This window comes from Rattus norvegicus, chromosome 2, assembly GCF_021556685.1.
Source record: "Rattus norvegicus strain SHRSP/BbbUtx chromosome 2, alternate assembly SHRSP_T2T, whole genome shotgun sequence".
Taxonomy (NCBI): Eukaryota; Metazoa; Chordata; class Mammalia; order Rodentia; family Muridae; genus Rattus; species Rattus norvegicus.
This window is the reverse complement of record NC_141535.1, coordinates 25328871-25389784: the sequence shown is the minus strand read 5'-3', so window position 1 is coordinate 25389784 and position 60914 is coordinate 25328871. Positions and strand designations below refer to the sequence as shown.

Here is a 60914-nt window from a genome sequence, read left to right as displayed (position 1 = left end):
GATGCAGCCTTGGTCTTCCTGTCCCTGTCCTCCTTCACCTAACATCTGGCAGTCTCATGCTTGTTACAAATGACAGGGTCTCCTGTGTGAACCCCGAAACAACGGGCTTGTGCTGCATTTCATCTGTTCATCTGTCCTCAGAGTGTAGACTGGTTTTGTGTCTTGCTTTATGAGTTAACATTGCAGTGAGCACAGGGCACAGCTGCTTGCACAACAGTGATTTGCTTTACATGCACAGTGACTTGTTTTTAGTTTTTTCAGGGTCATCCACACCATTTTCATAGTGACATTTCTTACATAAAGTGCAGCATTGAATAGTCGTACCCCATTAATTACTTGGGTTATGTAGCTTTATATTTAGGATAGTAAAGGCTCCATTGCTTCTGTCTGAACATTTTTACTCAACGATTGGTAAACAGCATCTTAATTGCAGATTAGAAATCTTGCCTGTATTCTTAGGAGTACTTTGATTATAACCATTTCGTTACTAATAAGGCTGGTGGTTAGAACTTCAGGGTGTGGAGTGTTGAAGCTCTGTCAAATCATCTCGTGCTGTTTTTAGCTCCCCTAATAGCATTGCTCACTTGACCTAATGTCCTGGTGACTAGGTGAGACCTTTGGAATGTGTTAACTTAGCACACCACCAGCCTAAAATGTAAGAACCGTCGGATAGCAACTGAAACCTGCTCTCACTTTGCTCTAAACTGCATACCTCATATTTCCACCAAAGTTTTTGAAAATGTCCATGATACATCACTTTCTTAAGCAGCAAAAACTCCACTAAACTATGCAATGTTTGGGACAACTGATTTGGTGTTCTAGGACGATTATCATTCGTACCTGACTCAGTAATAACTTTAAATGTGAAAATACAGGTAGAAAATGAAAAGGCCATAAAGCAATGGGGCTATAGTGTTTTCTGGCTGGGACGGGGAAAATCCAGAGACTATGGAGGCCTACTTGAGGCTAAAATAATAGCCACTCAAGGCAGAGTGTCTTAAAAATCTTACCCTCTGAAGGGCTGGGCGAGAACCACTTCCATTTGTGCTGTCGGGTAATGTATTCTAGCTTTGCAGCCCGCAGTACCCTGGGATAAGTAGCTGAACAACAGAACTAGACCTCTGCATTGTGGGAAATGTGCCCTGCAATCCTCTCCCACAACCCCTCCTCTCTCCACACCGTCCCTGCTTCCCCCCCACCCCCCCAGCCCAGCAGTTGCAGTGCGCGTGCGCACATCTAGCACAGTCGCCAGCGCCGAGGTTCCGGTCAGGTCGTCTGGCTTCCGCCTCGCAGACAACCTTCTGTGTGCCAAACCTGTGCACCTGCGCAGACCGCGGCGTCTGTCCGTCACCATGGCAGCAAGTGCTGGGGGCCCGGGTAAGTGTGGAGGGTTCTGCGGTCGCCGCCTACTCCGTTCCCTGTTCTGTTATTGTAAATGCCAGTATTTGCGGGGTATGGAGTGTTCAAGTGGCGGGTGGCTTTACAGAGGCCAGTGTCAGTATCTCCGTGAGACAAAGGTGGAAACAATATAGGGAAAATCGATTGTTTAAATACAAAATGAAAATTTATTTTTGATATTAAAGGCTCAAAATGGTTCATTAAGGTCTATACTCCTTCCCAACCTTCAACCCATTTTTCCTCAGGCTTCTGCTGCACGTTCGTGGGTGGATCCTTCCAGAAAGGTCTTACATACATACCGCATATACTACCCTTTTTTTTTAACCTTCCACCTTTTTAAAAAAAGATTTATTTATTTATTTTATTTATATGAGTACACTGCAGCTGTCTTCAGAAACACCACAAGAGGGCATTGGATACCACTACAGATGGTTAAGAGCCACCATGTGGTTGCTGGAGAATTGAACTCAGGACCTCTGGAAGAACAGTCAGTGGCCTTAACCTCTGGGCCATCTCTTCAGCCTTCTGTCTTTTGGGGGAAAGAAGTGGGGATGGGTTATTTGGCTTACAGTTTCAAACTGTACATCTCTGAAGAAAGCCAAGACAGGAACTCAAGCAGGGCCAGAAAATGGAGACAAAAACTGATGCAGGGGCTATATAGGGGTGCGGCTTACTGGCTTGCTCCATATGGCTTGCTCAGCCTGCCTTTTTTTTTTTTTTTTTTTTTAACTTTTCTTTTATTGAATATCTTGTTTATTTACATTTCAAATGTTATCCCCTTTCCTGATTTCCCCTCCGGAACCCCCCCTCCCCCATTGAATCCTTCCACCCCCTGCCTCTATGAGGGTGCTTGCCCACCCACCCACTCCCTTCCGCCTCCCCACCCTGACATTCCCCTACACTGGGCCATCCAGCCTTCACAGAATCAAACAGAATCAAGGGCCTCTCTTCCCACTGATGGCTGACAAGGACATCCTCTGTTACATATACAACTGGAGCCATAGGTCTATCCCTGTGGACTCTTTGATGATGGTTTAGTCCCGGGGAGCTCGGGGGAGGGGGGGCGGGATCTGGTTGGTTGATATTGTTGTTCTTCCTATGGGGTTGCAAACCCCTTCAGTTACCTCAGTCCTTTCTCTAACTCCTCCACTGGGGATCCATTCTCAGTCCAGTGATTGGCTGTGAGCATCTGCCTCGCTCTCACAGAGCTTCTCAGGAGACAGCTATATCAGGCTCCTGTCAGCATGCACTTCTTGGCATCAGGAATATTGTCTGTGTTTGATGGCTCTATGTATATGGGCTGGATCCCTAGGTTGGGTAGGCTCTGAATGGCGATTCCTTCAGTCTCTGCTCCAAACTTTGTCTCCATATCTCCTCCTATGAATATTTTTGTTCCCCCTTCTAAGGAGTGAAGCAGTGGCACTTTGGTTGTCCTTCTTGAGCATCATGTGGTCTGTGGATTGTGTCTTGGGTAATCCAAGCTTTTGGGCTAATATCCACTTATCAGTGAGTGCATACTCTGTGTGTGTGTGTGTGTGTGTGTGTGTGTGTGTGTGTGTGTGTGTATGTGTGTATGTGATTGAGTTACCTCACTCAGGATGATATTTTCCAGTTCAATTAATTTGCCCATGAATTTCATGAAGTCATTGTTTTTAATAGCTGAGTAGTACTCCATTGTGTAGATGTACCACATTTTCTGTATCCATTCCTCTGTTGAAGGACATCTGGGTTCTTTCCAACTTCTGGCTGCTATGAACATAGTAGAGCATGTGTCCTTATTATATGTTGGAGCATTTTTTGCGTATATGCCTAGGATTGGTATAGCTGGGTCATCAGATAGTAGTATGTCCAATTTTGTGATGAACCACTAAACTGATTTCCAGAGTGGTTGTACCTTGCAATCCCACGAACAATGGAGGAGTGTTCCTCTTTCTCCACATCCTTGCCAGCATCTGTTGTCACCTGAGTTTTTGATCTTAGCCATTCTGACTGGTGTGAGGTAAAATCTCAGGGTTGTTTTGATTTGCAATTCCCTGATGAGTAAGGATATTGAACATTTCTTTAGGTGCTTTTCAGCTATTCTATATTCCTCATCTGAGAACTCTTGGTTTAGCTCTGTACCCCACTTTTTAATAGGATTATTTGATTCTTTGGAGTCTAACTTCTTGAATTATATATATATTGGATATTAGCCCTCCATTTGGATGTAGGATTGGTAAAGATCTTTTCCCAATCTGTTGGTTGCCGTTTTGTCCTAATGACAGTGTCCTTTGCCTTACAGAAGTTTTGCAATTTTATGAGGTCCCGTTTGTCGATTCTTGATCTTAGAGTATAAGCCACTGGTGCTCTGTTCAGGAAATTTTCCTGCATCTCTGGATGAAGCCTACTTGATCATGATGGATTATCCTTTTATTGTGTTCTTGGATCCAGTCTGCGAGAATTTTATTGAGTATTTTTGCATTTATATTCATAAGGGAAATTGGTCTGAAGTTCTCTTTCTTTGTAGGGTCTTTGTGTGGTTTAGGTATAAGTGTAATTGTGGCTTCAAAGAATGAATTGGGTAGTATTTCCTCTGTTTCTATTTTGTGGAATAGTTTGAAGAGTATTGGTATTAGGTCTTCTTTGAAGGGCTGATAGAATTCTGCACTGAACCTTGAGGTTTTTTTGGTTGGGAGACTTTTAATAACTGCTTCTATGTCTTTAGGGGTTATAGGACTGTTCAGATGGTTTATCTGATTCTGATTTAGTTTGGTACCTGGTATTTGTTTAGAAAATTGTCCACTTCATCCAGATTTTCCAGTTTTGTTGAATATAGGCTTTTGTAGTAGGATCTGATAATCTTTTTGGATTTCCTCAATTCCTGTTGTTATGTCTCCCTTTTCATTTCTGATTCTGTCTCTGTGCCCTCTGGTTAGTCTGGTTAGCTCCTGGTTTTCTTGTTTCTTTGTACGGATTCTTTTTTTTTTTCCTACTTGATTGATTTTCAGCCCTGAGTTTGATTATTTTCTGATGTCTATTCCTCTTTGGTGTATTTGTTTCTTTTTGTTCTAGAACTTTCAGGTGTGCTGTCAAACTGCTAGTGTATGCTCCTTCCTGTTTCTTTTTGGAGGCTCTCAGAGCTTTGAGTTTTCATCTTAGCACTGCTTTCCTTGTGTCCCATAAGTTTTGGTATGTTGAGCTTTCATTTTCAGTAATTCTAAAGAATCTTTAATTTCTTCCTTTATTTCTTCCTTGACCAAGTTATCATTGAGTAGTGTGCTGCTCACCTTTCAAGTGAATGTGGGCTTTCTGTTGTTTTTGTTGTTAGAGGTGGAATTATGTTCGTGTGGCTATCTTCTTTTGGGCTTGCTGAAAGATTACTTTCTTGCTTTTTCTTGGGTGTAGTTTCCCTCCTTGTGTTGGGCTTTTCCTTCTATTATCCTCTGTAGGGCTGGATTAGTGGAAAGATATTGCTTAAATTCAGTTTTGTCTTGGAATACCCTCGTATCTCCATCTATGTTTATTGAGGGTTTTGCTAGGTGTAGTAGCCTGGGCTGGCATTTGTGTTCTCTTAGGGTCTGTATGTCATCTGTCCAGGATCTTCTAAGAAGTCTCTGAGAAGTCTGGTGTAATTCTGATAGGTCTGCCTTTATATGTTGCTTGACCTTTTTCTCTTAACTGCTTTTACTATTTTTCTTTGTTTTGGGCATTTGATGTTTTGGTTATGATGTGATGGAAGAAGTTTCTTTTCTGGTCCATTCTATGTGGAGTTCTGTAGGCTTCTTGCATGTTCATGGGCATCTCTTTCTTTAGGTTAGGGAAGTTTTCATCTATAATTTTGTTGAAGATATTTACTGGCCCTTAAAGTTGGGAATCTTCACTCTCTTCTATACCTATTTTCCTTAGGCTTGATCTTCTCATTGTGTCCTGGATTTACTGGATGTTTTTGGTTAGGAGCTTTTTACATTTTGCATTTTCTTTGACAGTTGTGGCAATGTTTTCTATAGTATCTTCTGCATCTGAGATTCTCTCTTTTATCTCTTGTATTCTGTTGGTGATGCTTGCATGTATGACTCCTGATCTCTTTCCTAGGTTTTCTATTTCAAGGTTGTTTCCCTTTGTGATTTGTTTATTGTTTCTATTTCCATTTTTAGATCCTGAATGGTTTTGTTCAATTCCTTCACTTGCTTGGTTGTATTTTCCTGTAATTCTTTAAGGGATTTTTATGTTTCCTCTTTAAGGGTTTCTACCTGTTTAACCATGTTCTCCTGTATTTCTTTAAGGGAGTTATTTATGTCCTTCCTAAAGTCCTCTTATCATCATCATTGAAATGTGATTTTAAATCCACATCTTGCTTTTCCAGTCTGTTGGGATATCCAGTCTTTGCTATAGTGGGAGAACTGGGTTCTGATAATGCCAAGTAGCCTTGGTTTCTGTTGCTTATGTTCTTGTGCTTGCCTCTTGCCCTCTGGTTATCCCTAGTATTGCCTGCCCTTGCTGTCTCTGACTTTAGCTTGTCCATCCTGCGATCCTGGTTGTGTCAGAACTCCTCAGAGTCCGGCTGTCTCTGTGATTCTGGGTTCCTGTAATCCTGAGATTCTGGGTTTACCTGTGCTCCTGGAAGCCAAGCTTCCTCTGTGATCCTGGGCGTTTCAGAGCACCTGGGAGTCTGGCTTCCTCTGGGTGTTGTGGTGCTTGGTGGGGAGCCAGCACCCAAGGGTCTGCTCAGGGCACTAATTCAGACGGGAAGGAACGTGCGCCTCTGACTGAGCGGGAGTTCCTGCATCCCTGGACCCCATTACTCTAGGTATTGGGGCAGTTGTTGTGGCCTCCTCACCTCTGACTGCCTTTTGCCTTTTAACACACACATACACATTAAGTTTTTTTTTTTTGCATTAACCCTTTGAAGATTGCAAACAATGTATTTTGATCAATTCATCTTTCCCCCACCCCCAGATCTGACTAAACCTCTCTCTAACTTCACATCTCTTTTTGTTTGTTCTTATATTTATCAAACTCCGAAGAGGGAGTAGAGTGGGCTGTCCCAAGGTTGGGGGCCCTCTCTCTGGTTTTGTACTGTGGGTTTTAAGAGAGTTTCTGTAAATGTTTATGGTGCATATTTATGGGGTAAGGTGAGACTTTTCCCCTCCAAACACATAGTGGAGCAATTAATTCAATTCAATATCAGTTTCTTAGGTATTTCTTCCCATGAGGCCCACAAAAGAGGGAGAGGTAGTTGTCAAAATCACAATGGAGGGGCCAAAGAGAGCTCAATTGCAAAACTGCTTGCTTTGCAAACATGTGGACCAGAGTTCCATCTACACAACATGTGTGAAAACCAGGGACCGTGCTATAGGCAGGCACTTGGGGGAGATGGGAGCAGGTGGGTCCATGGAAGTAGATAGCATGTCACCCAGAGTTGGCTTCTTGGTAAGCTCCAGGTCAGCAAGCCTCCCTTTCTCAAAACACAAGGCGAAGGTTCATAAAGAATGACATCTGTGACTGTCCTCTGGTCTCCACATGCGCATGCACACACAGGCATAGCACATTGTAACACAATGGCATGGGATCACAAGTGTGGAGAAAAGCCCTGGCACTTGAGGTGTTTCTTATACAAAGGAAACACCCTTAGTGTGGTGTAAGGACATCTAACAAGAAAGGGGCATTCTGACAGGAGACACAGCCACCACCATGCCGCTGTTTTCAGTTCTCCTGTCTGAAGCAAATCTCAAAGGGCTAAAGTGTTAGCATGACTGCTTTTCCGGGGTGTGGATGACCGTGTGCTTGCCCTTCTAGCCCATTGACATGACTGCTTTTCCGGGGTGTGGGTGACCGTGTGCTTGCCCTTCTAGCCCATTGACATGACTGCTTTTCCGGGGTGTGGGTGACCCTGTGCTTGCCTTTCTAGCCCATTGACATGACTGCTTTTCTCCGGGGTGCGGATGACCGTGTGCTTGCCTTTCTAGCCCTTTGACATGACTGCTCTTCTCCGGGGTGTGGGTGACCGTGAGCTTGCCTTTCTAGCCCTTTGACATGACTGCTTTTCTCCGGGGTGCGGGTGACCGTGTGCTTGCCCTTCTAGCCCATTGACATGACTGCTTTTCCGGGATGTGGGTGACCGTGTGCTTGCCCTTCTAGCCCTTTGACATGACTGCTCTTCTCCGGGGTGTGGGTGACCGTGTGCTTGCCCTTCTAGCCCTTTGACATGACTGCTTTTCCGGGGTGTGGATGACCGTGTGCTTGCCCTTCTAGCCCATTGACATGACTGCTTTTCCGGGGTTCGGGTGACCGTGTCCTTGCCCTTCTAGCCCATTGACATGACTGCTTTTCCGGGATGTGGGTGACCGTGTGCTTGCCCTTCTAGCCCTTTGACATGACTGCTTTTCTGGGGTGCGGGTGACCGTGTGCTTGCCCTTCTAGCCCATTGACATGACTGCTTTTCCGGGGTGTGGATGGCCGTGTGCTTGCCCTTCTAGCCCTTTGACTCACAGGGCCTCTTCCAGAAATAACTAGTTGAGTTCTTCTTACTACACCACCTCAACTTCTACTTGCCTTTCTCCCTGTGGACTTATAAGGACCTTGTTATTAAAATGTATACACTCATATAAATGTCCTCCTATCTCTGTTTAACCCTAAATTCCATTTGGAACTATAATATCTTATGCCCTCTCTTTGATGAGATCTCAAAAAGAAAACACGCTCACAAAGATGCTGAGGCATCAGACTAGCTGCCTTGACTTTGTCCTTGCTGTGTAGCCTGTGCATAGGTCTCCGTTGCCCTCCTGCTGTAGAGCACCATTGCTCTAGTGCTCTCCTCACTCCTGTCTGTGAGACTCCACGGTACCTGGGTAGTTCCTTGCTCATTTTAATGGCCACAGAACAGACCCTGTGTAGTGTTGACAAACATTTAAAGTTTTACCTTTCTGCTGTTACAGACCATGCATTATTTTTCTTGATTGTAATGTGTTCTCCTAAGTAATCTTACCTGTCTATGGAATAAGTCCATAGAACTAGGATTTCTCAATCAAAGGACAGAGATTCTTTGTGGTGGTGTCAGTGAGAATGGCCCCCACGGGACCCCATGTTCGAGTGCTTTGCCTGTGGTTGGTGGAACTACTTTGTGAAGGACTGAGAGGCATGGCCTTACCAGAGGAGGTGTGTCATTGGGAACAAGCTTTGAAGTTTCAAAAGCCCCATGACAGGCCCAAACCCGTCTTGCCTTCGACTTTAAATAAGATATAAGTCCTTAGCAATTTCTCCAGCACCATGCCTGCCTGCCCTCTCCCTGCTATGACAACCCTGGATACACCCTCTGAAACTGTAAGCAAGCCCCCAGGTAAATGCTTGCTTTACATGTTGCCTTGGTCATTACAGAGAGTCATAATTTACCTAATTTATATGTTACAAACATTTAAAGTAGACTGAGCTGAGCTATGATGCTGTAGGTATGTTGAATGTATCCTGATTAGGATATTTTAACTCAACAATTAGCTTACCTGGACATAACTCCATTATAACTCACTAAGTACAGAATAGCAGTCTACCTAAGAAAAAATGTATTTGGCATGCTTAAAAGTCCTGCATCATTGTGTATTGTTATTATTTTGTAAAGTGCCTTAATAAAAACTCTGAATCCACTGTAAAGACAGCTGAGAGGCGCCACGGCAAAACCTAATGTGCACTGTTTATGAATGCCCAGGTTTGCTCTGGCAACCGATGTGCCAGGAAAGAAGGACCAATTTTCTAAGTCATTTGGTCTCTGTCTATCTGTCTCTTCTTACCTTATCTTAGGCAGGATCTTATGTCCTGCTATGTAGTCTAGGCTGGTTTACATGAGAATCTAACTTAGAATCTTTCTATCCTGAGCTGCTGAGATGTGCGATTCATGTCCAAAGCCACAACCATTATGTTTTTTATCATGAATGTATACTATGATTTGATTGTTTTCTTGCTTGGTATTTGTCACAACTAAAAATTAACATTCCTTCTAGAATGATTAAATTGAATATTTAAATATGTCATGCATACTTTTGCATATATGACCAGGACCCTGTGCTGGGGTGGGCAGTGCTGGGAGCAGTGTTCAGTCAACTCTCCTTCCTCTATGGAGAGTGCTTGCTAAAGGTGCCAGACATTATCTGTATTGACCCTTATTTCCTGACTAAAGGAGTGGTGTATAATTTGGTATGTAAACTGCCAACATGCTGGGTCTGGAACGATTGCTCAGTGGTTACAGCCACTTGCAGAGGACCTGGGATTAGTTCCCAGCACCCATTTGGTGACTCACAACTGTCCATGATTCCAGTGCCAGAATCCAATGCTGTATTCTGGTCTCTGCAGACAGTAGGCACAGACATGGTGGACAAAACACCCAGACACAGAAAATAAATAACTCTTAAAAATAATGCCATATCTATGAGAGATACATACACTTGGATGGAAATGAACTGAGGTAGTTCAAAATGAAAGAAGCTCTATTTTCTGACCAAAGAGTAATTATCCTATATATATACATATATATTTTTAAATTTTATATACTTTTTACTTTTATTTTATGTATGTGTTTGCTCTGATGTAAGTGCCCATGGAGGCTAGAAGAGGGAGTTCATTCCCTGGAACTGGACTTAGCAGAAGGCTATGAGCATTCATGGTGGTGCTGGGAGTCAAACCTGGGTCCTCTGAAAGAGCAGCCAGTGCTGTCAACCACAGAACCATCTCTCAAACTCCCCACTTTTCCTGATGTTTTATTGGCAATGTGTGATAGCATTTTTTTTTTTAGGCTTTTAACTATTGCCAGACAGTTAGTTGGCAGAGGGCAGAATATTTCGCACACAAGGAGGTTAGTTAGGCTTAGCACTGATAACAAGATAGAGAAACTGGTATGCTGTAAGCAACTGGAGGATATATGCAATACTTTTATCTGTGTGTGCCAGCTGAGCCTGTGACTGCTGCCCAGAGAGTCATGGTCTGAAAGCAGATACACCGTGAAGGAGATGGAGCTGCCCTCACTGTTCTCATACTGCCGTGGCCCTGTGCAGAGGACCTCGGTTCTTGGAGGACACAGTCTAGAATTTCTGTTCTTGAGTGTTTAATTTTTAGCAATTCTGTTCTCTCCTATATGCTTTTCCTGCTCTGATCTCCAGACCATACTTAAGATGACTAATTATAGCATGGTGCATGATTATATGTATTGCAGCTCCACACATCACACTACATGTTCTGTTTCATAAGTCTATTTTTCCTAGCTCAATTGCTTCATTTTTCCCCTCATTATGTTATCCACTCCTTTATTAAAAAAAATTAACCCTGTAATCCAGCATTTCCTTCCTCTGGGCACATACCCGTGGGAAGAAACCCACTACTTTGTAAATGAATGTCTGTGAACATTCAGAATAGCCAAGGCCTGGAAGCCACGGAAGACCACAATGGCAGACTAATGGATGAAGAAGATGCGGTACGTGTTATCAGTAGAACAGCATCCCACTCTAACAAAGCCGTTGCTAGTGGCTACACAGAGGAGCCTAGAACGTATTATTGTGCCTTAGTGAAATAAGCCAGCTACAGAAAGAAAAAACATTTCAGGATCTCATTACTTGTAGAACTTGAAATTTTTCGACTGTATAGAAGTGGAGATAACAGCGTGGGCTATTTCTAGGAGAGGTGAGGCAGTGCTGGTTAAAGGATAAAGAGCAGAGGTGTAGGTTGAGGGAGTCCAGAGGTGGAATGTGCACCAACCGTGAAGACAATGGGTCATCAAAATGCGGATGAGACTTAAGCTAATAAGAGTATAGCTGCCCTCCATGCATCTGTGTGCTCACATGCACACACACTCACACAGCTTAAAAATGGCTATCGATGAGATGATGGGCATGCTTATTTACCTCAGGATAGAAATATTTCCTGCTATTGTATCTCACAGTATCATGGTATCTACCTTAAAAACATTCCCCATCAAAACCAATATTCTTTTCACGTAAATATTGTTATTTTAGGATCCTGGAGTGAAAATATACTAACGTATTTTCTGAGGAACAGGCAGATCACGGCAGAAGACGGTGCTGAGATACTCTGGTACCACGCAGCGAACCACAAGTGTCAGATGAGCGACGCCCTGAAGAGTAAGCGGCCTCTGCAGAGATTGGTTTCTCATCTCATTTCATTTCATTTTTAAAGCACTCTTTGATATGTAATCCAGGCTGGCCTCAAACTTGCGATCCTCCTGCCTCAGCCTTCTGAGTGCTGGGATTCTAGACAGGAGCTACCATACCCGACTACTTCAGTTTTCTTTGGGTAACATATTATCTGAGTATGTTTTTTGGTATCCAAGCAAAATGTCTTGAGCTGCGATTTGGCTGAATTGGGAACCAGGCTGCCACAGTCAGTAGAGAAGAGAGTGCAGGGTCCCCTGGAGGGTGAGCAGCAGCTGTGTGGATGCTCCTGCTGCCAGTTGGCTCTGGAAACAGACTCTGTTGCAGAATTTGGACCAGGGATGGTTGCTACAGTTAGAAATTATCAGGCTCATTTCACTCTCAGCTAAGCAGTGCCATTTGTCCTAGCGTCAGGGTGATACGAGTCTGACACTCATCTGTTGAACCTCTGCTTTATCTCTTAGCATCCGTGTGAAGGATGGGTGCTGGCTTTTGGAGCCTTCAAACCATCCTAGTGACTTGAGAACCTTGTACAAGCCAGCTTATGTCTTCATATCCGCCTGCCCTGGTTCTGCTAGGCTTTGTTCCTGGCACGTCCGAGCACCTGCTGCCTCCTTCTGGCTGCTTTCTTCCCAGCAGTGTGTGTTTAGTGGTGCTGATGTTGACTCCAGGCCCTTGAGCGTCCTGGGCAAGTACCACCACTAAGCTGTGTCTCCATGTTCTTCTTACTTTTCTATCTTGTTTTGTACTTTTTAGTTTTAATTTTTTAATTTTTATTTTATGTACTAGAGTGTTTTGTTTGCATGTGTATCTATGCACCATGAGTGTGCCTGGTGCCCAGAGGCCAGAACAGAGTCTTGAATTCTCTGGGACCAGAATTATGGGCAGTTGTGAGCTGCCATGTGAGTGCTTGGAACTGAACTCTAGTCCGTTGTAAGAGAATCCAGAACTCTTAACTGCAGACCCTCCCGCCCAGCTCTTCTTTTTATTTTCCATTAAACTTTCTCTGTAGTCTAGGCTGATTAAACTTGTCTTTTGCCTCAGCCTCCCAAGCAGTGGGAATTACAGAGCTGAGCTGCATCCCAGGCCTGGCTAACCTACCACAAAGCCTTTGGCATCGGTCGAATTGCCATTTCTTAAAGGCAAATGCTTGTTCCTGACCCCAGGATCGAATACTGCCCTCCACCCCAACCCACCTCCTCGCCTCAATTCTGCTATTCCTTTCAGTGAGTGTGGTTCTGAGGTTGCCGTATTCTGGCACAGATCTCTGCTGCATCCTTTTATACACAAAGGAGCACATCTTATCCACTCATCAGCTAACAAACCTTTGAGTTGTTGCCACTTTTGGCTACTACTTTCCTGTCTGCCCTGTGAACTGGCATATAGGAGGCCAGCAGCACATGCGGGGAAAAGGAGTCAGCAGACATGGACAGACAAGGAGAAGTTTTATTGAAACACACTGAAGGAGAGCAATGAGTGAATTCCTGAGATAGGGCGGCACCCCTGAGCGGGAGGGGGAAAGTTCTCATTGCAAGAGTCAAGGCGGGAGTAGTTTCATTGTGGGGCGTCTGAACAGGCTTGAACCTGGCATAGGCTCTCATTCCTTTGCTTGCCATATAGGAGAGCTAACAGCGTACCCCCAAAACCCTGCATATGAGTGTTGATGTGCAGAGACAGCAGCTCTCCAGAAAAGCCACGTCCCCGCACTGACCATCAGGCTGTGAGCACACAGCCTGTCACTCGTGTTGACAAGGGGTGACCTTTACTGTGTGAGTTGTTTTCCTCAAGGCTGACCGTTTACAGACACTTCTGTGGGCCGTAAGAGGTTACGGCCCGGATGTCTGTGTTACTAGGTGGCAGGCAACAAGTGCTCACGGCTCTTAACTAGTAAGCCATCTCTCCAGCTCTATCTCTGTTCATTTCGATCCAAGTACATGCCTGATCTCCTATAAACATGTGCGCTTCAGCTGGAGGGAGGGCTTGAGAGCTGGCTGCTCTTCTAGAGGTCCTGAGTTCATTCAGCAGCAGCATGGGGGCTCACAGCCATCTGTCATGAGATCCGGGATCTGGTGCCTTCTTCTGGCATGCAGGGATATATATATAGTATATATGCATATGTATGTGTATATATATATGGCATGTGGGTATATGTATGTATGTGTATATATGTTTTATTTTTTAAGATTTACTTAATAATTTTCCATGTCTTGAGTGTTCTGTCTGCTGCCTGCATGTATGTATGTCCACTGTGTGCTTGCATGTTGTCTGCAGAGGCCAGAAAGGGGCACTGGGTCTCCTGTAAGGGGAGTTACAAAGAGTCCTGAGCCGTCACATGGGTGCTGGGAACTGAATCCAGATCCTTTGCAGTATTAGCCAGCCAGTGGGTACCAAACAGGGCTGGTCACCACTGAGCCGTCTCTCTAGCCCCAGGCTGTGGGTTTATTACCTAACAAATTATAAACTATTCTTTTAGCCAAAAGCCAGAAACCCAATAGCCTTGCGATAGTCTTCATTCTGGGCCAGTTGGTCTATAGGTGTGATTACTGTGGACATACACTCTTAGTATTCTAAATTCTAAATTCTCTTCACATAGTTATGTGGGAGTAGCGGTCTCTCTGAAGTTTCATAAAGAGTCTTGCAGCTGCCCTGTTGGCACTTAACTTACATTTTTCTGTGCTTTGATTTGAAAGTTTGTCTTCTCCAAACTCATATTTAAATATGATTAGTAATGGGATTATATGGAAGGTGAGGTCTCTAGGGAGGTTTGGGGTCTAAATTGGAAATATTTCCTTAGTACACTACTAAAAAGCCCAATAGTTAATCGCTTACCTTTCCTCACACACTCATGACAGTTGACACTGAGCATCCCCCAGCAACTGCCTATGGTGACTCCACACATTCAGTCGGTGTTCTCTTGATCTACCATTACTACAAACGACAGTGTTGCATAAGACAGATGGGGCCACCAGCATTGCTCAGTGGGTACACAGGCTTGCTACCAAGCCTGACAACCTCAGTATGACACCCAGATCCTCACAGAGGAGGAAATAAACAACGCCTGCACATGGTCTTCTGCCACCATGGCATTCACATGCATGCACACAAATGTGTATGTATGTGTGTGTGTGTGTGTATAATTTTATAAATAAATACAAATATAAAATATTTATATTTTATTGTATAGAATATAAGTAAATATATAAAGTTATAAATATATCACTTGATAAATATAAAAATTAAGACAAGTGTCAGTTTTCAAATTACAGATAATTTCCATGCTGCTTTGCCTATTTCCTTCCTTCCTTTTTGATGCTTCCCCAGGTCCCAGTGCTGATGCTGTGTTTCAGGGTTTTATTAGGACAATACCCACGGCCAGATGTCTGTTTCTGCTTCTCTCCTGGCAGCACACATTCAAAGCTGGAGGGGGGGGTGCATACCTGCAATCCCAGCATTTGGGAGGCTGGAGCAGCACCGTTTGCAAGTTAGAGATCAGCCTGAACTGCACAGTGATAGCTTGTCCCACAAAACAAGCCACCTCTAAAAAGTAGCCAAGCTCTAAATCAAAGACATTAATTTTTAGGTAGCATTTCAGACATGAACAGTGAATATCCCTGAATCTAATTTGAGTATCAAGAAGATAATGCATGTATGTGTCTGTGATTCTGTATGTCTGTATATCTGTGTGTACACAGGGGTGTGTGTGGGGTGTGGCTGTGTGGGTGTGTGTGTGCAGCACCTTTGAGGGACACTCTCTGCTCAAATATACTATTTTTGTTAGCAACAAATACTTAATAGACTTCCCTTCCCTTACTGTGTTCACTTTTCTAGATGCTAGAAAGATTCATGGGCAGGGTAATGGTTGAGGGGCTGCAGGATCTAAGGATAGCGTGCTGGCCTCATACAGTGCCTGGCATTCTGTAGCTGCCCCGTGTCCCTTCTTTCTCACAGGGCACTGAGGCGCTGCTCCTGAAGTCCCGTCCTTGTTGGCAGTAATGTGAGCTCTCTTACTTGGGCAGGTGCCGCCCACATGATCGAGGCTGATGTCCTTCTTCCTAGCGACGGCTCAGAGCATGGCCAGCCAATCATGGCCCACCCGCCCGAGACAGGCAGTGACAACACTCTGCAGGAGTGGCTGGCTGAGGTCACGAAGAGCAACAAAGGCATCAAGTTGGATTTCAAGAGGTACTTTACAGACGTGCTTCGTGTTGCTACAATTCACGTTCAGGGAGAACAGTAAAACATGCGTCTCTGTGGCTACTTCTTAGTTAGGGTTTTATTGTTTCGACGAGTCAGCAAGTCGTATAAAGGGACATTTCAATGGAGCCCGCTTACAGTTACAGAGGTTTAGTTCATTATTATGGTGGGAAGCATAGCATACAGGTCGGCATGGTGCTGGAGGAGCTGGGAGTCCTACATCTTCATCCACAGGCAGCAAAAGGAAACTGTGCCACACTGAGTATAGCTTGAACATAGCAGATCTCAAAGCCCACCCCCACAGTGACAGCTTCCTCCACCAAGGCCACGCCTGCTCCAACAAGGCCACACCTCCTAATTGTGCTGCTCCCCATGGACCAAGCATTCGCACACATGAGTCTGTAGGGAGTGAACATATCTATTTAAATGATCACAACTGACTATTCTTATACATTATCCAAACTGAAATGAATTTTTAGACCTTCCTGTGTTTCTAGAATAGACTTAAGACAACATCGTGCTAATGGCTAAGATTGCTCCTTCAGGACCTCTAAGACTAAAGTCAGCTTTTATAAAGGAATGTAACTATCATACCAGAGAATGGCAGAACAAAGGTGCTTTTCTCCACCGGTGCAGAGAGGCGAGGACTGTAACAGAGCCAGTACCTGCATATTCAATTCTGTTGTGTTACGTTAGTAAAGACACTTGTCTGAAATGCAGTCGTCAGTAATCAAAGCATCCTTTAAAATACTGTTTTGCAGGAATTGACCATGTGAGCAGGAATGAGTGTCACCTCCCTCCAGTGTCTGTCACAGACATTTTATGTCATTTGGCCATGAGGAATTGATGGGATGCAGAACAGATGACTGCAAACTCCAGTGTCTACTGCCATCCAAACCTAGATTTGGTGGCAAATCCACCCCCCCTTTGAATCATATTTCAGTGTGACGTTCTCTCAGGGCTGGAGGGAGCTCAGTAGTTGTCAGAGGACGCATGTTTGGCTCCCAGTGCCCATGTCAGGTAGCTCAAAGCAGCCTGTAATTCCAGCTGCAGGGTACCCAACACCCTCTGCTGGCCTCTACAGACAACTGCACCCACATGGCACACATATATAAATTAAAAATAAACTTTAGCGAGTAGGATTTGACAACCTTGTGGGTAACCAACTAACTAACCATTTGTGGGTGAATGGATGTCCAGCCATCCTTGTCACTTGGTTGTGATGAGTGGCTGTGTAGAACCTGGATGTATAGGAGTCTGGACTGACAGAGGTTGAGTTACAGAATCATCTGAGGACCAGAGAGTTTTGTGGGTGGTGATTTCTAGAGGGATTTTAATGCAGCAATGTGGCCTCTCTGGCTGAAATACAGAACCCTCCCCATCCCACCCCCCTTTAGCACACAGTTTTAGTCCCTCTGGCTGGAATAAGGCCTACCTTAGTACCCACCTTTAAACCCAAACAGTGAAGGTAAAGATACTTTGTAGAAGGAAGCACCCATGTTTGAAAGTGATGTCTAATTAAGAGGCAGACAAAGTGATGAATCAGAGAAAGATTTGACAGAATTGGATATGCTCAACTCTCATGAGAATAGAGAGAAAACAGGATATTTAAGAGAGAGACCAGCAGGGTATGGGGGAAGCAAAGAGAGAGAAGAAGAGAGGGCAGTTTTACTAGGACAGTTGTACAGAGACAGATTGAGGAGAGAACAAGCTAGACACGGGTGAAGACAGACAAGCCAGAAGATTAGAACAGATTGCCAAAGTTAGTAAGAGGCAGAGCAGAGCAGTTCAGTTAAAAGGTGAAAGACGCCGGTGTGAACCAGTCCGTGTGGAGAGGAGTTGGAGCCAGAACAGGTGAGTTGACCAGCCAGCCAGAGTCCAGAGAGAGTCAGACAGAGGGAGCTCTCACTCAGCAGTGAGCCTCTGAGGGGACGTTACACCAGGACAATAGAAGACACCTACAGTGAGTGGTTCATCTGTTTTACTAGCAGAGTCTTAGTCCCTGAAGGGGACTGCCGGGCCAGCTTCAGATCTCAGGACTCAGGGCCAGGGCAGCCTTCCCTGGCCGTGAGATACAGCACCAGGCAGTTTAAACTTCTGAACCTCTTCCTCTTCCGTGTGTTTTGAGTGTTTGCCCTCAATTTCTAAAAAAAAAAAAAAAAAAAAAAATTCCTAAGCATGCAGGATAAGGTAAGATTAGTGTGTGCATTAGTTTACTAGTTCTGTATTAGTTCACTTTTGCATCGCTGTGGCCAAACTGTTTCACAGAATGTCTGTCAAACCTTGGCTCAGGGTTTCAGAGGGGTTTCCGTCCAGCTGGCTAGAGAGGGGGGATGCTGTGGGGAGGGGGGCGGGGGCAGTGTTCTGGTGAAACGAATCTGTTCACAAGTGGCAGACCAAGTGCAGGTCGAGCCCTCACAGGCCTGCACCTCTAATCGAGTTCTAGCAGCCTCTCTGTAGTCTCCAAAGCAGTGCCACAGGCTGGGACCCATGTGCTCAGAATTAGTCTCTGGGGAGCAGTTAAGAGTGTGACCTTGAGCATGATGCTGTGGATTTTACTGCAGCTTCGCAGTGTTTTGTCGTTGTTGTCGTTGTTGTTGTTGTTGTTGTCCATTTGTTTGTGTAGTTTTGTCTTTTGAGTCAAGATCTTTTTTTTTCTTTTTTTTCGGAGCTGGGGACCAAACCCAGGGCCTTGCGCTTGCTAGGCAAGCACTCTACCACTGAGCTAAATCCCCAACCCCTTGAGTCAAGATCTTGAGCTCATCCCAGTACCAACCCCCACCAGCCTCCCTAGTGTTGGGATTACAAGCATGTGCTACCCCTCTCTCTGATTGTATGCTTTGAAGTCAGGTATTGTGGCACAGTCAGCTTTCTTTCTCTTAGTTTTGTTTTTTGTTTTTATTTTTGTTTTTCAAGGTAGAACTTCTCCATGTGGCCCTGGAAGTCTCTCTGTAGACCAGGCTGGCCTGAAATTCAAAGATCTATCTGCCCCTGCCCCTGCCCCTGCCTCTGCCTCTGCCTCTCTGCCTCTGCTTCTGCCCCTGCCCCTGCCCCTGCCCCTGCCTCTGCCTCTCTGCCCCTGCCCCTGCCCCTGCCCCTGCCCCTGCCCCTGCCCCTGCCCCTGCCCCTGCCCCTGCCTCTGCCTCTGCCTCTCTGCCCCTGCCCCTGCCTCTGCCTCTCTGCCCCTGCCCCTGCCCCTGCCCCTGCCTCTGCCTCTGCCTCTCTGCCCCTGCCCCTGCCTCTGCCTCTCTGCCCCTGCCCCTGCCCCTGCCCCTACCTCTGCCTCTGCCTCTGCCTCTGCCTCTCTGCCCCTGCCCCTGCCCCTGCCCCTGCCTCTGCCTCTCTGCCCCTGCCCCTGCCCCTGCCTCTGCCTCTGCCTCTGCCTCTCTGCCCCTGCCCCTGCCCCTGCCCCTGCCCCTGCCTCTGCCCCTGCCCCTGCCCCTGCCCCTGCCCCTGCCTCTGCCCCTGCCCCTGCCCCTGCCTCTGCCTCTGCGTAATTTGCTCTATTTTCTTGGGTTGCTCTGCTGATTTAGGGTCTTTTGTGGCTCCCTGTGGATTTCAGAATTGAGGTTTTAAAGGGTATCAGTGTAGTAGAAGTCAGGACGCATTACAGAGAAATAAAAGCATCTAAATTCAAAGTCCCGCCTGAGGCTCACTTACTAATCCACTAAAATCTAGGACATCCACTCCAGGGACAGAGTGGGGAGAATATGCAAGGGAAAGAGACTGCAGGCCAAGGGCCACATGCCTCTGGTTTCAGCACACAGGTTAAGAAAAAGTCTCTCCTTAAAGTAGGAGGGACAGGAGAGAAGCACGACGGACACGCCCATCCGCAGGGTGAGCCCCCAGGGTTCTCAGCCTCTATCACAGCAGCACAGGAGCTGTTTCCCTTGATGAACCTTTCTAAAGGGTCAGGAGCATTCATCTTTAAGGGTGAAGGAGCCTTTAGAAGTAGTGAGGTTCTCCAGTTGTGCGTGCGTGTGTGTGTGTGTGTGCAAGTGTGCGTGTGTGCGTGTGCGCGTGTGTGCGTGTGCGCGTGTGCACGTGCGCATGTGCGTGTGTGTGCGTGTGCGTGTGTGCGTGTGCGTGTGCGCATGTGTGCGTGTGCGTGTGCGCGCGTGTGTGTGCGCGTGTGCGTGTGTGTGTGCATGCGTGTGCGCGTGTGTGCGTGTGCGCGTGTGTGCATGTGTGCGTGTGCATGTGCGCGTGCGCGTGTGCGTGTGCGCGTGTGTGCGTGTGTGCGTGTGCATGTGTGCGTGTGCGCGTGTGTGCGTGTGCGCGTGTGTGTGCGCGCGCGCGCGTGTGTGTGTGTGTGTGTGTGTGTGTGTGTGTGTGTGTGTGTGCATGCGTGTGTGTGCTGACGCATTCCTTTCCTTTAATCCCAGGGCTTAAGACAGGCAGAGGCAGGATGATTTCTGAATTGAGGCTAGCACGTACTGCATAGCAAGTTCCAGGCCAGCCAGAGGTACATAGTGAGACCCTGTCTCAAGAACCAACAGATAAACACATGAAAACAGCAACAAAAGCCTTTACTGTTTTGAATTCTGTGGCTAGAGTAGTTGTAGGGAAGAGAAGACAACACATTTTTCAAGTGGAGCTAAAATATCTTCTCGTTTCCACAGAAGTGTTCTAAATACAAAAAGAGTATGAGTTTGCATTAGCTTTAGGAAATACATTTTTAATTTATTTTTATTTTATGTTTGTTGGCGTTTAACCTGCATGAATGTCTCTTGAGGGTGTCAGAAGGCCTGGAACAGGTACAGATGCCTGTGAGCTGCCGTGCGGGTGCTGGGAACTGAACTTGGTTCCTCGGGAAAGACAGCTGCTACTGTTAATCACTGAGCTGTCTCTCCAGCCCCAAGGATATGGGTTTAGGCTTTCTAGGCATGTAAGAAATGTGTTTGTGTCTCCAAACTCACCTAATCATGCCTGAAGGAAAAGAGACCTTTCCTCCCTCAGGATTGTGAGTGTTGCAGTCAATCTTATCAAAGGCTGAAGTAGCAGGACCCACTCTCAGAACGGGCCCACCTGCAACTTCTCCTTCTTGAGTGTGGCTGCAAGTGAAACCTTTGTATCTTTTCGTACATCACTTCACACTTAGTGACCGGAATGGGGGGCTCTGAAGCCCCGTTTGGTCCGGGGACTGGCATTATTGATATCACTATAAAATCTATAAGTTCCTACATGGAAATGAAGTATAAAGACTTGGAGGTAGGGTGCATGCTAGTCTTGCCCTCTGGTCCCATAAGAGCTCCTCCATTTGACTCTGAATTTGAGAGAGGAAGACCTCAGTGTGGGAAGTCTCACTGGTCACAAACTCTTTCAGTCTGGCAGCCGCCCGAGCATCCATGCTGTTCCTGGACAATGTGAAGCAGCACCTGCAGCGGCCTGTGTGGATTAATGCCGACGTCCTTCCTGGGCCAAATGGGAGCAGCAAAGTAGTAGACGCCAAAGCCTTTCTGGACACCGTGACGTCCTTCTTCCCAGATGTGACCTTTTCCTTGGGTTGGACAACAGGGTGGCATCCTGAGAAAGTCAATGAAGGTGATAATTCTAATCAGTTTGCTTTGAGCAAATACCAAGTTGGTCTCTGAGAATGTGTGGAATATTCTGAACTCATTTCTTCAGTAGGGTACAGAGCAAACTCATGTGTTAGCTCAAGCACATGAGAGCCTTTCAGGCAGGAGCAAGCTGTGTCAGTGTGGCTGAGGAGCACAGCTCTGTCCCTGAACATTTCATTGTTGTCCAGTGGTGTCTTAGGGTTTCCACTGCTATGAAGACACACGATGGCCATGGCAACTCTCATAAAGGTAAACATGTAATTGGGGCTGGCTTACAATTCAGAGATTCAGTCCATTATCATCATGGCAGGAAGCACTGCAGACAGGCAGACATGGTGCAGGAGAGGGACCTGAGAGTTCTACATCTTCATCTGTAGGCAGCAGCAGGGGACTGCCACATTAGATCTAGCCAGAGCACAGGAGACCTCGAAGCCCGCCTCCAAAGTGGCACACTTCCTCCGCCATGGCCACACCGCCTCATAGTGCCACTCCCATGGACCAAGCATTCAAACACATGAGTCTATGGGGGCCATGCCTATTCAAACCACCCTGGGTGGCTTAATGATGTTCTGCTCGCTTAGTGTGCCCAAGACCATGGGTTCCACCCAGCACCATGAAACACATGAATACAACTGATGTTTTCCTTGTACTGTGATGCTTGAATTCTCTCTGAGCTCAGTGGAAAATGTGTGGAGTAGGAGCTCATCTGTGAGTTACTGATAGAGCTGTCTTCTCCTGGGTGATTTGGTTTTTAGTTAATTGTCTTCCAAGATTCCAATCACAAACGCACACTCCTCTCTTCCCACCTCAGGATACACCTGGCCGATGGTGAAAGAGATGGACTACATATGCAGCGAGCTAACCCAGCCTGTCACCTTCCCTGTCAGGGCAGCTTTGGTGAGGCAGTCGTGCTCTCAGTTGCTCTGGCTATTGACGAAATCGAGCAGGTACGGATTATCTGCAGTAAGAATGGCTTACTCTAGCTAGCCCATATAAAAGACACACATCCTGGTACTCTATTTACAAGCTGTAAGCCCAGATCGGGCAGGTTATGAGCTATTCTAACGTATGTCCCATCCACATGTCCCTTGTTACTTGCCGTATCTCCTGGGCACGTGGTGTTTGTGGACCATCTCCTCTCATGGCGGTCCCCTCCTCCCTTGGTCTCCTCTCTTCTTCCTCGTCCCCTCCTCTGGTCTCTTCTCAAACCATTCACTCATCCTCAAGTTCTGCCTTTCTCTCCCTACTGCCCACTCACAGTCTCTAGACATTTATTAACTAATTAATTTGAAAGTGTGGTGCATCATGGTGATGTTCATGAGGATCTCCTCGACTTGGGGGCCACTATTTAGCATTTAAATACCTAGCAACACCTGAGTAACCCCCACAACTATCACCATATCAGTGTACAATGTGGAGAGAAGGGCGTATGTGTGCCTGCAAGCCCAGCACTTGGGGAACAGAAGCAGAAGGCTAAGGAATTCAAGGTCAACCTCAGCTACAGGGGGACTTGGAGTCTAGCCTGGGCTACCTGAGTCTCTGTTTCAAACAGAAAAAAAATGGCCATGATATACTAATCATCAAAGGACAGTGGGTGAAAGAGAGAAGGACTGAAAACTGATGAGGTCAGCACACAGGTTCCCTCCCAGCAGACCTTAAGAGCATGGCGTCACGCCTGCTCTCCACAGTCTGTGCGCATGGTAGTTCCGAGGAAATGCTGTCATCTTCCAGGTGCAAGTACAAAAGGTGGCTTGTCTTTGAACGCTACCATTGCAGAAATCTTTTTCACACAAAAGTTTAATCATTTGACATATGTGAGAAATTAGCTGGGGTTGGCAGGGTGGCTCAGCAATTCCACATGTTTGCCATGAAAGCCGATGACCTTCTCATCGTGCCTTGCAGCCCACACAAATGTGTCAAGAGAGAATTGACCCCACAATGCTGTCCTCTGACCTCCATACATGAGCCATGGCATGCATGTGTGTACACACACACTCACAACACACACACACACACACACACACACACACACACACACATAGACACTAATAATATAAAAATACATTTTAGGGACTGGAAAGATGGCCCAGTGGTTAAGGACAAGCACTGCTCTTGCAGAGGACCTAAGTTCAATTCCCAGCACCCATGCCAGGTGACTCTCAGCCACCTGTAGCCCCAACTCTGGGGATCACACCTCTGAGGGCATGTATACTCACCTGTACATGCCTATACATAGACATACATGCATATGCATACTCACAGAACTTAAGTGGGAATAAGCCGGCATTACAGCCGTCAAAGCGAAGGTTTAGTAACTGGTTCAGAAGCAGTTGACTCTCTAGAGAAGGCTGTGCATACAGCTTCCTTATTCTTCCTTATTCTACCCAACGAAAACAGACTAGGATGGCATATAAACAGGATTTATTATATTCTATGTGTACAGTGCTTTTTACCCGTGTGTACATGTATAGTGTCTGCATGCCTGGTGTTCACAGAGGTCAGAAGAGGGTGTCAGATTCCCTGGAATTGGAGTTACAGATGATTGTGAGCCACCATGTGGGCTGGGAACTGAACCTGGGTCATCTGCAAGAGCATCAAATGCTCTAACCACTGAGCAGTCTCTCCAGCCCCCAGGCTAGCTCTTTAATGTAGTTTCAGAATAGTCGCCTTTTCTTGGTATTTAAAGGTAACACATCCAGAAGCTATGAAAGAAAACTTTGCTATATTTGAATAATAAGAATCAGGAATTCTGGTAAAAATAATATTTTGATACATGTCAGAGAGATACAAAGAATTCTAACACATAAACTTGTTTTTTATAATCATCTGGCAAAAAGCCCTGCTTAATAATTCACAGGTTGGAGAGAATAGAGGAAGCAGGCCTGTTGTTGTGTGCATCATAGATGTAAACTGATTTATTTCCTTAAGGAAACAGTGGGCGTGGCCATGGCTTTGTATCAGTGAGGGCTTATCTACCTAGGAAGTGGATGTAAGCACAGAGAAGGGCTAGCAGAGTTTCCAAGCATTCCGGTCGGAGACTGGCTGAGTATATTATGGCATGCTCTCATAATGCAAGGTTAATACTTGTTATAGGCCGTGCTGTAGGCTTGAGGTTTTCATATGGACAAATCTCTGTTAAGTATAAAACATTAAAGCTCACAATGATCTTATAGTAATTATGATTCTACTTGCATGAGAAACTGAAGTATGAAATATTTATAGATGGATTAAACTTGAAGCTGTGTGAGCAGTTGTAGCTAGCATTATGGCAAAAGAGAGATGTTAGAGGGTACCAGACAGTAATCTGTCTGGCTAACAGGCAGAAAAAAGATGTGCTGAGCTAATGAGGAAATCTTTTTTTTTTAATTCTATGTGCATTGGTGTTTTATCTGCATGTATGTCTGCATGAGGATGTATGTAACTCTGGAACTAGAGTTAGAGCCAGTTGTGAGCTGCCTTGTGGGCACTGGGAGTTGAACCTGGGTCCTCTGGAAGAGCAGACCGTGCTCTAACCACTGAACAACTCTGCAGTCCCGAGACGGTTATTTTCACAGTGTGCAATGCTTTAGATGCTCTTCTGGGCAGGCATGGCATCCTCATTGACTCTTACTCTTATCACTGATGCTGCTTCGAGGTTTATTGGTTTTCATTAGTGTTGAAGAATTACTCTGAAGTCAATTAGCATACTATATTAATTTTTAAAGATTATTTTTTAAATTGTGACACTAAATTAAATTGTAAAAGTTGGATTCTTATGCAGAACTCCAGCTTTTGAAAACACCTTCTTGTAGCCCTGTTTGAGAAGCATTCACAATATAAACAGAGTATTTATGTGGACACGGAAGGCTTAGCGAGCGTGTACACAAGCACCGTGGAGTTAGAGCCACAGCTGGGAGGAAACCTGGCCAAGGCTACACTTCGCTCACGTGCAGACTGCAGTATTTCCACTGATTGGTGATGGCGGTTTTGAAAGGTCATGTCTGATCTCCCGAAAAACTCAGAGAGCCCACAGTCAGAGATAAGTCTTTGGAACATGATCCTAACAGGCCTGACAAGAGCCACAGACAGAGGAGCAAGTACCACAGACACTGCGGGCCGCCCTGTGCTGTGAACCCTAGGAACTTTCCTTTTCTGTTAAGCAGAAACTGCAGAGTTCTTAAATATCTAGTGTTAAGTCTTTCGAGTTGAAAGTGGCGGATTATATATAGTTTCCCCCCTGGTTTTGAACATGGCAGCTGGATATTACCAAAGGCTATTCCAGTGACCTAGAGAATTCTGCACAGTAAGTTGACAGTAACTTCTTCAAGCTCGGGTCTTTTTTCCACAGTAAACTGTCTCACGAAATCCATAGAGATAATATTTAAGAGCAGTGAGTGGCTACTTTCATCCTCATTCTGAATCTGTATAAAGCGCTGGACAAACACCAATGGTTGTTAACCCATGACCTGTCTATTTACAATAAGGACATTGTGTGAGAAATAGTTTTTAAAGTAATGAGTTCTCATGACATAAACAGCATAAATTACCAGCATTTCAAATGTTGCTCGCAAGTGGTATGTAAATAAGTTTGTATATGGGGTTGGGGACTTAGCTCAGTGGTAGAGCGCCTGGGTTCGGTCCTCAGCTCCAAAAAAAAAAAAAAAAAAAAAGTTTGTATATGAACAATGCTTTAAAAATGATCAGGGGGGCTGGAGAGATGGCTCAGTGGTTAAGAGCACTGTCTGCTCTCCCAGAGGTCATGAGTTCAATTCCCAGCAACCACGTGGTGGCTCACAACCATCTGTAATGAGATCTGATGCCCTCTTCTGGTGTGTCTGAAGACGACAGCTACAGCTTATATAGAATAAATAAATCTTAAAAAAAAATGATCAGGAAAAGTTGGGACAATGGTATACCTTAGGTCATCGCTAGCGATATCAGCCATTTTGACATGTGTCTCCTGGGTGCTAACTTGCACTGTATTTCATTATCTGTTCATGTTTATGGACTACATACTGTTTTCATCATGTCATTTTTACCAAGTTCTCTTAGCCTTTGCATGTGTATATGTGCGTGTGATGCACAGTCATGTATGTGTGTGATGCACGCGTGTGCATGTGTGTTATATCCATGTTTGTGTATGTGATGTGCATGCACATGTGTGTATTTGTGTGATGCATGTATGTGTATGTGATGCATGTGTATGTGTGTGAGGCATGCACGTATAAATATATGTGTATGATGCATACACGTCTATGTATGTGTAATGCACACATGTGTATGTGTGCAATGTATGTTTGTATAAGTGTGTGATGCACACCTGTATATGGAAAATCTTTCCCCCAATGCAAGTACAGTATTTAAAGTTGCTTGAGGCTTAGAAGACTGTGGAAGCTAAGCCTCTTTTTAGTGATATGAAACAAACAGTTTATTCCCTTCAGTTTATTCTCCTTCAGTTTATTCCCTAAGTATTTGTCACACGAAGTAGTTGAAAACAAGTAGCTAAAAGGACACTAATCACCAATAAAAAGACAATTTAGAATTCCTTTCAGTATCATTTCATTAATGAATAAAGACAAATATGTTTTTATTTAAATACTTTACCTATCTTCAGTTGGCATTTAAAATATACTTCACATACTATGTGTATGCACGTGCATGTGTGTGCATGTGTGTGTGTGCGTGTGTGTATGGAGGGGATGCTGGGAATTTCATCCATGCCGAACAAAGCAGTTCCCCAATGAACTACGTTCTCAGATCCTAGATTTTACTCTTATGAAAAGTGTATAGCTTATGGAAGGGCATATTTTCTTCAGTAGCCATAACAAAAGTCTAACACAAAATAAGTACAATTACACTTGAAATTTATGCCATGACTGTCACTGTTCTAGACACAAGATGAGTGAAATTAAACTATAGAGCAGTGGTTCTCAACCTTCCTAATGCTGCAACCCTTTAATACGGTTCCTCATGTCGTAACGACCTCAACTGTAAAATTATTTTGTTGTTTCTTCATAACTGTAATTGCTACTGTTATGAATTTCAAAGTAAATATCAGATATGCAGGATATCTGACATGTGATCCCAGTGAAAGGATCACTGGACTCCCAAAGGAGACTTGACCCCCAGGTTGAGAGCCACTGCTGTGGATATTATGCAGTGACTCATTGTACCAGCTAATTGAGCGGTCTTCATCCCAGAACTTCTGATTGTAGAGACTATAAAACCTTGTCATTGTTACAGCTCTAATGGCCTTCCTTACACAGCTTGAGACAGGAAGAAGTGGGAAATTTATTATTTATTTTAAATTAGAGCAAAAGCCTTGAGATGTTTATCTAAGTTGATAAAACAACAAAATCTGATCATGATTTTACCATAGAAGACTAGAGGTTAGGTGCCGGGACCACCACCGTGGCAAGCGCTGCCTTGCATGGGGGAGGCCCTTAGCTCACTTCCCAGCTCCAAAAAGTAACAAATCCCCAGTGTATTAAAACTGTGCGTGTCTCTGTCTGTTCACTCAAGGGAGCATGCCCATGTGAGCACTGGAAGCTGCAGCGTGCAGGCAACGGTGTCAGGATCCCTTAGAGCTGGAGTAAATATTAGTGGCTGTGAGCAACCCCACGTGACCTGGGTCCTCTGCCAGAGCAATCCAGGCTCTTAACCCCGGAGGCTACTGTTTCTGAAAAGTCCTTTGCTGCGGTTGTGCCCTGCCTGGATCTAAAGTATATGTAATGTTCACTTGCCATGTTAGGGTTTCCAATATCGGCCCATACCTAGACAGGATATACCCAGACGCCGTGGTTCCACGTGGAGAGGTTTAGTGAGAGAAGAGTAGAAGAAGAGAGGAAAGGCGCCGGCCATGGGCACGTGGAGGGGGGGGGGTGGTGACGGAAAGGGGCAAGAACAGAGAAGAACAAAGAGCAAGAGGGGTAAGAGAGGGTAAGAGAGAATAAGTGAGGGAGGAGGGGGCAAGCAGCCCCTTTTATAGTGTCAGGCACAGCTGGCTGTTGCCAGGCAACTATGGGACAGAGCACAGCATACCAGGCTGCTGCCTTCCAGGTAGCTGTGGGGGTGGAGCTTAAACAGAATACCAACATGCACGTATAGGAAGGTCTTTATTTGTACCTGCTTATGTCCTAATCTTCTAATACTTCTATCATTTTAAATGGCTTTCAGTGGATTTTCAAGTTTTCAAAGCAAAAAAAAAATGTATATTCTCTTTAAACAATATTTTCTCTTCCTTTTGAGCTATCATTTCTTCTCGCTTTTAAGGCATGCTGTTTAGTGTTTCCAGAACAGGGGCTCACAGCTAGGGTAAAGCTAACTCTGAAGCAGATAATGTCTCAGGACATCTTGGTTCTCCAAACTTGTGTGTGTGGCAGCGACTCCAGGAGGCATCTCGTGACAGGAGTCTTGAGTGTGTTCTGTACTGCACAGGACACCCGCAGGAGAAACAATCTCACGTGATGACATAATGCCCATGTGGGGAATTTGAGAAAGGCATCCAATTATTAGTGACTGTGGGCATTGTTAATGTGGACGCTTTCCAAATCCTGCAAAGATCCCAGTCTAAACAAGCATCAGATTCCCAGTGGCTGTTCAGTTTTCCCAAGCGCCTCTTCACTTCCTTCAGAAGCAGTCCCGGCCCCCTGTGGTGGCCACATCTTTAATCCCAGCAGGCTAGCAGGGGCAGGTGGATCGATATGTGTTTGAGGCCAGCCGGTCTGCACAGCAAGTTCCATCTAGACTAACCCCCACACAGTGTCTTCTTTTCCTCTGTGCTTACTGAGAGAATATTTAGTGCTATTTCGCACTGACCATCCATTCACTTCCCCATGAGGGTATGGCATGAGATGTCGCGACGCCAATTCTGTGCTCATCTTCGTGATTTTGCTCCCCAGTTTTAGCTATGGGAATCCTGTGCATTTCATAAGATGTGCTGTACTTTGTTATATATCCAGGGATATTGAAGAGAACATTGCAATGGCCTGCATGTGAAATGTAAGCTTGAGGCTTTGGGGAAAGCTGAACTTGAGGAACCTTTCTACATACTGTTCTGAAAGGGATTTGTTTCTCTTTCAATGGCTTTAGAAACCAAGTTGCATCAGTTATAATTTTTTGGAAATTTGTTCGTTTTGTCTTTAAAAAGTATTTGGTTACAGCTGACTTAAATAGCCTGTTACTCTTAGTTCCTTACGAGTCTTCAGTTCCTTGGTGCACCTGAGCTTTTCTTAGCCTAGAGAGTTTGCCTGTGTGGTATATTCATGTGTACATCCTCATATGTGTACCCACAGGCATGCAGACGCACTCACAGGCCAGAGAGCGATGTCGTGTCTTCCTCAGGCACACTCCACCATATTTCCTGCGACAGTGTCTCTCACTGAACCTGGTGCTTATGGATTGGCTAGGCTGGGTAGCCACCCTGCTTAGGGGTTTGCTCCCCCACCGCCATGCTGAGGTTGCTGGTCTGTGCACATACCATCACACCCTTCTTCTACCTGAGTGCTGGGCACCCCTTTCCACATCCTACTTCCAGGACTGCCAGGACTACATAGAGAAACCCTATCTCAAACAAACAAAGTTTTACCCACTGGGCTATCTTGTCTCCCCATCCCTAGACTGGATGATAATTCCTTAAGTAGGATCTTGGATTGGTTTTATTTCTCTGGCTTATGACTTAGTAATCCCTTCCCTTTCTTCCTTAAAACATAGTTCTGTTCACTTCCTGTTGGATGCTTATACTGCTGGCTGTCCCCTTCGCACTCGTAGAGATGACACTCTGAATGACTTACATTAATATAGGTGTTGAAGACTGCTCTCTCTCTGCCCTGTGCTTGACTTGTACCCTGTCGGTCTCTGCAGCTCCCCCCATTGCTGCTTTGCACTGTGCTGCAGCCGTGGCCCTTTCTCTTTTAGTGTCATATCAGACATTACTTGAAAGAAACTTCAGCCACCTCAGTGATAGCTTTATCAGTCTCGCTTTCATTAATCCCCTCTGCCTTTATTGTCATGTAAGGAATAATACCAATATTCCTACTTTTTTTCAAATAAGAGAATATTTTGATGTTGAATCTGTTGAACTATTTTTAATTCCCTTGCTCTGTTTCATGGTTCTGAGTCTTTTGATGACACTAGCATGTGGGTTTGATTACTGTGGCTTTGTAATTTGAGTTTACAAATTACAATTTATGTGATACTTCCAATATTTTTCTTCTTGCTCAAGAGTCTTTAGACATTCAAATCTTCTATGGTTCCATATAACTTTAGGTCGATTTATTTCTGTAAAAATGAGTACGACAGTGGTTTGAGTGAGACGTGTCTCTCAGAGGCTCAGGTGTTTGAACATTTGGTGTTGTTTGGGGGAGGTTTGGGTGGTGCGGCCTTCTGAGGAGTGTGACCCTCGATGTGGGCACTGAGATTGTAGAATTCTACCTGTTTGTTTTCTGTTTCATGCTTGTGGTTTGTGATCTCTCAGTTTCCTGTTCATACACCATGCCTACCATTGGCTGCCATGTGTCCCCATCATGGGCTTGTTCCTCTGCTACTGTAAGCCAACAGAAACCCCCTTTCCAAGAGTTGCTTCTGGCTGTGGTGTTTCACAGCAACTGAAAAGTGGCTCATTCATAAGTTGGTGCTAAGGGTGGGCTGTCTGTGAGGAGCTGATCATGTGAGGAGAACCTTTCTGAGAGATGTGGAGGGCTTTGGAGGTCTGGATTAGAAAAGTGGTTGAGTGCAGTAAACAGAGTTTACAGCAGCCACAGTGGACCCTGGAGCAGAGCCTTTCGGGGAGCAGTGCCTACTGTGAGGAAGGCCTGGCTCCAGACAGCAGAGGAAATCGAGGACTTCAACAGCAGATGGCCGCAGACCATTCCTGTGGTGTTCGGCAATGGCTCTGGCTGCTTTCTGTCTTTGCTGTAAGAACTTACTTGAGGCTAAATTAAAAAGTAAAGGAGGACTTTCTTTAATGGGAGAAATTTCAAGAGTGCATGATGTTGATTCTGTGGTGTGGTTGTTGTATACAGTGAAAAGAGCAGAGGGGGCAAAAAGAAGTACAAATGCACCACTTGAAGAGAAGAAGAGCCCAGGTGTGTCCTGGGGGACAGACTGTAACTGTTAGGGAGATGGGCACCATTGAGGAGAAGCATTCTGCTCCGCACTGGGACAAACGTAGGTGAAAGACCCACAAGCTTCCAACTCTAGAGGCAAGACAATGAAGGGCTCATGGATTCCTCCTCCGAGGGCTCAGATTGCTGCTGAGGTCAGGCAGCATGTGCATTGGAGTCCATGCGTGAAGGCCCAGAGAGGGCACGAGGCTGTGAGAGGACTCAAAGCTGTGAAAATGAGGCCTGATTTGCAGCAACAAACTACAAGATGTTGGCAATGCTAGACCTCCGAGACAGCTACCCAGAGGAACTACACACTGGGAGTAGGATAGCCCAAAAGATAGATGTGTGCTGCAGGGACAGAGGCATCTAGGCCCTTTAAGCCCAGATGTCAGACATGGCTACAGGCCTGGTGTTGTGACCCTGCTAGGCTCTGAACTTCCTTAGGCCTGGTATTTCTTCGCGGTGCTCCCATTCCTCCCCTTAACAACTGTAATGCACATTCTGCCCCACTGTGTGTTGGAAATACATGATTTTTTTTTATTTTACAGAGGGTTACAGTTAACAGATTGCCTTAAGTCTCAGAAGAGATTTTAGACTTTTAAATAGGGTTAAAAATGTGCTCCACAATGGGGACTTTGGAAGGTGGACTAAATGCATTTTGTATAATGTTATACCCATGAGCCTATGGAGGCCAGGGAGTGGAACATGGTGGTTTGAATGAGATATGTCCTTCCTGGCCTCGGGTACTGGAACACGAGGTTCCCCGTTAGTGGTGCTGTTCAGGGAGGTGTAGGTGGTACCGAGTTGCTGGAGGAAGTCCATCTCTTGGGGAGGGCTTTGAGATTATAAATCCTTCCCTACTTTCAATTCATTCTCTCAGCTCTGTGCTTGTGGTTGAAATGTGAGCTCTTAACTTCCTGCTCCCATCAGCATGCCTATCGCCTGCTGCTGCCACCTCTGTCCCTTCCCACCGTGATGGGCTCCTGTCCCTCCAGACCATAAGCTGAAGCAAGCTCGCCATGTTCGACCATGGTGTTGTTTCCCAGTGACAGAACAGTAGCTAGTGCAGGTACTTTGCTAGGACCTCATTGGTTGCTTTGATGGATAAACAGTGTTAACTTGTACTCGTCATCCTTAGTCTACAGACACCACACTTCATGTGTTAAATTTATTCCTATTTAATTCCCTGTGATGCTCTTGGATTGGAATTGTTTTCCTATTTTCTTATTTATTGTTAGTATGTAGAAATGCACTATTTTTATGTTGTTTCATGTAACTTTACCATCTTCGTATTCCGTTGCTTGAAGAGCTGCCGTGACGAAGGCAGCTTACAAGAGAAAGCATTTAATTGGGAGCTTGCTTACGGTTTCAGAGGGTAAAGTTCATGACTGTTACGGCAGGACGCAGGCAAGCAAGCATGTACTGCAGCAGTAACTGCGATCTGTGAGAGAGGAACCGTACCTGGCAGGGGCTTTTGAAACCTTGAAGACCACTCTTCCATGAAGGAATCTCCCAGTAAGACCTCATCTAATCTTTCCTAAGCAGTTCCACCAGCTGGTAACCAGACCTTCAGATATGTGAACCTCTGGGGTCTATTCTTATTTAAACCACCACATTTACTAAATTTATTGCTTTGACAGTTTTATTTGTTTGAATTAGCATATATTATTATAGAGTCTATATCACATGTAATCAGCTACCTTCTTCCCACTCCCTTCTAAACCTCTTACTCCCCTTGGAGGTCACCTTTCCTTTCTACTTTTATCGACTCTGTTCCCTTCACATATAATACTAAAATCTATGATCTTCAAGAAGAGAAAATATATGGTGTTTGTATGTTGCACAGCATTATCCCAGAAGACATGAGCAATAACTGCTTACCCCAGATAGAGGATTGATATCACCAAAGTCCAACTTGGTGAACCATTAAGTTTATTTGGGTTATTTGCAAGATTGTTTACTACTGTAGTATGAATGGCTCAGAGGCATTGGCATCACGAAGAGCTCACCCCAATACAGTGGTGACTTATGAAAGCTGGGGTCCCAGACCTATCTACTTAACTGGCTGGCAACTTTACAGATCAAAGTCTCCTCTCTACAACAGGCCTTACTGTTTATTAAAGGAGGAGGAGGGGGATTTCTGAGTCTGGTAAGTTTTAGGAACTTCCTGAGACTTGTGAGTTGTTTACTTTCTGAATGTTAAGTCATCTTCCTTTAGAGTACTTCCTAGGTCTTAAGGAGTTGTCCTGAGGGATGGAATGTTTTAATTCAGAGAAAATTATCTTTCTGTGCTTGCGATACGTAAAATAATTTTCAGCTATGATTTTTAACAAATGTGGTATCATTTCTGTTTATGGCTGAATAAAATTCAATTTTATACATATATATATAATATATATAAACATATATATATATAATATATATAAACATATATATAATATATATAAACATATATAATATATATATATAATTATCACATGTTCTTTAGCTATCTGTTGATGGATGTTTAGGATATTGTGAATAGTAGACAGTAGACATGAACGTGCAAGTATCTGTTTGATAGGATGTGGGATGCTTTGCGCGTGTGTCCAGGAGTACCATAGCTAGGTCTTGTGATAGTTTTATCTTCAGTATTTTGAGCAACCTCTACACCAATGTCCTCACTGTCCCTGCAGTCTGACATCCCACCAGTGATTTCTCTCTTCTTGCATTCTCTCCAGAATTTGTTTTCTTGTACTAATATGGAACCTCAAAATTTTTCTTTTCTTTTCTTTGATGGCTAAAAAGTGTTGGAGCTTTCTAAAAGTATTATTGGCTGTTTGTGTTCTTTTGAGAAATTTCTACTCAGTTCATTAGCTTACTCTACTGATTATAAGATTTAGGGCTTGGATGTTTAATTTCTGCAGTTCTTTCTGTTTTCTAAATGTTAGCCCGAGTGCCACTGGCACCGACTTCCTTTCCTTCTGTAGGCTGTGGGCTCACCCTCTTGGTGGCTCCTCGTGCTGTGCAGGAACATTCTGACTGCATGTAGTTCCAAGGTCAATTCTTAGAGTTGTTTCCTGCATGTTTAGAGCTCCGCTTAGAAGGCCTTTGCCTCTGCCTATACTCCCTGTTTCCCTGTTTGTCTCTGGCAGTTTCAGATGCAGTTTTTCCGTCATCCAGGGTTCTTGTGAATTGTGTTGTTTTCATTTGAGACTAGAAGCTTTTAAAATTCCCTCTCTGCTTTAGTCAACATCTCACTGTTCATTCAAAAGTGTGTTTTTTTAGGGTGTTGGTAGAGTTCTTGCCTAGGATACAAAACGCATGGATTTGATCCTCAGAAGTAAATACATAACAAAGGTGCATCATTCAGGCTAAATGCCAGCTTAGTTTCTGTGGTTTCCCTTGCTACTGATTTGTAGTTCTAGTTCAGTATAGTATGATACATTATTAGGAAGTATTTCAATTTCATTAAATCTGGCTTTGTGGCCTACAATTTAATTGATTTTAGAGATTTTATCTCTCACCAAGAAGTCCTTGCTCCCTGCCAGTCAGGTGAGACATCCACAGCCATGTCTTGATCTAGCTATGGCCTAAGTTAGATTTGATACTTCTTTGATATTTGGAGGAGGGTCTGGAAGATCCCCCCGATAAGAAGCAGAGTGAGGAACTGAGTTCCCCCACTGTTGCAGTCAGGACCTATCTGACCTTGCATGCCTTTTAACGCATACCTTGCTTATGAAGCTGAGAGTCCTAAAGATTAAGTGTATAAATACTTCTTGTTTTCTGCCTTTTCTATGGGTTATTCCTTTTTGAACATGTAGAATGCTTCTCCATCTCTAGTGATGAGGCTGGGGACCACTCTGCAGTGTTATGAACATGAAGAACAGGTGAGAGGAGGATCCAAGGACAGGATGTGATGCAGCAGGGACACACAGATGCCCCAAGGTGCCGGCCGCCCACAGTTTCTTGCTCTGTGTTTTAGTTACGTTGGCATTCACTTATATAATAACTGGTTAAAAATCTACATTTGTGATTTATATACCATCTGTGATTTTTTTCACAATAAAAATGTTTTTAAAAATATATACTGAGGGGGTTGGGGATTTAGCTCAGTGGTAGAGCGCTTGCCTAGCAAGCGCAAGGCCCTGGGTTCGGTCTCCAGCTCTGGGAAAAAAAAAAAAAAAATATATATATATATATATATATATATATATATATATATACTGATATATACTGAGAATTGATTTAAATGAATCCAGTTTAAGATATCCTTTAACAATTTTATTATCCCATTTCAGTCTTAATAAAATGGAGAGCTGTTTAATGAGGCAGAAATGACCTGGAAAATTCTTTTCTTAACCTAAATGATCATATCTGTGTCTTGTTATAAGGTTCGTTACCATGGAACCCAGATAAATTAATAGATCCCATCTGAGAAAAAAATAATAGAATTAAGTGTATTTTTCTTTTCTGTGACCTACACTGTAGTTTAAAATTCTCAGTGTGTTGCATTTCACTTCTGAGAACTAAGTCTGAGGCATCTTCCTCCTCTGTGTGTTTCTTTCTGCTCAGATCTCCTCAGGACTGGAGCTTAACAAAGCCACACCCCTCACTCGCTCTGTGTCCCCATCAGTGCAGAAATGCCCTAGAGCTCTCTCCTGGATCCCCACTAGCTGGGAAAATGGGATGCAGTTCCTGGAGAGAGTCCTATTTCCAGGCACAGGCAACAAGGCCACATCAGTAAGGAGGGAAACAGGGCAAGTAATCCCCAGACACGCGCCGTCTGTGCGTGTATAAAACTTTGCATAGACTCTTACTTTAAAATTGTCTTCTTCCCTTTTTTTTTTTCATTTTATTTTTGTATATTGTATGTGGTGAGGTTCTCACGTGCCTCACAGTGTGCATGCAGAGGTCAGAGGACAGCTTGCCAGGAGCTGGTTCTCTCTCCCTGCACCAGTGGGTCTCTAGGACTGAGCTCAGTCACCAGGCTCAGCGAGGAGCCCTCTCACCAGCCCATTTGCTCTTGTTAATGACATCTCTTGGCATTCCGTCACTCCATGAGAAAACCTCAAAGGCATAATGGGGCCATCATTAGTGACTGCATATTGGGATTGACAGTGACGCTGATCACCTCACAATCTCTTCCCATCATGCATTTCGTTTCAGTCCGACCAGGCTATTAAGCAAATCCAGGTTCACAGTTGTAATTTTATTTGGAGGACAGAGTCTTTGATCAGCAGCAAAATCTTTCATCAGCTCCTTTTACAAAACATGACTCATTCCCAGTGCTACCGTGTGGGTCTCTAAGCCACTGAGCATCTCGTAATTGAAATGTAGAAATTACATAATTTATACGGCAGCAGTGGGATCTGTCTCCTTGCTGATGGCTTTGATGTTGCGGAAGGCCTGGAGCAGGGCAGTGCGGTCAGACAGTGCGGGGGCCTGGGGGGTTCTCCACCTGTTTCTGATCTCCGTCTTAACCTATCCACTTCTGTTTTAATACAGGTACAGCTTGACCGTGTGGACTGGAAAAGACGACATTTACCCCACTGAAGATTTACTTTACATTCGAGACTGCTTTAACAAAACCCAAGTTTTCTATGATATTTTGGAACCACAAAACTATGAATTTAAACAAGCCATTGGAATCCGAGTCACTCTCTAAGAATACATTTTAAAATGTATATATATATATTTTTTCTTTTAAATCACTTTCTCTTTGGTTTTATGATCCTTTGCTGTTTGGTCTCAATCAATGGCTGTATTAATTGTAATTGTTGCTTTATGTTAAATTCATTTAATCAGATGTGTATTGTATGCCTCCTCTGACTACAGTGTCTCATGTCTGTACAAGATTTTACCAACTGCAATAAAATTGTTTTAAAATTATAGTAAAAATGTTCCAGCTGTGTGCGGTAACACATGGGACTTGTGGAACTAAAACAGGAAGATCAAGAATTCAAGGCCAGCCTGGGCAATATTGTAATACCCTGTCTCAAAAGCAAATTTTTATAACGTCTCTTTAATCATCATACATTAATTTTGTAAAAAAAACCTGAATTAATAAATGAACTACTTTTTACTGAAATTAGAAGTGCAGTATATTTGTCTGGAGTGAAGTTTTCCTATCTAACCCTTAGCGACTTCCTTGAGTTTTTCTGCACGTATTCGTTGGTTGTATGGATATGCATGCCATGGCGGGTGTCTGGAGGTCCGAGGACAATGTGGGCTTTCTCCTTCCACCATGTGCATCCTGGAGGTCAAACTCAGCTCGTCAGCGTGGCAGCAAGAAGCTGCACCCCTGAGCCATCTTTCTGGCCTAACAGTCTTAAAACAGTAGCGCATAACAGTTAGGTGACATTCAAGACGCTGCCACTCAGATTAAGGCAAAAAGGAACTTCTTTTGTGTTCTAAGAAGCAAAAGAACTTAAATGAAATTGTGAGATCTATTCTGCTGCAAGGTATATTCTGAATGGCCTCTTGTGTGTGACACTCACTATTTCACACTATTTCACTATTTCGTAGGTGACTGAGGAGCACCTTAAAAGACACCATTGAGATGGCTCAGTGATTAAAAGCACTGGCTGCTTTTTTACAGGACTCAGTGGCTCTCAACCATCTGAAACTCCAGATCTCCTATCTTCTGGCCTCCTCAACTACTGCACTCACGTGGTGCACAGGCACACATTCAGACAAAGCACCCATGCACATGAAATGAAAATCATTTCTTAAAAAAAAAATGAAGAGACACCATTGAGGCGTATCTGATAACGGAGCGCTATTTACGCAAAGAGCTCCTATACAACTGGTAAAAAGCCAAAAGCCTGCGTTTTAAAAATGAGACAAAAAATAACAGCTACATCACAAAATAAAATATTTGTATGCCCAAAGCAAGTTTTCCTGGTAAGGTTCAGACAGTATTACCTCTCATCCAGGACAGGTTATTTAATGCACAGTGAGGTCGCAGTGCGGATGTTGCAGAATGGCTGACGCTATAAGGACTGATAACTTGTGTGAGGGGCAGTCCCGCAATATCCAATAAAGAGAATAACTCTACCCTAGGACCCAGCCATTCTATCCATAAACACAAAGTCAAGGGAGTGCCTGTATTCACAGAAAAAGACTGGTGGCAGAATGTTGGTGGCAGTTATATCCTGAGCCCCTAATTAGAAACAACACATTTCCATCAGCAAGGAAACTGCTAAATATAATGGACTTACTACACAGCCCTAAAACAGTGTGAGGTGCCTATTCACAGGCAGGGTAATAGAAAAAACAGCGTAGAAGGAACAGGAGAGCTGAGAACACTCTCTGTGACTCCAACAGATCAGAAGGATGGATGCTCAGGGTACAGCATTGGGCGGGCAGTGGGGTGACTTGGGCCAGTCGTGAAAATGCCCATGGCTGTGCCAACACCCATACTTGGATGTGTGTGTGGCAAGGAATTACTGAGAGGTACTCTTTACTGTGTCGTAAGGTATACATATCAACCTTTGATAGTATTTTCACAGATCTTAATAGACAAAAATGTGTCAGTTGCTAACAGGCACTGAGAAGCCAACCCTTTCAGCTTTTGTTAATGAAGAAAGATGCCATGGGTCACCAAACAGCACTATGCATTCTTCTATGCATTCTATGCAAAGTTGTTCACATGCACAGAAGAATTTTGGAAAGGTACACAAAGTACTTGACCCTTTCACATACCCCAAGCCTAGAGTGTCAAGGTTGTCGTCCCATAGCTTTTGAGTTCTGCTTCCCACAACTCACAAGACCCTTGCACCTTAGAGGAGCCATTGATAAGAAGTTTGATTGTTCCAAAATTCAGAGTCTTTCAAACCTACAATTGCTTTTGGTCCTGTGGGAGTGGTGTAATCACTTGTTAGCCACTAGGATTTGATTTCTCCAGTGGAAAATTATTAAAAGTAATTTGGAACAGTTTGTTGATTTGCTTGTATCTTAGTTCACTGGGCTTTTTACTCTGGTAATCAGCATCTAGTGAATTCACAGAAAGGTGCTGCGTCCCTCTCCATGTTATTTTTGATGTGAGCCTGCCTGTGAGGAGCTTTCAAGGTTTGAGAGTCACAAGAGTAATGTGTTCATGAACAAAGGCAAGAGTAGTTGAGTGTTAAGAAAGAAAGATTCAGATGAGCCTAATCTCTTCCTGTAGAAAATGAGATTGATCGAGTCTGCCCACCCAAGGACTTCTGTCCGGGTTCGATGCAGACAGATCCATAGAGGAACTGGGACTACTGTTCTAGCGGCCACACCCACATTACACTTCTAATTTGCCTGTCATTACTTGTCTCTCTTCTTTATACTCATTGGCTGTAAGCTTGGACCACAGTTTGACCAATCACGTGGTTTTGGAAGAAGCCCACAGTTTTCTGGGGCTCAGCTAAGAGAAAATGGAGCAGCCATCTTTCTCCATGTACCAAAACTCTACAAACATTTCACTGTGGCCTCCATGTTGAGACTCCATCCAGGTTGTGGATCACCCAGCAAATAGCACCACCAACTAGGAAGAAAGTACTCGAATAGTGTGCCTGGGCGGTGTGTGTGTGTGTGTATGGAGGGGTGGGATGGGGGGTGGGGCGTTTTCTCACTTCTCGTTCAAACTACCATAGCATGTGAAAGGTCCTGGGTTCAATCCCCAGTATCAAACGCGCGCGCGTGCGCACACACACACACACACACACACACTCCTCGTGTTGTACACCAACCTTTTTGTGCTCCCGCCTGCGTGGGACTGTAATAACTTACTTTGCCACTGGCCATGGTAATTTAAGAGCTTTACCCAGCAAGGGCCTTCTGTTCACCTTTCTTCCCGCTGATTTTATAGTTCTGCTCCATCATGGCTGCCTGCTGTAAGATGAACTCATATCTGCACTGGCCAGAATGTTCCAACCGCTTCCAATTCAGGGCGGCTTCCACGTGTCTCTCAGTGGAAGTGACATTTATTCCTTTATTCAAAGTTCTTGGTCCTAGAAAGGACCCACAGTTACAGGAGCCAGCTAGCGAGTTGGTTTTTGTTTGTTTGTTTGTTTGTTTGTTTATTTGTTTTATCTTTCAATTTGAGAAAATTGATTTGGATTGAAGTGTTTTTCTGGGCAATCAAAAAATCCGTGCAGTTCCAACCAACCCTGAGTGAGCAAAACAAAGCAGAAGGCTGTGCGCATGGCTGAAACCCCAGAGTCTGCGCTCGACTTTCCCGATGCAGTCCAGAACATGTTAAGACAATCTCAAAGAAAGGCCAGCAGGTAAGAGGCCCGCCCTCCTGATGCGTGTCTGATCCACAGCCTTCCCCTTTGTATGGAAACGGTACCTCTGTCTCCCTAGGACAAGCTTCTCCATAGATTGGAAGCCCTAGTGGAAATATTCTAGTAGCTTCTTTTCTAGTCATGTTCGATTGCACTTGGAAGACTCTAGGCTAAGAATATAAGGCCAGCCAGCCAATCTCAACAGACTCTACTTGAGCTAAATACCACCTTTTATCTATCTATCTATCTATCTATCTATCTATCTATCTATCTATCTATCTAAAGCACGACTACACTGTCGCTGTCTTCAGACACACCAGTCTTCAGACACACCAGAAGAGGGCATCAGATCTCATTACAGATGGTTGTGAGCCACCATGTGGTTGCTGGGAATTGAACTCAGGACCTCTGGAGGAGCAGTCAGTGCTCTTAACCTCTGAGCCACCTCTCCAGCCCCTAAATACCACTTCTTTTACCTGCTTTTAACTCTTTTGCAGAATCTTCATCGTATTTTTCATTTTTTGCATTGATTAGTTGTGAATCGATATGACAAACCACCCACAGCATCACGGAGGAGAGAAGGCTTTATTTGGTGTCGTGGTCTCAGGGTTTCAGTCCACCATGGGGTGGGATGCATGGCAGTGGGACCATGTATATGGCTGTGCCTGTGGCTGTCCCCTGTACGGCTAACAGGTGAAGACAGTGACCCAGAACCAAGGGTCATACTACACCCTGCAAAAGAGTGTACCAAGTGACTTCTCTGCCAGCCAGGCCCCACATCAGAAAGGCCCCGGCAACACAAAATGCTGCCACCAGCCTAAAGAGCAAGTGCTCAGAGTGGGAACCTATGGGGGACATTTTCAAATCAAACCACAACTCTTATGTGTACATTCTGGTTTCAATGCCCTGCCCAGAATCAGATCTCTCACAGTTGATCAAGGAATGCTGGATCAGTAGTAGACACAGATTAATCTTTCAGTCACGCGATACAGGCCGGTTGGCAGTTCCTGAGCACCGACCACATCAAGCTAGTGACTAGCCGAAGCCATTTCCTTCATTTGTCACAGACCTTCCTAACCCTAGGCTCTGAACCTGCTGTGTTCCTGACTGCCTCTCACTGTGGATTTGATCCTGCATTTCAGCAGAGTGGAGTTCTTCAGTGGTTCCTGTTATCTGCATCCTTCCCAGCCTTCTCTTTCCATTCCTTCCCTCTAATTGTAGATTTTGAAAGAACGTTCACAGAGACGGCATGTCAGCTTGGGAGGCTGACAACCGAGCCCACCATATCTCACAGATCTGCTGTGCTCTGGCTCTCCTAGGAACTCGGACACGTGATCCAAATGCCAGCTGTGGGTGGATAAGATAAGAAATTATCAAAAAGATAAATAGCAGCCAGGTGCGGGTAGCACATACCTGTTATTCCAGCATTCCGGAGACTAAGGCTTGAGAGTTTTCAGCTCAAGGCCGGCCTGAGCTCTATAGTGAAACCCTATCTCAACAAAACAAAATCGATGTGATCTACAGAATACTGGCAGCAAGCAAGGCGATATAAACACAATTACTAATCTATTAAGAATCGTGGCTTCCAATTGGACTAAGCCCTGTATCAAATTAGGTTTTAAGTCAAACACAGGGGTATCGCCTGCGGTTGCAGCTCCTTGGTAGTCTGAGGCAGGTGGCTCAATTGAGCCCAGGAGTTCTAGGTCAGCCTGGAAAATGTTCGGAGACTCTAGAGAGTTGCAGGCGGGGTGGGGTGAGAAAGAATGAAAGATGGAGAAAAAGAGGAGAGAGAGAAAAAGGAAGGCGAGGAGGGAGGGAGGAATGGAGAGTTGCCCTTGAAAAGCATTGCTGGGCATGGTTGGCGGACCTTGCTTTTTTGGCTTCTGCTAATAGTTCTTGCTAACCAGGATGTGGGGTTGTTCATAAAAGGTAAAGAATGGTGAGGCTTGGGGCTGCAGGATTTGGGCAAGGTCCCTCACTAAGCCTGGAACTGACTACCTACAACCGCCTAGGCTCTTGCCTCTGCCACCCATGCAGATGCTCACGGCTGTGCTTATACACAGCTGAAGATGTGGACTTACATCTGCGTGCTTGCCCAGCAAGTATTGTCCCTACACCGTCTCTCTAGCCTCACTTTAACATAGTATTGTCCCTACACCGTCTCTCTAGCCTCACTTTAACATAGTATTGTCCCTACACCGTCTCTCTAGCCTCACTTTAACATAGTATTGTCCCTACACCGTCTCTCTAGCCTCACTTTAACATAGTATTGTCCCTACACCGTCTCTCTAGCCTCACTTTAACATATTCATACAGGTTTTGCTCCCCTTCCACCTAGTCTCCTTCCTCCCCAATAGTCCCGCTTACATTTCTATACGGTAGCCATATTTAAAGATACATTTAAATCTAGATTCCACATGGCAAAGCATGTACATTTACCTGTCTGCCATGTCTTGCTTACCACGGCGATATCTGTTTCTATCTGTTTCCCTGCAGATGATGTAACCTTGTCCGTAGGACTGACTGACTCACCGGTCCATGCTGAGGTTGGTGAGACAGACTGCCACAGCTGACTGGCTTGCTATCTCTACCCTTCCTAGAAACTCATCAGCCTCAAAAACCTCCTTCAAGACGCAGTCTCTGTTAAGCAAATACAGGAATCACGATTATTAGGGAACAGAACTCTAAGTGACTATTCCTTGGGTCTATATTAACTATAGTCTAGGAAATCCTGCTCACCAGGAACTAAGACCTGTAAGACCCCTAAGTTAAAGTTGACCTTTAAGTTAATGTTAAAGCAAACTCTATATGAAATTCAAATATAGATGTAACACACACACACACACACACACACACACACACACACACGATTCCTGAAGGAAACACTGGTGACTCATCATGGGTGCCCAGCGACACATTCTGTCTAGTGCAATGAGAAGCCTGGTGGAGCAGCTTTACGACTAGATTCTAACAACCTGAGTATCTAAAGTGTGCTTAGGGTTGCTAGAAGGTTGAAAATTCTGGCAATGGTCCACAAAGTTTTAATCATGTTAAATTGTGTTTTCATGTTGAGAAGACAACAAGTTACTCTTATCCTTTTGTTATTTAAAGTACATGTGTGGAACAATTTCCCTTGAAATTAGGTTGAAATATTATTAGTATATGAAGGAGAAATAAAACTTGGTCAAAATGATATTTTAAGTCTTTATTGATACCACCTTGATAACGAATTACTCTATTTACATATTCTTCTTCCAAACTGTTTCCTTACCATGTGAGGTCAAGTACTTTTTGTGATATTAAAACTTGCGAAAGGAATTCAGCTACTTATAAACATCAGTACAATTTTAATTTCTGAATAAAAAATATTTCTAATGTAATTAATATTCTCTTCAAAACATTAAATGGAAAAACCTGCAATTTAGTTTTTTTCTTTTAAATAAAAGCCACGAATAATTAAATAATTTCTATGTACATTTCAAAGTGCTTATATCAAATTACCAGGAAAGGCCTCATGCCACCCGCTGGGCAAAGAAATGAAAGTGCAGATGATGTTATTAGACTTACACCCTTGGTTCGCTAGCACTTCGGGTAGGCTTTGCTACAGGACTGCCGGAGTGAAGAATTCTTTGAACACTATACTTTGAAGTCATGTAGGTAATATTGTCATTTTTTAAATATCTTATAGTAATGTGTATTTTGTTAAAAGTTACTCATAGACCCTAAAATACTAGATGTTCCAGATGTCACACCAAGGACCTTATCTTTATATGACTGTCTAATAACTACATATCAGAAATAAAGATACTGCTTAGTAGTGACCCTGTAATAACCTTATGATTAGGTTTCTACTTGGCTTTTGTAATTTTTGCTAAACTAAACTACTCTATTAATCGGTGTTTCTTTTTTTTTTTTTTTAAGATGAAGCAAGCATTTACTTCTCACCTGTGTGCATTCCCAAACTTCTTGTTCCCCCTGTTCTGTTTTGGCGTTTCTTTTGGGAAGACAAGAATAATGTATGTCAGGGTGAATCCTTTTTAATTTTTATATTATCTTGATATTGGAAACCTATGGGTAAAATACTCAAAAATAACAGGAGAAATAATTCCACAGGATAACGTGATTGGTAAGTTTGTTTGAAAGCAATGCACGGTGCAAAAAAATAGGATGTGGTTTGCTGCCTTGCCCTGACAGTTTGGAGGATGGGGAGTCGGCCTGTCAGAGGACAGTCTTTGGTACCAGTCATCCTGGTTCCCTTGTTTGAGCCAGGGTTACTTTTCTTCAGTGTAGACAGACTATCTGAACCCTGTGTTTCCGGGGATTCTTCTGGCTCCGCCCATCTCCCCCGCAGGGAATGCTGGGATTACAGATACTTGCTCTACTCTGTCTAGGTGTCACAAGCTTTCTGGGAATCCAAACTCAGGCCATCAGGCTTGCCGGGCCAAAGAGCCATCTCCTCTGCCCCCACACCTGCCATTCTGATGCAGAATTAGCAGCCCCTGAGAACCTCACTTGCTCTGTCTATCTAGTTTTCATGCTTTAAAAGGTTTAATTAGACTTTTACCTGCCTGAGTCAACATTTTTAAAGGAGCCATTTATTCTTCCTTTGTAGTTAAGCTTTACTGATGTCAGTGTTTTCTTTGATGATTTTGACAACATGAAAAGCTACAACTTGGTTAGCATAAAGTGACCACAAAATTACTGACTTGAGAGCATTGTTTCATAAAAGAACATGAAGCCAATCTGAAATGTTAAAAAATTGTTTCTAACGTAGGCAATTTTCTTTCTTAGTGGTGTTTTGTTTAGATGAACAATGTGGACCGCATTTAAGTTGATAAATATTGGACATTTTGAGTAAAACAGCTTTCGTTTTGCTAGAATTCCCTCAGAAACTATATATTAAGGTGTGCTCACAGTACCTAATACAAAATACACTATATTTTGATTTGCCTAGCTGCGATGCACTAGCTAAGACTTAAAAGGATATAGTTAAAATTTCTTCTCTAAGTCTATGTTTTTCTGATACAGACATTTGAACATAGTGTGTCTCCTAATGGTCTCTTAAAAATTTACTAATTGCTTAATCTGTTCTGTCTGCAGGGACTGCCTCCGTAACAGCATCTTTTTGGTTTTAAATTCTTTTGGGAAAATAGGGGCTGTCGGCATAAGCACTTTTTGGCCACAAGAAAGCAGGCCGCAGATCTTGTTGTTGACGCCAATGTCTGTAATGGGAGGGTGAGGATTCACATTCAAGGGTGGCAGAAACCCAGGTCTGCTCTGCGCCAGACTGTGCTCTATGGGGAAAGCCCCGGAGCCCCGCCTTTCCAAAACCGCGTGATTCCTCCTGCTCAGGGGCCCAGGAGGGGCAGTCTCCACTAATTCTTTGGACCCTGATAGCAAGGAAGGAGATGGCGCGAAGATCTTTTTCTTTGAAGCTTTGCCATCTTCTGAGGTTGGAGGAGTGATACCCTCAGCGAGTTGCGAATCCGAGCTGTAGTGATTGGCCCCCGAGTTTCGCTTTTGAACTATATTCTTTAGAGTGGAGGCAAAAATCTGACTAGAGTCTGGGTCCTGGTCAGTGGGAGTTTCCACGCATGACTGGTTCCCTTCTGGAAACAAAGAATGGTAATTTATTTCATCATAGGACATTTTCCTTGAGTTGACCTGGTCAAAGGCCCTGAGCAAGTGCACAGTGTCTTTTACATCGATGCTCTGGTGCCTGGTGATGAAACGCTTAGAAAGCGCCAGCGCGTTGGTTTTGTAGGCTACTTCTTCCTCTGGACTGATGTCTTGGAGCTCCTCTTGCAAGGAGGCTACTCTGGCCTGGTGCTTTAATGATGGGGTACTCTTGATCCAGGCTGGAGCCTGGGATAACTTGGGCCCATTGGTGGCCATCCCAGGCCTCCTCCGAGGAGAGTCTGGGTCCCAGGTATTATCACTGCTCCCAGACAACTCCCTATCCTTGAAGCCAAAAAGCGTAAGGTCCGTCTCAGAAGAATACGAAAGTGGCAATGAGGCTGTTTTGATGTCAATTTCCGATGGCGTGGCCGGCGGGTGGCTCCCATCCATGTCTGCAGGAGGCATGTTTAGGTACTGCTGGGTGGTGTGTCTCCCTGAGGGCGACTTCGCTGTGGTTATGATGATGACCTCTTTCCCCTTTGCCTGGCAAGCACTAAGGAGGACTTTCAGGGTGTCTCTGTCTTCCGCATTTATAGCATAAACCAGAGCTGAGTAACCAGAATGGTCCTGCAAGCTGAGATCCGCCCCACTCTTGAGGAGCAAGGAAACCACCTCCGGGCCGGCGCGTTCCAAGCACGCGTGCATCAGGGCGCTTTTCCCGGATTTGTCCTGGATGTTGGGGTCGGCGCTGTTCTCGAGAAGGTATTTAACCATCTTGGCTCTACCTACGCTCTGCTGGTCCACATGTTTGGTCTTACAAGCAATCATTAAAGGGGTTTCCCCACGATCGTTGCTCTCATTGATGTAGGCGCCCCCTTCCAGCAAAAGTCTAGTGAGGCGAAGTCGGCTCTGGTGCACTGCTTTGATCAAGGAATTTCCATCCGTTGAAACTTCCGAGCCTTCATCCATCTTCAAAAGTCAGAAATCAATACCTGGTTATGAAAAAAATTGACGATTAGTCAGACTCAATGTCCTACTTAAATTCATCTTGTCATTTTGTCTATTTCTGAAATATGGATGAACAGGACATAGATGGGCTTATGTTATTGATGGGTGCAGAGCAGAATCATGAATTGCAAAAATATAAGAATTTTCAGAGTAACAGTGACTTTATGGAATTGTAAGTTAAAACGTTTCTTTAAACTCTTCCTTGAAGCACCAACTCAGTATTTTCCTAAGTTTCACATTTAATGACAGGCTACTTATTTTCTGCTCTTGAAGAGAATATTTTAAACCTTCACATTAAGAAGAAAAGCTGGGCTGAAGAAATAGCCCAGCAGGTAAGAGATCTTGCTGTGCAAGCCTGGAGACTTGAGTTTTAAACTCTTTAGCGCCCCAGTGAAAAGCCAGGTGAGGCCCATGGATTCCAGGATTCTGGGTGGATTCCAGGATCTCCCTGACCAACTGGTCCAGCTGCAAAAGTGACTTAGCTTTAATGAGAGACCCTGCGTAGGTTGATGTCAGGGAGATATATGATTGGACAGTAGAGAGTGGGGCGGAACAAAGTTTTTATAAGGCAGAAGAGAGGAGGAAGGAGCGAGATCAAGATGGAGTCTATGGGGGAGGGTGGTTCAGATTTAGGTAAAGTAGATAGTTTATATCTTGATCAATTAGCAGTGGATTTATTGTGTGGCTGAATTGTGGGTTGAGAATTTAACATGTAAATCTAATGGCTAAATTACGAGTTTCTGGAACTCTGATTTTACCAGGCTAAAGAGGACAGTGTCTGATTCTGTTGCCTGCGAGGAGTAAGAATGTGTAGGGCCAGCAGAATGAGGTGTGTGTGTGTGTGTGTGTGTGTGTGTGTGTGTGTGTGTGTGTGTGTGTGTGTGTGCACGCGCGCGCGCGCTCGCGCGCCAGGCATGATAACTACTGCCTAGGGGACCGTGCTAAGAGGGTGGCTACAAGGGAGACAGCCAAGAGATGGTGGCTTGTGGACTGTGTGGCAGAGAAGCAGCCGGAGTGAGTGGATCTGGCTGGCAGAAACTGATAGAAAACATTCTTTTTTAATTTTTACTGCAACAATCCTGTCTGAAGGATATAAGACAGAAAGCAGTACTAGGGCCCTCCTCTAGTCTCCTCCGGGAATTGTACTAGCGTAAGCATATGGGTCTGTGTATTCAGTCCTCCAACCCAATGCATAGACCGCACACACATGTGCACATGCATGCACACACACCTACATAAACATAAATCTTAAGAAATTTGTTATTATTATTTTAAGAAACTGGAGCGATGGCTCAGTCATTAAGAGTATGGCTGCTCTTTCAGAGGGCTCAGATTCAATTCCCAGCGTCCTCATTTTGCTCTAAACTGTGATACCAGTTCCAGAGACGCTGGTGCCTCCTTGTGTTCTCCTCAGGCAGTAGGTATGCAGGTAGTGCTCAGACATACAGGCAGGCAAGACACTCATATGCATATACACATAAAATAAAATGTAAACAAAATGTAAAAGGAGAAATGCGGGATTTGTAATCACTTAATCTTTACCATTGACTCTAAAAATACACGCTTAATTTATTTAAATATCTCTGATTCAGACTCTCTCAACAGATAATTACATGATGGGGGTAATAATTGTCATTTTATACTGCGCTAAGAGAAAAACCTTTCAGTTGTGCTTACGGTAGGAGACAAAGATCAGATAAGTTTTATAAATGTGATATGTATAGCATGTAGGTATAATCAGAATAATTTTTAGAAATTTGTTGTTTCTTCTAGTCTCTGGATCTTTTCATTGTTTAGAGCATATTTTATTATTTGTTGTAGCCAAGCCCTCATAAGACTCTCCCTAGATCATACAATGCACTGGCATTGTACAAATGAAAACTAGGAACATTTCTAGACCAACATGGCTGTTCATTTCTATACAATGCCAACACAGCACAGTAAATTGGCTAATCACTTTTTTTTAAATTTAAAATTATGACCCCCCCCCACCTCTTCCTCCCCGCCTCCCCATGACCTGGAAGTTGTACGGCCATGTGACCTTATCCCACAATCCCTCACACTCTTCCTTCCCAACTTGGGCCAGGCAGAATTTCTCCTGCAAAGAAGGGGAAGGGTGGTGAGAATGACCTTTCTGTCATCCATGAGGTGGTGACCCGAGAATACACCATCAACACACACAAGCACATCTATGGAGTGGGCTTCAAGAAGCGTGCTCCTTGGGCACTCAGGGAAATCGGAAATTTGCCATGAAGGAAATGGGGATTCCAGATGTGTGCATTGACACCAGGCTCAGTAAAGCCGTCTGGGAATAAGGATTGCCCCGTCCGTATCACATCAAGCACGTTTGTCCAGAAAATATAATAAGGATGAGGATTCACCAAACAAGCTCTACACATTGGTAACTTACGTGCCTGTTACCACCTTCAAAAAAATCTACAGACGGTCAATGTGAATGAGAACTAACCTGCTCAATGTCAAATAAAGTTGCAAAACCTCCCCACCCCCCAAGATATGACTCTTAGCTGGTGGGTCACTCTCGTAATCCTGGCATTTGAGATGTGTAGGCAGGAGGATGACCAAGAGTTTGAGGTCAGTCTGGTCTACTTAATATGTTTAAAGCCAATGTGGGAGCTGCGGAGTGGGACCCTGTCTCAAAATAAAATAAAATAAAATAAAATAAAATAAAATAAAAATAAAAAGGACTAGGATTTCGGGACAGGAATTTTCTGTTTGAAAATATGAGGGTGATTAATAGATTAGTCTCTTACTAGAGAGAAAGAGTACATGAAGAGATCAGAAGTCCAATAGGGGAAAGACAGCGTGGGCATGCCCAGAAATGAATTCACCGTTGGCATCTGTAAGTCCCTGACAGGTGCTGGGCAGAGCTGCAAAGATACCAGCCTGTGCTGAGGAGCTCACAGAGGCTTCGGAAGGTGCTGTACGGAGCTGGTTATAGCAGGATTCATGAGATTTAAACAGCTTTAGTCATTTGGGAACAAATGAGGTTTTTCAGAAGTCAGACACTGGGGCTTCTTTTTGAAGACTAAGAATTTAGTAGGTAGCTAAGCATGTAATTCAGTGGTAGAGCATTTGCCTAACACATGAAAGGCCCCCAGTTCTGTCCCCAGCACCAATTACAAACAAACAAGCAAACATAAAATTAAGGAGCCAATAAAAAGGCTTAGTGAGTAAGGTGCTCACTGTGCAAGCCTGATGACCCAGGTTCAAGCCCCAGAAAGAGGCGGAAAGAGGGAACCAACTCCACGTTGTCCTCTGATCTCCACGTGCACCATGGCATGTCTCGACTCACACCTCCCTCTCTCTCTCTCTCTCTCTACACACACACACACACACACACACACACACACACACACACGCTAATAATAAGTATTTTAAAATTAACATAAAAAAGGCCTTTTCAGGCAGACCAAAGAAGAAGGGAGATGGTGAGGCCTAATCTGCAATTATCTACAATGACAGGCAGAACCAAACTTGGGAAATCTGGCTGCAGGTGGCTAGGCTTGGGGCTTATACAGCAAAATGCACACATCTCATTTTGCTCCCTCCCAAAACAAAAGTTTTTTTTTTTTTTTTTTTTTTTAAAGACATACACTCACAAAGCCAGAGAGAAAACAGGGAAGACAACAGCAACCTGGAAGCCCTAAAGCTTCCAGGGGAGCCAGCCAGAGAAAGCCAAGAGCTAACCTCCCATGCACAACACAGAAGCTTTAGGAAGGGGCAAGCCGAAAGACGCTAGGGAGTGAGTGGCAAAGCCTGCGCTACTCTGGTGCACACCAGGCGTCCAAGACTCCATCCCCAGCCAGTACACCAATTCCACGTTCACTCAGGTCCCTGAGCCATGCTGGCATGGGGAAACTTGGACAGTGTGGACAATGGGCTCTAACTCCCGCCCACCAGTGATAGACAGTGCCCTGCTTCCACCCTGGGGCCACCTGGGGGCCTGTTCTCTGAAAATGGTAAAACACAGGGTCTTTGGACTGAAGACGCAGGATGGTTTGAAAAGAGCTGAAGCCAGTCCCACCCCCCACACCAGCTTCAGAAGACACCTGGACCCCGGGGGCAAAAGCTGCTCAGGTCTATGTTCAACGGCCCTGCCTGCCTTAGAGAACAGCACAGGGTTTCACAGGCCGCCAGTGTGGTCCACAATGAGACTCACAGGTGACAAGCATCACCTGTGTGCTCAGCCATCTCACCGGCCTCTTCATCCGGTTCTTTAGTCATGAGCCAATAGTCGGGAAGATAAAAACTCAGTATCATCCAGGGAGGATGTGTGGCAGCAAGAGTGTGTGAAGAGTAGTCAGAGACCACAAAATCTCAAAAGAACATGAAGGAGGCCCAAGGCCCTCAAAGCTCAGGAGCAAATGGGGGTGGCAGTGGTGCCGAGACTCGTAAACACAGTGAAGAAAAAAAGAAGGAAAGAGCCGGGCGTCATGGCACCTGCCTGTGATCCCAGCACTCAGGAAGGAGAAGCAGGAGGACCAGAAGTTCAAAATCAGTCCCCACAGAGAGACTCTGTCTCACAAAGCAAAAATAACTCACAACAGGGGAAAACAAAAACCAAAAACCAAAAGCCAGACAACCAGAAATCCAGTCTGGGAATTCCAGCACCCAAACAATATTTCTAGCAAGAAAAAGAGGCAGACTGGTATCCAAGTTAACATCAACTGTCAACTCCACAGCCTAGCGTGACGTGAGAAGAAGGACTTGATTTAGGAACTGCCTAGATCAATCTGGCCTGTGGGTAAATGTCTTGCTTAGCGACTGATGCAAAAGCACCTAGCCCACCAAGGACCACACCATTGCTAAGCAGGTAATCCTGAGATGTATAAGAAAGCTAGCCTTCGTGAACCAGGACCATGAGGGCGTCCTGCCCTGACTCCCCTCAGTGGTTATGAACTGGAAGTGTAAGCCAAATAAAGCCTCTCTTCTCCAAGTTGCTCTTGGTCAGAATATTTTATTATGGCATCGGCAAGGCAACTAAATCAAAGGGGGAGCAAGAGAAGCAGTCCTCAACCAAAGTCGGAGCAAGTCCAGGCCAGGGGGATAAAGAGTTATCCAATCGGAATGCAGGAGAGAGCACTGCACTGAGTGAAACAGTGCATGCCCATAACACTGGCCCACGCACTTCCCACAACACCTGCCTGTGAGCTTCCAGGGCACAGACCTAAAAATTCCACAGTCCTGATGGCAGGGCCCTTGGGTTTCGGGATAAGTCACATACCAAGGCATCAGAAATGAGTAGAGATCCAGGTCCATCAATGATAGCAATGAGACACAATGCAGAAGTGTCTGTACATATCTGAAGGAGAAATGACCTTCTGCTTAAAGCTCTGTGTTCAGCCAAACCTTCCTTCAGGTGAGAATTGGAACACAGTCTCAAGAATTAACTAAGATCAAACGGTAAACAAGAAAAACAGAGCAATAGGATATGGAAGTTGAAGATCATGGAAGAGAGACACCTCCAGTCCCCAGAAAATGCTGGAGGGATCTGTCATGCTGATGGATGTGTAGACATGTTCAGTAGTGCAGTCACCCACCATGGTCCATCTGTCAACTAAGGACCAGAGCACACAGCAGCCTGGCTTCAGTTCTTGTCTTTACTTGCCATGACCGAACTTGTCTCTGCGTACCCCCTGCCCTGTCCTCAAGTGGTGCTCATTTTAGCTCTGTCCACTCAGCTCTGACATCCTGGGGCAAGTCCTGGTGGGCTTGGGGGGAAAGTGTTAAACAAATAGTCCCACTCCCTTTGGGTACTCAGTCACTGCTCTGCACCATGTCCAGGCAGAGGCCATATTAGGTAAGATGAGCCCTATGAATCCTGGGACTCCTTCCTGACCTTGCCTAGAGGGTCTCCTATAAGTGCCCATGAATCCTGGGCCAGCTCACCGTCACCACATACAGTTAGTATCAGTCTTCCTTCATCATCTTGCTTTGTGCTTGCTATCTCGTTAAAGTTAGCTTTGTTAGGAGTTCGTTAGAAATGGAGGACAATGACAAAAGCAAAGAGAACAGCTATGACAAGCATCCAAAGGGACCGTGGCTGTTGGTGGAGGAGAGAAAATGGTGTGATCTGGAAGGGTTACCAGAGGCCTCCCAAGTCCCAATGATGCTCCATTTCTCAACAGGGAGTCGTAGATGGAGGCATTGGTCTTTAAAAGTATATTTTCACACACTATCCCTTCAGCACCGCTCTCAGTATCATAGGAGCCTGCATACAGAGAAGGTCATAGGCAAAGGTAGGTCATGTGAGGCCTTCCTTTCACAACACAGTTCAGTTCTCATGGTATCTTTAAGAGTGTTTCTTGTCAAATGAATAAGTTCATAAAAGGCGGAATCCAAATTGACCTGTTTCCATTTTGATATCATTCATATTGACCGATCTCCATTTTGATATCATTCACGATGGCAAAGCACTCAGGGAACAGATGCTTAGCCCGAAGGAAAGCAAATGCTTTGCTTTTCTCTCCTCACAGTCTAGAAAAGCTCTTCTACCATCAAAACGTACCTGAGACGTGGGGTGCAGGAATTACAATGGCAGTGTGGGTCCCAACTCGAAGGTCTACTCTGGAAGGAAAGCATTTGAAAGTTCATATAAGAACACCAAAGAAACCACTTCTTTCCAGTTTTCAAATACAAATGGGTTTAATATGCAAAGACATTAGGAGGCATTGGAACATAATATCAAGTACAGAAACTACTTCGTATCCAAGCCAAGAAAGTATACAGTAGCAATCACAAAAAAAAAAAAAAAAAAAAAAAAAAAAAAAAAAAACAAGTTAAAAAAAATCCTTAGGCCAAAGTCATGCTTGAGAAATAGGCACTTTAATAAGAACACGTTACCATGTTCTGACTTTTTGTTTGTTTGTTTGTTCTTTTGTTTGAGATGAAGTCTCACTATGTTGCCCTGGTTGTCCTAGAATTCATGACGTAGTTCAAGCTGGGTCTTGAACTCATAGAGATCTGACTGCCTCTGCCCCCAAGGCCTATGCCATCATGCTGTGCTCTGACTTTAATATTACACTAAGACTCTTATTTGGCTGTTCTTGTTCTTAAGTCTAAGAATCTTTAAATGTATGGAAAGATGGTTACAAACACGCGTGCGAATACACACACACACACACACACACACACACACGCACACACACAACCCTTTTCTACAACACTAACCCTGAACACTTATGCTCACAACTTTTCTCTCACCAAGGCTGGAGTCAGGAGGCTCTAAGATGCGGAACTGCCAACGAACTGGGAAACTGGGATACCTGAGAGGGCAGTGGTCTCTTTTCATCCTTTAGATACGGACTGCAGGGTCTCAGGGAGGTTGGGTTGAGTACCAGCTCGCTGCCTCCCCTATTTTCACTGAAATAAATTCTGTTTGTAAATCACTTTTGTGTGTGGATGTAGGTGCATGTCCACTGGTGGGGGTGTGTGCCTGTGTGTAGCCAGAGGTCAATCTCCAGTGTCCTTCTGGAGTTACCCACCTCGTTATTTAAGATAAGGACCCAGGGCTACCTGATAAGGCTAAGTTTAGCTGGTCAAAGAGCCCATGGATCTAGTTGTTCTTGCCTTTCCAGTGCTAAGATTACAAGTGTGTACCTTTTATGTGGTGCTGGAGACCAACACACACACACACACACACACACACACACACCACTCGGTTCCTCAAATTTGCATGATAGTTACTTAACCAAGTAAGCTAGCTCCCCAGCCCTTGAAATTATGTTCATTGCTCAGACAGGCCTGAATTCCTGGGCTCCAGCAATCCTCTTGCCTCAGTCTCCAGAGTATCTACAACCGTAGGCATGTGCTTCTACACTGAGCTATAACGGCTTCTTAGTCCACTTGAATTTTAATATTTCATAGGGCCATCTGTTACTGTTGAAACTTCACTGTTTTCAGAAGAGGACTGTCAGATACGTCACTCCCCAGAGGTTATAGTCAGGCTCCTGAGACATCATTGTGCAGTCCCCGCCCTACTAGAACATCCCTGTCTGTAGGCCTTCACCCTCTCTGGGGAGTTCTTTAATCTTCACAGATCAAACTGCAAACCACAAAACCTGACATTTGACTGTGATTTGTTCTTTATAGGATGTTTGATGAAGACCCACTTCTCTTGCCTGGAATGGTCTTTCCTCCTGTGGGAAGCACCCTGAGAACCCATGGCTGAGACCATGTGGACATGCAGTCAGTCTGCTTACCATTCTACTTTACTGACACTTTCTCAGTGTCACTGTGCCCTCCACACAGGTCACAGATCACCTAGAACAGGTTCAGAGTCAGACAGACCCAGAACTCCATCCTAATTTTTGTATATGTTAGCTGTACGTCCTAGTCAAGCCTTGATCTCCTGGGCTGTTAGCTTCATCATCTGTGGAGTGACAATCTTATAATATTTGTGCTGTGTGCCCATAGAAATGAACTTGACAGCACTGGAAGGAAGGTTTCCTCTTGTGTCTCCTGCTTGATTCATTTCTCTTTTCAAGAATTTTATCTCAGGATTTAACTTTCTCTTTTTATTGCACCCCAGTCCAAAGCCTTTTAAAATAACAGAGCTGGGAAGAGGGCTTGGTGGATAAAGCAATTACTTTGAGAGCCTGAGTTTGACCCCCAGAACTGATACTAGAAGAAATATGGGCATGGTGGTACACGCCTGTAACCCCAGCACTCAAGAAGCAGAAGCAGGTAGATCCCCAGGCCTCGCTGGGATGGATCATTAGCCCAGCCTACCTGATGAGTTCCCCATTAGTGAAAGACTTAAAGCAAAATGGCAAAGGCTAGGGAGATATCCTAGTCTGTAAAGGACTTACCTTGGGAGTGGGAGGACCAGACTTCAGATCCTCAGCCTCCGCATCAGTGTAGGGTAGATATGATAGCCTGCCTCTAAATCTAGCACACGGAGAGTGAACACAGAACACACACACACACGCGCGCACATACACACACACGCACACACTTACACACACACATACATGCATGCACATTTACACACACACGCACATACACACACACACACACACTCTCTCACATGTACCTGTAAACTGACATGTACTCACAAATGAGCAGTGTGCACATATGTATGCACGCATACCATGCACACATACCATAAAACAGACAGTGCCTGAGAAATGAAACATAAGGTTGTCCTCTAGCCACCATATACATTAAAATATGGGTGTCTGCACCCACATGAAAACATACAAGGACACACAAACTAAGTAAATAACTTTGCATTTAAACAGGTTGAACTTTAAATTTAAACTATTGATCATCAGATTGCATGGAATCTAGTAAGAATTTACTAGGTTTTCCTTATGGGTCCCTACATTATTAGAAGATCTGAATTACCAAATAGTTGCATAAACCCCTCTCTCTGTTTTACCTCTTTCTTATGTTTTATTTTATTTGTATGAACATTTGTCCGTATGTATGTTTGTGCGGTGCCCTTAGACGCCAGAGAAGGGCATCAGATCCCCGAGAGTTGTAGGTAGTTGCGAGAGGTCTTGTGGCTGCTGGGAATTGAACCTGGGTCCTCTGGAAGAGAAGCTGGGGCTCCTAAGAGTTGAGCCATTGCTCCAGCCTCACTCCTGGTTAAAAGTAGAAGTCTGTAACTTTAGCTAGGATGTATAACTGTGTACTTCACACATTCTTTGACCACCTCTGTAAGTGATGGTTAAGCTTCCACTCAAAATTTATTTGCCTGTTATAAGACGTCTTAAAGGTATATACTTCCAAGAACAAAGACAACCAGAGGAAAGGTGTTATCAAATGAGCAATTCCAAATAAGCTTTGGGAGCAGACGACAGCTGTCAGGGTGATCAATGCTGTCGTGAAGAACCACTGTCATATATGACCCTTGACCTGTAGGGCCCAGTAGTCCCAGATACCATGCAGAGTGGCAATGAGGCACAGGGCAAAAACCAGAGGTAGGTTGAAAAATCTGTGGACAGACTCTATCTGGACTTCCAGACTGTGTCTCCAGCCCAAGTAGCTGATGACCAGTTTCTTGAGCAAATCCACAAAGACTGGCCATATTGATCAGAAAGACCAGGGATAATAGAAGCAGCAGATGGTGTGCACAGAGGAGAGTTTGCACGCTGGAGCTGGGAGCCCCGGCTCTCTACTCTGCCACCAGGAAACTAGGAGACAGAGGCAGAGCATGGTGCCTTAGAATCAGGGGCCCCTGGGGGACAAATATCTGTTGGCGAATCAAGCAAATCTACACTCACCCTCCCAGACACCCACTCCGGATGGAAATAGAAAGTTACCTGAAAACATGATTCCCAACTTCATACTTGGTTTTTGTCTCTTCTCTCGCTGGGTGAGGTTTCTGTCAGCCAGCTGTCAGCTCCTACCAAAAGAAATCAGAGCTATTCAGAGGCGCATAAACACTGACGACGTGCTGCCTGCCTGTCCCCCATTTGGAGTGGAGTGTTTTAATTCCTTGTTTAGAAATCCCCACAGTGTTCGGTTTATCACATTTCACCGACTACGAGTTTGTAAATGAGTCTGGAATGGATCCCACGCACAGAAACCCAGCTCAAATCTGTTTGCAGCGGAGCCCACCCCTTGGTACTCATCTGGTTCAGTCCACGTTTTGTACACGGGAGTAGGAAAGGTGACTGGACTCTCCCAAGGTCATTCCTTTTATCTGCCTGCTCGGAGCACTATATCTCAGCATCTCCCTGCCTCTCAGATGACAGACTTCCCCACAGCAGGGCCCGGCTGGGGTACCTGATTAGTGTGGTACCCAACACGGCAGCGCTGTAAGACGGACATGCTTGGAAAGCCATCTTGGAACCAATTCTTCCTATGCCTTTGTCCTCCCGCTGTCCCCAGTTTTCTATTCATTAGGGCAGGATAGTCATTCTCCTTTGTGTTCCCTCTTATAGAACAGTTGTCTGGCCATGGAGCTGTAAAGTGTGTATATAACTCTAAAGCTTAGGACAGTCCTTTCTCTTGTCCTAGTTCCTACCCTGATGTGGAAGAGGTGGCAGGGAACTGGGCTCTCTCAGAGTTACAAGGTTTCGGGGTATTGTTCCTAAGATGGGGGTTAGGGGAGCAATATCTACATTATAGTGGGTGATCGTGAGCACTCGTTCCAAATATGCAACACCCGATAAAGGTCCTACTTATGTGAGTTCCCTGAGCTGGTGGAACCTGGCAGGCCGATGCCAGGTTTCATGCACCAATGGCATCGCCATCTTTCCTTAGTCCCAGAGTCATGTAAGCCTTTAAAAAAGGGATTCCTCACTCCTGTTTGTTTCCTGGTTGCTTCCAAGCCCTGAGTCTGCTCGCACGGGGTGCCTCCACCATCATCCCCAAGTTGTTTGACAATCAATTTCCTTGCAGAAGTGCTGCCACGGCCCAGAGGAGGATTGGGGAGCCCACGGGTCCCACAGAAGACTACAACCCCGAGTTTGAGCCAACCAGGACCAGAGGTTTGCAGCCTTCCCTTCCCAGACAGCTCTTCAAAAATCAGTCCTGATGGGCAAGCAATCCAAGGCAGACAGAAATTGGAATGAGGCCAGACAGAGGTCATAAACAAAATGTGTCTCTTCCCAGCAAGGAGAGAGTCAGAGCCAAGCAAAAGATGCAGTGACTGGCCAGGAAAAGTCGGCTTCCTTGCACCTCCAGTCTTCCAAGAAATATTCAGGAACTGCCCACGGGAAGGAGTTAGTTATAAGGTTTGCTGGTTCCCTCACACAGCTACAAAGCTAGGATGTCTTTTAACAACCCATGAGCTCCTCCTTGGGCTCTGGGGCTAGGTTATGGGATGCCTAGATCCCAGCTTCTCCTCAGAAGATTCCCTCCCTCAGCAGAGACAGAGACAGGGGAGGGGATGAGGATGGGGGTAGAAATTGCAAACCTGCCCCTCCAAAGTGTCTGGGAAGCTGCGAGGTACCAAGGTGACTGGATTTCCAGGCTGTTGAGTATGCAGGCGGCGTGTCTCCAAGGTCCCTGTCCGGTTTCCTCAGATTTTCCCCAGTTCTGGAGAGAGCAAGTCCAAGGTGCTGTCGGAGAAGGGCAAAGGAAGGTGACTGGGGCGACAGCGCTGGGGCGCGGATGGGGGCGGGGTGCTCATTTCGTTGCCTCCACTCCAAGCCAGGGCAGGCAGCTGTCCACGAAAAAGGCTTGTGCCAGGAGGCCCTGGGCAGTGGTCCCCGCGCAGCCTAGCACGCGGCCCTCGCTGGGGAGATAGCGTGCCAGAGAGCGGGCAGCACTGGTCCTCCGCCCGGGCAGGCGCCGCTCTGCAGCCCGCTCTCCGCTGAGGGGGTCTGGATGCCCGGTGCCAAGGATGTGCGCACCCAGGAGCCGCAGAGACCGGACAGCCTATCCGGCGACCCGGGTTCTTGCAGCCCGAGGTTGCAATCAGCTCCGCGGCCCCAGCCCGCGCTCCGCACCTCCGCTGCCCAGCGGCCACGGGCACCTGCGGCCACGCGCTCCAGCCGGACCCCGCGACCCGCGCGCTCCACCGGCCGAGCGCGCGCCGCTCCCGCCGCGGGGCTCCCACCCCGCAGCCCAGGGCCCCGGGCCGCTCCTCCCGCGTCGCGAGGCCCGAAGGCGGCGGAATCCGCAGCCTCGCGGGGTCTGAGCGCGAGCCGCCAACGGGAGCTGGGGACCTGCGGGGACCCGGAGGCGCGCAGCGGGGCGCGGGCGAGTCGGAGTCTCTCGGGAGACCCCTGAAACCCGCCGGCCCTCGGTGGCCCACAGTGGTCCATGGTAGCGGGGTCTCGGTCCCCGCCCTGGCAGCTGCGGTGTCAAATGTGAGGCAGGTGCCTATTTGTGGGGTGCACGGAGGCCACAGGGCCTCGCGACCCTTGGTGCCTCAGTCTCGCGGCTGTCACCGCATCCCAAAGTTTCCCCAAGTGCAGCGGGCGGACTGACCTGGGACGCGCTGTCGGATCGGCAGTGGTCCTTCACCTTCCTGATCCGCTCCTGCTCGGACGCGCCGTCCGAGCTGCGTGACTGTCGACGATTCAGCGGTGACTTCGATCTCAGTCCCCTGTCCGTCCGTGCTGCCGGGCCCCCGCCCCTGCCCTGCAGACACAGGCGGGCCACGAAGCGCTGGAGCGGGAGCGGCGAGGCGCGCACCTCGCCAGACGCGGGGCTGGCGCTTCCGCTGGGAGTGACGCGCCCGCGCTCCGCCGCGCTGCAGGTGGGGGCGGCGGGCCAGTCCAGGCCCCGGGGCCAGAAGATGCTCTCCGAGGCTCCGCCTCCTCCTAAGCCCCGCCCCGTCTCCCCTCCAGGCCGCTGAGCTTTGACAGCTGTGACTTGTGGGAGAGCGAATGGGCAGCCCAGGGTGGACCAAGGAAGATGAACCCCCCGCGACCCCCCTCCCCAGCGCCCCTGATCCGGGTCTGCGTCCGCGTTCCCTTCCATCTTGTATCCATCTGTTGGTCTGAGATTCAGCCTTCATGGGTTCCTTTCCCCACTGTTCCTTCCCACTACTCCAGGTAAAACCAGAGCCTCACTAAAGAACTGAACGTTTGTGGTAGCAACCGTTTTGTTTTTATTTTATGAATTTATAATTTCATTATACTCTAATTAAGTCTTAATGGAACAGCTAACAAAATTTCTCAAAATAAATGTGAGGTATTAAACTCCACAGAGACATCAAGAAAAAAAGGAAATTATATAAAAGCGATGGTTTCAGCTCCT

The 60914-nt window shown here is 45.3% G+C and overlaps 2 protein-coding genes across 9 annotated transcripts; one reads left to right on the top strand and one right to left on the bottom strand.

Annotated features, from left to right (window-relative positions):
• The first annotated feature begins 1256 nt into the window (after positions 1-1256).
• On the top strand, positions 1257-37446 carry Fam151b (family with sequence similarity 151, member B). 8 transcript variants are annotated; one of them, XM_087629951.1, is made up of 7 exons: positions 1257-1377; positions 10769-10831; positions 11413-11495; positions 15542-15707; positions 21046-21263; positions 22092-22227; positions 36853-37435. In XM_087629951.1, the coding sequence occupies exons 2-7, from the start codon at positions 10818-10820 to the stop codon at positions 37010-37012; spliced, it is 777 nt and encodes a 258-aa protein (XP_087486077.1). In that variant the 5' UTR covers positions 1257-1377; positions 10769-10817; the 3' UTR covers positions 37013-37435.
• A 7076-nt stretch (positions 37447-44522) lies between these two features.
• On the bottom strand, positions 44523-60451 carry Ankrd34b (ankyrin repeat domain 34B). Its single transcript, NM_001109174.1, is given in 5 exon segments — positions 44523-47215; positions 53761-53819; positions 57521-57603; positions 59122-59266; positions 60141-60451. A coding segment is annotated over 1 exon segment (1527 nt). The 5' UTR covers positions 47193-47215; positions 53761-53819; positions 57521-57603; positions 59122-59266; positions 60141-60451; the 3' UTR covers positions 44523-45665.
• Between the last annotated feature and the right edge of the window lie 463 nt (positions 60452-60914).

Bases quoted from the DNA above. Each gene is read 5' to 3' on its own strand.
- Fam151b (XM_087629951.1), top strand. The intron at 11,496-15,541 runs GTAAGCGGCCTC...TTACTTGGGCAG, and splicing joins GATGAGCGACGCCCTGAAGA to GTGCCGCCCACATGATCGAG. The intron at 22,228-36,852 runs GTACGGATTATC...GTTTTAATACAG, and splicing joins CTATTGACGAAATCGAGCAG to GTACAGCTTGACCGTGTGGA.